The sequence below is a fragment of the Cricetulus griseus genome, chromosome 7 (genome assembly GCF_003668045.3).
Source record: "Cricetulus griseus strain 17A/GY chromosome 7, alternate assembly CriGri-PICRH-1.0, whole genome shotgun sequence".
Lineage (NCBI taxonomy): Eukaryota > Metazoa > Chordata > Mammalia > Rodentia > Cricetidae > Cricetulus > Cricetulus griseus.
In genome coordinates this window covers 115,320,274-115,390,984 of record NC_048600.1, presented here as the reverse complement: position 1 = coordinate 115,390,984, position 70,711 = coordinate 115,320,274, and the positions used below count along the sequence as shown (strand labels likewise).

The 70,711-nt window shown below is 49.5% G+C and overlaps 2 protein-coding genes and 1 pseudogene across 2 annotated transcripts; 1 reads left to right on the top strand and 2 right to left on the bottom strand.

Annotated features, from left to right (window-relative positions):
- Positions 1–24: 24 nt before the first annotated feature.
- Positions 25–654, bottom strand: LOC113836896 (annotated as a pseudogene).
- A 25,504-nt stretch (positions 655–26,158) lies between these two features.
- Positions 26,159–41,573, top strand: Adam11 (ADAM metallopeptidase domain 11). Its single transcript, XM_027427996.2, has 26 exons — positions 26,159–26,222; positions 26,690–26,874; positions 33,646–33,722; positions 33,870–33,936; positions 35,082–35,167; positions 35,254–35,329; positions 35,735–35,801; positions 35,866–35,933; positions 36,292–36,366; positions 36,447–36,518; positions 36,658–36,824; positions 37,225–37,309; positions 37,414–37,504; positions 37,626–37,677; positions 38,101–38,200; positions 38,275–38,346; positions 38,465–38,557; positions 38,905–38,985; positions 39,502–39,552; positions 39,649–39,712; positions 39,932–40,031; positions 40,195–40,314; positions 40,401–40,569; positions 40,662–40,776; positions 40,861–40,951; positions 41,525–41,573. Exons 1-26 carry the CDS (start codon positions 26,159–26,161, stop codon positions 41,571–41,573), a joined length of 2,337 nt encoding a protein of 778 aa, XP_027283797.1.
- Positions 41,574–65,973: 24,400 nt separating this feature from the next.
- Positions 65,974–67,269, bottom strand: Gjc1 (gap junction protein gamma 1). The gene has a single exon (NM_001246786.1). It carries the CDS (start codon positions 67,266–67,268, stop codon positions 66,078–66,080), a length of 1,191 nt encoding a protein of 396 aa, NP_001233715.1. The 5' UTR covers position 67,269; the 3' UTR covers positions 65,974–66,077.
- Positions 67,270–70,711: the final 3,442 nt, after the last annotated feature.

The following is a 70,711-nucleotide window of genomic DNA, read 5'->3' as shown; positions in this document are numbered from 1 at the left end:
GAAATATGTACACCATCTGGTTTATCACTTTATATTCCATTGGTTCATCAGTGCACTGTGTGGTCCCTCCTTTCCCTGTGGTCTTCCTGTAACTGTCAGGTCTTCCCCAACAGTCCCAGCGGGGACATCCTTTGTAGCTAGCTTTCGTTCCACAGAAAGCTTCTCCTTCAAGACCATGTTTAACCAGTTCATTTAAAGTGCATTCCATAAATTTAGACATATGTTTTTCCAAGTAAGTGCAAGCTGGTTGAAAATGAGCTCCAGTGGACATAATTGCAGTTGAAATAGCAGATGGACAGGTTTGGAAAATGTGAGGACTCTTATCGTCCTAGCCAGCAGGAAGCCCCCCACACCATATGGTCTTTGGCCATACTCTTGTGTTGGTGTCTGGGTCTTGTTTCCAATTAGAGACACAAGCAAGACATGCTATAGGAAATGGTCTCTCAAATGCAAATCTGAAATACAAACATTTATTGGTGTGTGAGATTACATAACAGGCTAGTATCAACAGTAAGTCTCACAGTTGAGATGCCGTTGTGGTTGTCAACATGAAGATTTTTTTCTTCACTCTCTGGCTGCCTTGTCAGTGCAAACGACTGCATGGGGTTTTGATTTCAGATAGACTGCGGCTAAGCCTCCGTTAACAGCGTCCATTGCATATCAGTTTTGTGGGTCACACGCACTTGCAAAGACATACTCTAGTACTGCTCTGTTACCTGTTGCCTTTGGCAGGTGTCAGGGTGTCTCATCTGTCTAATCCCTTCTTCCTGAGAAGAAGAAATTATCAGACATCTAGAGTATAAATGCACCTTGTCATAGTGCCACCCTCAGCGTGTGAGAACTCCAGATTTTCCACACTCAAGTGTTTGTGGAGATGAAAGCCGGAGCTTCACAGCTGTCTCTGAGTGCCAGGGCCCAGCAGGCAGCCTGAGCCCATCAGAAGGGTGGCCTGGCTCCTGGTGGCCTGGCTCACGGTAGCCTCATACTTACTCCTCTCCCTTACTGTTTTCCAGAGACACGGTTACGGCTTTCCATTTGTCCAGGAAGATGTCAGAAGAGTTCGCTAAGTGCTGGGAGACAGCCCTGCTCTGGAAAATTCTTTGAGTTGGATCTTCCTGAATCCCCTGGTGTTTTGTTTGTTTGTTTGTTTGTTTGTTTGTTTGTTTAAGATTTATTTATTACATATACAGTGTTCTGTCTACGTGCCAGAAGAGGGCACCAGATTGAATTGTAGATAGTTGTGAGCCACCATGTGGTTGCTGTGAATTGAACTCAGGACCCCTGGAAGAGCAGTCAGCGCTCTTAACCTCTGAGCCATCTCTCCAGCCTAAATCCCCTATTTTTAACAAGGGCCATCCAACAGGTAAGCGGGATGTGCGGCTTGCTTTGCTCCTGTGAACACACTTGCCGTTGAAGACTGTCAAGCAGGAACTGGGAGCATGAGACCTATGCTTTCCAGGTATTTCCAACAACGTATAAAGTTACTGTTTCCTACTAGGAAAATAATTTGTTTATTCTAGGGATTTAAAGAATGCAGAGCTACTCTAAATGACAGCCAGCATTTTTAGGAATCTTTCTTTCCTCCCTTCCCCCTTTCCTCTTATAATGGCATTATAAAAATATAATTCACAGGCCACAAAATTCTTAAAATGTTAAACCCAGTGTTAATATGTGAGCCAGCAAGTTTACTACTCAGGAGAAATGAAAGCATATTCACACAAAAAAGCGTGCACGCAGATGCTCATAGCATCATTACTCACAATAGTGAGAAAAGCCATTTAAATATAAGCAGATAGGGGCCTGGAGAGATGGCCCAGAGGTTAAGAGCGCTGACTGCTCTTCCAGAGGTCCTGAGTTCAATTCCCGGCAACCACATGGTGGCTCACAGCCATGCGGTATGAGACCTGGTGCCCTCTTCTGGTGTGCAGATGTACATGGAAGCAGAATGTTGTATATAGACGGAATTTGGTGTGTGCACACAGTAGAATACTGTTGGACGATACAGCAGATGAAGCGCTGGCACGTGACTAGACGTCATGCACATGTATGTGTGGAAAAACAGACACAAACGACCACAGATTTTAATGATTCTATTCTGGTACAAAATGCTCAGAAAAGGCAAGTATCTAGAGACGGAAAGTAGGCAAGAGATCGTTCAGGGTTTCGAGTGGGACCATGGAGACACTGCAAATGGCATGAGGTTCTTTTTAGGGTGACCAACTCTTTCAATGAACTAAAAAGCCATGGAAAGCTGGCCCTTCACATACACACTCTCCCACACGAGTGCGTGCACTCCTACATGTTGCCATGTAACGCCCTGTATGGTCTTAAGGACTCTACCAGGGAAAAGGCTATCGTCGTATGTGGCTCCTTGACTTTGGACCAAAACCAACAGCCAAAATAAGTTTATTTTCTTTTTTGTGTTCTGAGCATTGAACCCAGGGCCTAGTGCATTTCAATCAAGTGCTCTATCAACTGAGCTATATCCCCAGATGTGGTCAAAACTTAAACAAGAAAGGAAAGTATACACTTACATGAAGTCAGCAGACTTTATCTTGTTTGGGACTGAAAATCAAAAAGGCTAATTCTTGGAAAGTCTTTCTGGAGAATTTCACATTAGGAAAGGATTTAAAGTAGCTATAACTAGCCAGGCCTGGTGGCAGTACACCCTCAGTCCCGGCACTCGGGAGGCAGAGGCAATGAATCTCTCTGAATTCAAGGCCAGCCTGGTCTACATAGTTAGTCTCATGCCATCCAAGGCTACAGAGTGAGACCCTGTCTCAATAAAAACAAATTTAGGGATCCATCTGTCTCTGCCTCCTGTGTTCTGGGATTAAGGGTACGTGCCACCACTGCCCAGCCAAGATTTATTTTTCATTATGTGTATATAACTGTGTGTGGGTATGTGCATCTGAGTTCAGGTGCCCTCAGAGCCAGAGGCTTTGATTTTTTGAGACAGGCTTTCTCTGTGTATCCCTAGCCATCCTGGAACTCACTCTCTAGACCAGGCTCTGCCTCCCAAGTGCTGAGATTAAAGCCGTGGGTCACCCTGTCCAGCTCATTGTGTAACACAGAAAAACAATGGTTAGTGTTCTTTCTGCATGCAGTCTCAGATTGTCAAAGGACTCCTCCTCCTCCTCCTCCCCCTCCTCCTCCTTCAATCTACTCCTTCTCTTTTTGTTTGTTGGTTTTTTGTTTTCAAGACAAGGTCCCTTTATATAGTTCTGCCTAGTCTGGGACTCACTACATAAACCTGACTGTTTTCGAATTCACAGAGATCTGCCAGCCTCTGCCTCCCTAGTGCTGGAATTACAGGCATGTGCTAGCTACCACACCTGATTTTATACCAGACTGAGGATTGAACCCAAGACTTTGTGCCTAACAGGCAAGTGCCCTTCCAACTGAGCTACATCCGTATACATGCATGCCTAGATTTTGTTTTTGTTGTTATGTTTTATATTCTTATTTTTTGTGTGTATAAGTGTTTTGCCTGCATGTATACCTGTGCACTACTGTGTGCCCAAAGAGACCAGAAGAAGGCATCAGATTCCCTGGAACTGTAGTTAAGGAGTTGTGAGCCACCATGTGGGTGCCGGGAATCAAACACCTGTCCTCTGCATATGTAGCCAGTGCTCTTAACTGCTGAGCCATCTCTGCAGCCCCTTGACTCATTTTTTACTTAGGTATACTCTGGTTCTCTTCCTCCAAGGCTTACATTCTTTTTTTTTTTTCAAAGATTTTATTTATTTATTATGTATACAACATTCTGCTTCCATGTATACCTGCACACCAGAAGAGGGCACCAGGTCTCATAACAGATGGTTGTGAGCCACCATGTGGGTGCTGGGGATTGAACTCAGGACCTATGGAAGAGCAGTCAGTGCTCTTAACCTCTGAGCCATCTCTCCAGCCCCAAGGTTTACATTCTTATTTGTTGTTTAATTTAGGCTAATAATAAGACATCTATAAATATACACTATTGCCATCACATTAGGACAAGACTTCCAACACACACACACACACACACACACACACACACACACACACACACACACACACGCAAATTCTAGATGCTGGGGTGTGGGAGGGGGCATACCAGGCGCATCTCTGTGAGTTCAAGGCCACTGGTCTACACACCTAGTTCTGAGACAGCCACTGCTACACAAAGAAACTGTCTCAAAAAAAAAAAAGAAAAAAAGAAAGAAAGAAAGAAAAAGAAAAAAACCTTAAATGAAGCATTTACTATCTTACCTGCGGAGGACTGCACAGACACTTAAAAAGAGTCTTCAAATGCCTGTGATTGTCTGACCACAGATGAACTCACAGTGGCTTTCTCTACCAGGGTATAGCTTGTAGCTCCCTTTGGGTGCCTTAAACTTACATGTGTCTTTATCTTTACCACCTAAAGATTCTCTGGACCCTCATTTGTGCCTGTCCTTGGCTGTCACTGCCCCAGGTTTCCGAGGGACATGACTTGTAGACATATGTATGTGTGACGTGCTTCCATTGTGGACACATGTATGTATGTGTGCCGTGCTCCCATTGTGGACACATGTATGTATGTGTGCTCCCATAGCATGCCTCACTGCTCTTCTGTCAGACGCCTTTGAGCAGAGAGAAGTAGCTACTGCAGATGGCATCAGAAACCAGGTGGTAACAGGCAAGGTGTGGTTGCCCAGTACAATACAAATAAGCCGTACACATGGTCCAAATGAGCACAAGGGCACAGCGTACATGTCTGTCTGAAATCCATCCCAGAGCCTGTCTGAGGCAGGAGGATTTCCTGCCCATCTCCCTTCTTCAATGTGGCAAAACAGATTTTAACAGTAGGCTATGCGGATGTCTTCAGCCCAGATAGGAACTTAGCCTTTCTTTCTAGGTCCCTCTGAAAGACAAACACAAAATTGGCACTCCGAGATGCTAACAGTGTGTTGTTTTCTTTTTTCTTTTTTTTAAAAGATTCATTTACTATGTATACAATGTCCTGTCTGCATGTATGCCTGCATGCCAGAAGAGGGCTCCAGATCTCATTGTGGATGGCTGTGAGCTGGGAATTGAGCTCAGGACCTCTGGAAGAGTAGCCAATGCTCTTAACCTTTGAGCATCTCTCCAGCTCAGCTAGTGGTGTTCTTACCTCCTCCTTGAGGTAGTGAAGGCTTGGCATTTAGTGATCGGTCCAGGCCCATCTTGGGATGAAGTGTTAGAAGCAGATCCAACTCCACTCCAGAGCTTTGCAAGAGAAGCTCAGAGCTGGGCGTGATGGCTCACACCTGTATCCCAGCACTCAAGAGAATGAGGCAGGAGGATTGTCTCAAGTTCTAAGGCAGCCGGGGCTACAGAGTACAACTGTCTCAAAATAATAAATAAAAACAAAAACAAAGAAGAAAGAAGTTCATAGGCTGTTCAGGGCACCTGTAAATTTTATAACTATTCAAGGCCATTAAAGTTAAGTGTCAAGAGAAGACTCATTTAAAGTAAAACCAAGATTCGTATAACTAGGCACAATGCAACATGGGCCTGAAGTCCCAGCTACTCAGGAGGCTAAGGCAGGAGGACTGTTTCAGCCCAGAAGTTCATGGCCAACCTGAGCATCATAGTACAAACCCGTGTGTGTCTGTGTGTGTGTGTGTGTGTGTGTGTGTGTGTGTGTGTGTGTGTGTGTAACAGTCAGGCCCCTGACTAGAATGATGGAGATGGTGCTGCCAGCATAGCTTCTTGGTGTTCCGTACATGCTTGTGGTGTGCAGCCTTCCTCACAGAGGCCCTCCTTAGAGTGTAGTCACTGAGTAACCAGATCAAAATGGGAGGATCTCTCACCAGTCCATCCCATCCTGGGTTGAGGCAGAGTCTCCAGACACTATGGTCTCTCCTATGCCTCCCCAGGGGGTCTCCCCACAGATGACCAAGGGCTCTCAAAGCAACACGTCCCTGTCCCCATCATGCTCCAGCCTCAAGTCTCTGCTATGTCATTTTGGTGAAGGAACCGTGGAGGAGGCACTTGGAACAGCAGCATCCTTCTGACCGGTCCCTGCTCATGGGGAGTTAGGGTCCTGCCTGTGGATGGCACTGCTAACTCCCCAGATACCTGTGGCTTTGACTAGGAACGTTCCCTTTTAGAGGAGTGGTGCTCCTGGAGGCTTCTGATGGCTGAACGACAGAAATGCTTTTCATTACTCTGCTGGTAGCAGATAGCCCGAGTGTGTGTTGTGGTTGATGTATTAGGCAAGGACCTGGAACATTTTAATTAATGTAGCTGTCCTCCAGCTAATCCAAAGGTTGTTCTGGTCCCATCTTAAAAGTAAGGACGTAATTCTGAAACTGGTGGCCACTCTTTACTTTGTTTATTCTGTGCTAGGAATCCCCTACTTAATACCCACATAGTTCTGCCCTGTTGGACAAATGAGGAAGAGCTGTGTAAACTCCACATAGTCTCCAGAGTGAGCACTGAGGCCCATATTCCAGCCCAGTTTGGCCTAACTGTCAGTTTTGTGTCCTCACACTAAAAGATTCGTTTGCTGGGGGCCTAAGTTTACCTTAGAATAGTTGTCTAGAATATAGACTGACGGTGAGAGATCTTATACCCTGCTCCTCTCTGAACCAGGTTTCCCTGATCTGTTTTAGGGGTTTGGTCCAGATAGTTCCTGGGTGTGTCAAGATCTTCCAGGAACCCAAGGAGTTGTACAATTTCCTGGTCTGGCCTAAGCAGACTCCATGTCTCTGGCTTGCCAGCCCTCTTTGACTTGACCTGAGTGCCCGCTGGGTCTTCCACCTGAGGACACACCTACACCTGTGTGAATCAGGCCTTTCCCACAGGCAGCAGCATAGTTATAGTTTACAGTTTCTGGTGAATCACAAAGCAACTCAATCCAAGATGGAGTTACATTCATCATTATGCAAGAGCATGAGACCACCTTTCCATGGAATAGAGACCTAGGTCCTTACCTGTTGTCACTAAATGCAGAGGTCACATTTAGCCACAAGATGGCAGACAAGGCTAGTATGATCTAGCAGGCCAAGCTAGGGAGCCAGGTCTAGTTCTAGCCAGGAGAGGTTCTGTACTGGGTAGATGACTGAAACTGTAGTTGTCCCGACCCTCGGGACGGCATCCTAGGACAAGATGTCCAGGGAGGGGAATGGGGACAAGAGATGCGGAGAGAATGACCACAAGACAGGATTCTGATCAAGTGGCAAATTTTATTTTTCCCAGGCTAGCTTATATAGTCAGTAGAGCAGGGCAGAGAGGAGGGGGGAAAAGAGGCCAAGAGTCAGGTGTTAGTTCAAGCAGGATGTCAGAAAACTATAGAAGGAGGGTGTTGGCAGGGTAAAAAGTTCATAGGTGGTGGGTGTGAGGGAGGGTTGCCTAGGAAAGTGGTGGGGTGAGGGAAGGTTGCCTAGAAAAGTGGGCCTGTGGTTGGAACAAAGGATTGATGTCTGGGTCATGTTGTTCCTTCAGGGTGTTCATGCTTCTAGAAGCCATTTATAATCAAAAGACAGTTCTATAACAGTGTGGCCGGCCAAGTTTGGCTTAAAGGTTCATGCCAAGGTGTATGGCTCCCAACAGGAAGCCTTGCCCATAGCCCTGTGTCTTTTCTGAAGACACGATGCCACACACATGGCATCTGTTCTTCAGGTCTTTGTGTACAAAGAAACAAGAACAAAAGCCAGAGGTAGGTTTCCCGCTCCAAAGGGCAGCGGATGGGTCTCTATGACAACTTGGGTCATTGACAACCCACCTGTTTGGTGTTTCTTGGCCATTTAGTTACATAAATGCTCAATGTCCGTAGCTCTGCACCGCCCTTTCTCCCGCTGTGGTTCACTTACAGTGCTGAAGCATTCACTGTGGCCTGGGCCAGGGGCTGCCTCTGGGTTGTCCTGGCCCAGATAAAACATGCAAATGCACCTGCCCTGCTGGCCAGGGACAGCTTGGCCTGGGAATGGACCTGCAGATGGCACGGGTGGGGGAGGGTTCTGCCGCTCTGCATCTCTGCGCTGCTGTCTCCCAAAAGCTTCTTTGGTATTTCCTTCTTTTCTAGGGTTAGAACCACACATACCCCTCTGACGAGCCTGGGCTCTGGCTGGGCCTGTGGCTCAGTCAGTGGTGGAGTGCTGGCCTAGCACACTCAAGGGCCCAGGTTCAATAGGTAGCACAAAAAATTTAATGGCTAAAAAATAAAAAGAGAGCCCAGGCTCGTTTAAGGCCACAGTGTCTTTATCTATCTTAATGGAGGAAGAATTCAACCTTCAGATCTGTGCGTCATCCAGAGCAGAACTTAGCAATCCCAAACCACATCCAGACCCACCGAGGGCTCAGCCTGACACTGCTCTTCCACGGCCCTAGTCTTTGAGTATATGTGTGGTGGGGTAGGGGGGACTCGCTTCTGTTTAATAGATTTATATTCAAGATTTAAAAAGATGTACAATAGAAAGTTTCCACCCCCAACTCCTGCCCCTTAGCCATTGGACTGTCCCTGCTAGAAGTATGACAGATTATCAGGTCTCCTAAGACCTTATGCACAAACGACCAAAAGTGTCAGCAATCACCCCCTCCTGGGCAATGGTTTTAGCTCAGGCAGAGTACTTACCTAGCACACACCAAACCCTGAGTTTGAACCCCAAAACAGACAAAATAAAATAAAATCCTTTTATTAAAATACATGGTATTTTACTTTGCTTTATCAATCATTATGGAGTCTTTTGGAATGAGTTTTAGATATTATCTGTACTCCCTAGCTCTTCGGCTTTTTTGTTTCCATGTATGTTTTTTAAGATTTATTTTTTATGTTTAATTACGTGTCTGTATGTAGGTATGTGCACATGAGTGCAGGTCCCATAGGGGGCCAGGGGCCACAGAGCCCCTGGAGCTGGAGTTACAGGCAGCTGTGAACTGAATCTACAAGAGCAGTACACACTTAACAGCTGAGCCATCTCTCCAGCCCCCCCCCCCATGTAGTTTTCAATATATCGGCCTAAATAGACCTTGATTTTAATAATGGTTTTGACTTACAAAAGCGGATGTCCAGTGTCTTCGCCCTGGTCCTAGAAAGTGGTCCCGGATGGCAGCTGCATCTAGAAAAAAAAGAAAAAAAAAGAAAGAAAGAAAGCTGTTGTGAGCACCCACTCTGTGAGGCCTTGCTGTCTTTAGCTTCATTAGGGTCACTCTCTTCACAGTAGCACAGCTCCAGCGCCCCCCCAACTCCCCCACCCCAAGGAATCTCAAAGCGCTGCTCCACTCTGCTCACATTCTATAGAGTGAGCCTCCATCAGCATCAACAGAGGCCCAGCTTAGCCCTGGGAGGCTCTGCCCAGGTCTACTCCAGCTCCCAGCCCAAGACTGAGCTTCTCAGCCCTCCCAACAGCAGGAGGCAAAGTGAAGCCCTCATGCAACAACTCACCTTAGCTACCCACTTCCCCGACCCCCCATGGTTCCCTTACATCCTTAACCTATTTCCCCTTTCCCTTTAGGGAACACGGCCAGGAACAGAGTCAAGAACACAGAAAGGTCAGTGTGGTAGCTTTCCCTCGTCTAATTGCCATCCCTCCCTCTATAAACACTTCCCCACCGCTCCCTCTGAGGCAGCATCTGCTCACTTTTCTGTGGCAGGAAGCAAGTCCAGCTTGTATTGCCCCCTCATGTTTCCAGGGCTCAAGCCTTGGATCTCTGGGGAGACAGAAGTGCATCCAAGTGCAAGTGCAAAGCTGCTAGGCCCCGGCTTCTCAGGCAAGAGCCAGGACCCCATGCAGGAGCCTTGGCAACCGCATCTCCTGGCTGTTCCACTCTGAAGTTCAGCATCCTTTTCCTTCTCATTCAGTAGCAGTTTGGGGTGGGCAGTTTGACAGCTGCCTACCGTTTTCAGAAATGCCAAACTCTCTGAAACTGACAAACAGGCAGATTGATGGACTCTGTCTCCTGGTTCCTCTTGGACAGCGGAGCTTTCTCCCAAAGCCGCTCTTTAAGTGGCATTTATCCGTGAACAAGCAGGAGCTAAGAAAAGTTGCTTGGCACTTCCTCGTGCTCTAAATTCAAGGGATTCTACGGGGGACTTGATTTTAATCACTGTCTTAGTTAATTAGAGAGACAAGAAATTATCCCCGAAAGTAATTAATGGAGCTGTTAACCTCGGAGAAAAGGCTGTCTTTTTCTTGGGTGCTGGGATGGCCCTCAGTGGGGCTGGGACTGTGGTCACCAGCTTCTTTGGGAGATATATGGCTGTTCTGGCTTCCAGCCTGCTGCTTCATCTTCAGCTAACTGGTAGGAGTGAGTCTCAGAATTTATTGATCCCTAGATTGTCTCTTTGACCCCCTTTGCCTTTGCCCTGCATTATCAGGAAGCTATGAAAATCACAGACCCTGTTCCTGGTTTTGTTTGCTGTATGGGATCTCACTGTGTAGCCCTGGCTGACTTTAGAGGTATCATGTTTCTCTTACCTGGCTGCCTCAGTGCTGGGATTTCAGCTGTGACACTATACCTGGCACCACCCTTTCTTCATCCCTTGTCTTCTGTTTTTTTCCCTACAAAACAAAACAATCTTCATGGAGACTTCTGCCTGGACAAGGCTCTCAGGTCCCTCAGGATTCTGAGGCACCTGGATCCAAGGTCTCAGAACAACCGGGCACATTGTAGGACTTCAACCTTGTTTTTACTAGAAATAGCCAGGACCTGGTTACTCCATCAGCCAACTTTCTAACAGAGATGGCATCCTTAGGGATTGGCAGCCTGAGAACCCCACACAAGTCCTGTGTCCTACTGAGGGAGGGCATGTCTAGGGCTTAGGACAACCCTGTGGCCTGTCCCTCAGTAATGTGACTCTGTCTTCCTGGGCTAGCGGCTGAGGAGCTAGGAGGAGTGCTTTGCCTCTGCCAAATGGAACAGCATGGGCTCTTAAGCTTTGGCAGGGGTTCGCCTCTCAGAGAACTTCCGGTGTGTGTGGTGCAGCCTGCTCTGGGACAGACCGATAGCTAATGTGTGCATTCTTCCCTTTACAGTAGCCAGACTGAAGGCACCATTCCTCAAAGACAAAAGGGAGAGCTGGTGAGTGAGACCTCCCTGCCCTCTGCTTGTCCCGACAGGAAGGAGGAAAAGGTACTCATGGGACCCTGTCTGAAACAGAACATGTACCTGCACCTTGGTGTTCCTAGGAAGCCACTCTTTCCCACTGTCAGACTCTCACAGACCAGGGAGGCTCTGAGGGTGACATTCGATCCTCGAGATGAGTCAGAGGTTAATGAGCTTGTGTGAGTTACCGCCACTTAACCCTCTGTTTTTATGGGCCTGTGATGTGCCATGAAGCTTCATTATTGCTGCTGTGTGCTGCCAGGGGACACGCTGAGGGTGGATGCTGGTGGCTGGCGTGGTGGTTGCACTAGGACCCGATACCCTCCTGGCTGAAGGTGTGGGAAGTGGCACTGGGGATTCACCTTTTACTCGATGAAGCCTTGCTGGGTGAAAACATGAGAGTCCACCCTTGTCCTAGTAGGGAAAACAGAAGTCAGAAAAAGCAAGGGATATGTGTACTGCCCCTTTCCTAGCCAACTGTAGTGCAAGGCTCAAAGTCAGGGTGCCTCCCTACCCTACCCAGTGTATCTCTACTCTATCCTCTCTGCCCTCAGTGGCCCTTCTTACCAAGAGCAGGGTGGCTATGCTGATGGGTGATATTAACCTGATGAGCTCTTAGTAGCCATATTGCTTATTGAGTCTTCAGAAAGTTCTAGATCAAAGTCTGTGCAAATCCATACTTTTTTTGTTTGTTTGTTTACTGGAGAAACTTACCTGGGACAAGAATTTTCTGTGCCCTTTAGTCTCCGGGAGGGCAGCTAATGACAGCCCCAGAGCTTGCATGCTACTCATTCCCCAAAGGGCCCAGATTCCTTTCTCAGAGTCTGACAACCATAAAGAGCAACTTTGTTGGCCCAAAGTGCGTGGAAAGAACACAGGGAGGGCACTCGGACACCCCCTTTCCAATGGGATTGATCATGTGTCCTTCAGCCCCCATCCCCTTCACAACCAGGATAGACACAGGCTGCTGGTAGTCAGGATAGAGCCGATGGGGGCAGCTCTGAGTTTCCTTAGGATTCTTTTCATGTGCTATCCCAAAGCATGGGGTCGTCAAAGCTCATTGGCCTGACCGACTTCAAGTCTGCAGCCTCCACAGCAGAGACAAAATGTCACTCAGAAAGAAGACAGCAGGGCACTAGAGCTGTGGGTACCCTTTCTCCTTGAAGGTCCAAGAAGACTCATTTCTTAATTCCCTGCTGAAGCCACAGACTTTGATCTTACCCACAGGAGCCCATGGGACTACACTCTGCCCCTCCAGAGCACAGGCTGGTATGACCAAATGGTGTGCCTGGCATTGACCTCAGTCAGCAGACTTTGCCAAATACACACAAATCATCTCTGACCCTAGAATTTTCTTGAATGCTTGCAACTTAAGGCAAACTGCCAGAACCACTCGGTGCAGGTCTACCTATCCAGAACCTTCGCCTGGCCTCTCCTCTCTACTCAGAACAGCAGCCCTAACTGGGCGTGGTGGTTTACATTTATAATCCCTGTCCTTAGGAGGTGGGGGCGAGAAGATTGAGTGTTTGCAGTCAATCTCAGACACAGTGAATTCAAGACCAACCTGGGCTACACAGTGAGAACCTACCTACTATTAAATATTTGATACCAAGGACCAAGGTAGTTTTTGTTTGTTTTGTTTTGTTTTTTCCCAAGACAGGGTTTCTCTGTGTAGCTTTGGCACTTGCTCTGTAGACCAGGCTGGCCTCGAACTCACAGAGATTCGCCTGCCTCTGCCTCCCGAGTGCTGGGATTAAAGGCGAGCGCCACCAACGACCGGCTCCAAATAAAGGGTTTCCCGTTACAGGACAGGAAAATCACTGTTTGGGTTCTGTCAGACTAGAATATTCAGAAGCCACTGTAGGCTGCAGTGGGATGAACGGATTCAGGCATCAGTAGTTGTGCCTTTTGGTCTAGCCTCGTTTCCTTCCAAACTGTAAGTTCTAGAACAAGTCCAGAGCCTTCTGGTCCCCCTTCCTCTCCTGTGAAATAGGGAGCCCCCCACTTATTCTACCCAGCCTGAGGGGTTCGGATAGCACTGGGGCGTGGCAGCCAGTCAACACATCTGAAGATGAGCGAGGAAGGGCAGAGTTCCTTGTTCGCATTGAACCCAAAAAGCAGACACGGTTGTGGTGCGGCCCTTATGAGGCATCGGGCCTGGGCATTGTCGGCGCCCTTCCTTAGTCTTTCCCTTCCTAACACTGTAGCCAAATGGAAGGGTTTTTGTGTGTTTCAGGAAGTTTCGTCCTTGCCACCGTCTGTTTAAATCCTTTCCTGAAGGCTCTTTTCTGGGACCCAGAGGCTCACACCGTACCAAGTCCTTCTGATTCCTGAGTGCCACAGCTGGTTACAGGCCAAAGTCCACCCTCAGGGGCCTGCTGGTCAGATTTGGCACTGGCCATCTGTTTGCTCTATCAGCAAAGTCTCTTCTGGGAACTTAGCCCAGAGAACAGACACACGAGGACTCCATTTATTTGGTGGTCTTTAACCCTACTGAAGAATTTGACTTAAGTGTTCAGAGAACAATAGGCTGTTTTCTGAAATTCAGATTTATAAAACCACCATCATCAGACTACCCTGGGTCCCCCTGAAGATGCAGGTCCCAGGGCAGAGGAGATGGCTCAGTGGCAAGAACACTTTCTGGACAAGCGTGAGGACCTGAGTTTGAATCCCTGGCACCCGTAAGAAAAACCTGGCATGACTGTGAGCACACGTAACCCCAGCCTTGTTGGGGTGGAAACAGGAGGATCACTGGGGAGTTCTGACTGCCGGCTTAGCTCCAGGTTCAGTAGGGAGAACCTGCCTTGGGAATGAGGTGGAGACTCAAGGAGTAGGACTTAGTGACCTCCCCTGGCCTCCGTGTTTCTATGCACAAATACCAAATACACAGACAAAGCAGGTCCCCCAATTTTTAAAAAATAAATGCAGGTGGACTAGAGAGATGGCTCAGAGGTTAAGAGCACTGGATGCTCTTCTGGAGATCCCGAATTAAATTTCTAGCAACCACATGGTGGCTCACAACCATCTCTAATGAGATCTGGTGCCCTCTCCTGACCTGCAGGCATACATGCAGTCAGAACACTGAACATACAGTAAATAAATAAATCTTTTAAAAAATTGGGGGGGGGATGGCTCAGAGGTTAAGAGCACTGGCTGCTCTTCCAGAGGACCTGAGTTCAATTCCCAGCAACCACATGGTGGCTCACAACCATCCGTTATGAGATCTGGTGCCCTTTTCTGGCATGCAGGCACACATGGAGGCAGAATGTTGTATACATAATAAATAAATAAAATCTTTTTTAAAATTAGGTAAAATAAACGCAGGCTTCTGGACTTTTTGTTTTGTTTTGTTTTTCGAGACAGGGTTTCTCTGTGTAGCTTTGGCGCCTATCCTGGCACTCGTTCTCGAGACTGGCTGGCTTCAAACTCACAGAGATCCACCTGCCTCTGCCTCCTGAGTTCTGGGATTAAAGGCATGTGCCATCAACGCCTGGCTGGGCTTCTGGAAGTTTATCCATCCTGCAGAACCAGGATCTGCAATGATAAGAGTCCAGCATGGTGGTGCACACCTTTATTTAATCTTAGCAAAGGCTGGAGAATAAAGAATTCAAGGTTAACCTAAGCGACAAGGTACGACTTTGTCTCCAAAAAACAAGGGCTAAGCTGGATGGTGGTGGTGCATGCCTTTAATCCCAGAATTCAGGAGACAGAGGCAGGCAAATTTCTGTGAGTTGGAGGCCAGCCTGGTTTACAGAGCCAGTTCCAGGACAGTCAGAGCTGTTACACAGAGAAACTCTATCTCCAAAAAACAAAAACAAACAAAAAAGCCCAAGGGCTGAGGACTGGGACTGTAGCTCAGTGGTAGACACTTTTCTGCAGTGTAAAAAGCCTCAGATTTGGGGCTGGAGAGATGGCTCAGAGGTTAAGAACACTGACTATTCTTTCAGAGGTCCTGAATTCAATTCTCAGTGACCACAGGTTGGCTCACAACCATCTGTAATGAGATATAGTGCCCTCTTCTGACCTGCAGGCATACATGGAGGCAGAATGTTGTAAACAACAACAACAACAAAAAAAAAAAAAAAAAGAAAGAAAAGAAAAAAAACCTCGGATTTGATCCCCACATCATGGACACTCACTCAGATGCAAAGAATCTGGTATTAGAACCCCGAAGACAGTCTTAAAAGCTCACGGGTGATTTCAATTCACACCAAAGTTTGATTTGTTGGGCTGAAAAATGAGGATTTCGGGGGGCGGGGGTAGACTGCCTATTGTATGACCATGGTGTGACCGTGGTGATGTACATGTTTGTACATCAGTGTCCCTGCTCTGCAGATCCTGAGAATTTGAACTTTCACTGACCAAGTAAAGAAGGAATTCAGTTCAGGTGATGATCAGACATCCTTCCAGACGCTTTCTTTTGTTCTTACTGTGTCTGTGTCTGTGCCTGTGTCTGTCTCTCTGTCTTTCTCCAGAGAGAGTCTCTGTGTCTGTCTGTCTGTCTGTCTTTCTCTCTCTCTCTCTCTCTCTCTCTCTCTCTCTCTCTCTCTCGCCTTTCCTAGTATTGAGATTACAGGACAAGCCTGGCATGTTATCAAACCCTTTCTAATTTCTGAGTCACAGGGTTAGTTCATGTGTACAACAGCCGAACAAGGAAGGCTCAGCCAAAGTGCTTGTAAAGCCGAGAAGGATCCGTGTCGGTCAGCAGATGCAAACTGTGGGTCAGGAGACAGTGCAGTGAGGCCGGAAAGACAGGGGCAGCGGAGGAAGGAATCAGCGGATCAGGAATTCAACAGCTGAGGCTAAGTCCAAATGCTCGCCCCCTTTCCTAGAAAGAACAAGAGGTACCAGGCAGCCGGAGGCCTAGGTGTGGCAGCAGAGCGAGGCCTGGGATAGCCTGGAGAGTACAGTGGCTGAGAAAGCTGTAAGAGAAGGGTGGGGTATCGGATCAATGCAGTTTGGTGTTGGGCTGTGAGGAGCCTAGCAGGGGATTGGCTCAAACCAGGGATCGTGTGGAGTATATAAGAATTATTGGGAGAAATGGATAATTTTTACATTTTTAAAATAATTAAGCTGGGCACGGTGCACACGTAACCTAGCACTCCTGAAGTAGGAAGATGATGGATGTTTAGTGGGACTCTCTCTCTTCCCACAGAGAGAGATGTGTCCGTACACATATATATGACACTATATATATGGCATATATATATAGCATGCATATATATAGCATGCATATGCATTCAAAATTCAAGAATTATGAAAGGCTTAAAGTAAAAGTCTGTATTCTGCATCTGTCCTCCGCTTTCGCATGAGTGCACGCACCCCACGACTGTTACTGTGTCCTGGGGTGAGCTCAGTGCCACGGGTGCTGTTTCTTGCTAAGCCCCCAATATATCATCAATAATTTATCACTACTACCAAAAAGTGCCCTTATTCTCCACCCCCACACTCACACCCTTTTTTTGGCTGCAGAATATGCTATTCCCTGAATCTGTTGTTCTTTGTTTAACCAGTTTCTTGCCAATGGATACAGATGACCTGTAGCAAGTATGTATTTATAAGAAACGTATCGTGGTATAATAAACTCCTGAATAAATAAATCAGAGGGCATCTGCATTCACAATTTTCATCAGTGTAGCCAGATGGCTTTTCACCCACTCACACACACACACACACACACACACACACACACACACACACACACACACTCACATATATACTCTTGCACACACGCTCTCACACTCGCACACACAGTCACACACACACACAATCACTGTTTCCACATCTTGCTAAATACTATATACTGTCAGACTTGTTGGCCTCCAACAATCTGACAAATTAAAACATGTGTCCATACAGTTCTAATTTTCAGTTTTTCTTACAATGAACCCTGTTAGATGGGTTCTCCTGTTTGCTCATTTGAATTTTCTGTGTGAACCCTCTTCATATCCTCTGCTCATTTTCCTGGTTTATTGATCACTTTCTTCATGGTTTGTAAGCAACCCTCCATGCATTAGGGTGCTGAGCCCCTTTTTATTAACTCGTATCTTTGGAATTGGTGGCTTCTCTTTTAACTGTGCTTATGATTTCTGCCTTGTATACACCTTACATACAGTCAAACTTACCAGCTTTTTGTGTGTTTCCTACAGTTTGTGTTGTACTGAGAAAGTACTTAAAAGGGAATGCTTTGGATTTGCTAGGTCACCAAACAGGCACGCCCTTTAGGCTATTTGCAATACAGGGCTGAAATACCAGAGAGAAGTTTGCAGAAGAGATTTGTCCGATTTATTTCATTTGAGATAATATCTCACCTTCTAGACCAGACTAGCCTGAATTCTCGACCTTCCTGCATGGCCTCCCCAGTGCTGGTCTTACAGGTGTCAACCACTGTGCCTGGCTTTGAGGAAGAGGTTTGAGAGTCCTGAGTAAAAAGTGGCAGTTAGGCCAGGCAGTGGTGGTATACACCTTTAATCTCAGCACTCGGAAGGCAGAGACAAGTGGATTTCTGTGAGTTTGAGGTCAGTCTGGTCTACAGAGCTAGTTCCAAGACAGATAGGGCTGTTACACAGAGAAACCCTGTCTCAAAAAAAACAAAACAAAACAACAACAAAAGTGGCAGCTAGGAGAGACCCAAGCTAGCATGAAGGAAGAGAGATTTGAAGTGGAAGACGCTGAGGACAGTACAGGCCCCTTCCTGCTCTTGAGAGCTTTCTCCTTCATCTTGCAGGGCAGATGAATGTAGGTATGGGAGGAACTCCTTACAAGGGGCTCTTGGCACGGCTCTCCCCACTCACTGTTACCTGTGGTGTCAGATACGGGAGTGAGGAGAGCCCAGATGAGAGAGAGTCCACATGGAGGCCTGTTCTGTTGATTCTCATGCCACCTTGGATATGTGGTATCAAATTTGGTCAGGCCTGCCCACTGTGCCATCTAGGTCTTTCCCCTCCCTAGTCTGAGCTCCAGGTCCTAAGCAGCAGCCTTCCTTGAGGGCCCCAGCAGTGGCCACTTGTCTCCAGTCTGTACCCTCTGCAGAGAACTCAAGGGTGTGGAACCCAACCTGTGGTCAGCTACATGGTCAGCGGCAACAGGCCCAGCAGGAAGAGGGGGTCCTGTGAATACTGCCGAGAGGCCTTGGCTCCATGTGGCAAGCCCCTTCCCTACGAGGCAACCACTCCCCATACAGTTCTGAGGGAGCCCAGTTCATCAAGGATGAGCCTTGCCTGCCCAGTCTGCTCTCTGTCATGTCTAATGCCAGAAGCGCTGGGATCTCGGCTTGCCCTACCCCAGCTGTATCTAATGCCCCGTGCCTCGCCCTGGCCAGCATCTCCAGAGTGCCCAGCACTGGGACTTTGCTCTAGAAGATCATCTAGAGCAGAAGTAGATAGGATCATCGGCCAGCTCAGCCACAGCTTTGTGGACATGCGCTCTCGGGCCAGCCTCGCCGGGTGACCAGAACCTGTCACCCTTCCAGCCTCGCCGGGTGACCAGAACCTGTCACCCCTGCCCCCAAACCCTGAAGTTAACAACGTCAGCAGCCAGACTATATGGTTCTTTCTCTTCCCTCCCTTCTTCCTTCCTTCCCTCCCTCCCTCCCTCCCTCCCTTCCTTCCTTCTGTCCAGTTCCTATTAGGGGTGGCTGTTGGCATGATGGAGAATGAGCCCCTCTGGGTAGCTGAAAATGGATATACAGAGTCCCTAGGTCCCTCCAAGATGGGTGGCAAGCGAGGTCTTTCACACTTTGCAGAAGTTATCCACCCCAGAAAGGATTGCAAGTGAGGAACTTGGGGCCTTCTGATGGCAGCTTTCCCTGCTGCCTGCCAAGGACAGACCCCCACCTGGGACTGGGGCTTCCTTCCCGCTGTTGCCTGTATCACTATCTCCAGATTCGGCTTGGACAGCAGGCTCCGTCCTCTTTTCTGCAGCTCCCAAATGGCACAGCCACCAAGTGGAACAGCCTCTGATCCACTCTGTGACCAACCCTAACCACAGATCTTAGAGCCAAAAGAAACACATAGCCCTGGCTGCCCTGGAGTGGCAAACTCAGACAAAGCCCTCCACCTTCAACACGCTAAACCCCAGCGAGGTGGTACCACACTTCCACACTTCCTTGTCCTCAGGCCTGTCCTCAGGCCACTTCTTAGTTCTCAGGCTAACCCAGCAAGCTCCCTTATTAGGGAGGCCTTCCTCTTACAGGATGTATGTCTGTCCCCACAGGCTGTCAGGCCGTCTTGAGTCTCCACCTCTTAGCCAGCCTTCCTGTCTTAGGGTAGCATCTCCTAGGATGAAGAAGCAAAGTGCCAGCCAGACTCCAGGTATCCCAGAGCCGAACAGGGCAGCGGACAGCATAAAGGCACCAGCTGAACCTGCAGAAGCTCGGTGAGGTGCCAGGACCAGAAGCAAGTTACCAGAATCTGGGGGAACCAGTTGGTGTGTTTGTGCCTGCCCCCAAGGTACCTTCTTAGGGACCCAGACCTGGCGCTCACTGGCCACCAGCACAAGATTCAGTTCCCTGGCAGCTGTGCTGAAGCAGCCAGGACCATCTGGCCAAACACCTCATCTTTTGTCTCTACAGTGCCAAGACAAATGGAGCAGGCATGGCTTGTCCAAGACAAATGGAGCAGGCATGGTTTCTCCAAGACACTCTTCCACATCCCGAGTCAAGACCCCTAGCCTCCTGCCTGCCCTTCGCCACCCACAGAACTGCCACCCCTTTCCAGACCCCATTCTGGCAGCCCTCAGATAGACCAGCAAAGTTTTGAACCATTCAGTCCCCCGGGCCTGTGGGAAGATGGCCCCTAGGAGCCAAGGATTCTGAGTGTGCAGCCCCTGGCACGCTTCCCCAGTAGACTGACCAGCTCCCCAGCTGCTGCCTCACAATCTCAGGTCAGCTGTCAGCTCTCTCCCCCTCCCCCTCCCCCTCCCCCAGGCTTCCCCACTTCTGTCAGCCTTATAGGATCCCATTGTTCCCTGTTGCTTTGGGGCCCCTAGCCTCTCCAAGTGTCTTGTCTCCCTGTCTCCCAGGCCCAGCCCTGGCTCACGAACCCCAGAGACAGCTCCTAACTGCAGGACTAGATCCAGGTATATGCTTGTGCTGCCTACTGACCAGAGCTGGCTGGGACAACAGGAGGACCAAAGCCCAAGACCACCCCAAAGGAGACAGGAGTCCCAGACTTTTGGGGTACAAGTAAGCAACTATAGTTCTCAGCTCTGTAGTATCAAAATCCTGCCAATCTGCCCGGCCTTTGACTAAAGGGTTCTGGACTGGGAATGCCCTCTACCTCCATCCACGAATGAGACCAGACAGAACTCTGCAGTAGGCTTGTCCAGCCACAACCAGCTGCCCACAGAGACAAGGCTGGCATGAGAGGGACCACAAAGAAGCTGGAGCAGTGGCCCAGCTTTCCATCGCCGCTCCACCCCACCCCCACCACACACTTGCCTCCTTTCAGAGCCAAGGGTTAGTTGGTGCTGCCCACCCCCACGGCAGCCTCCTTCCCCACAAGCATGTGGTCTCTCCTGCTTTCTGAAACGGCTGTTTGTGTCCCCTCCCCCACCCCCCACGCTCACACAGATCCTCGGGAACATATGAAGCAGAGGAGGGGCTTGGGCTGTGGTGCTTTCCGTGCTCCCTCCCCCATGCACTTAGCTGGAACCCAGTACCGACCTTTCCCCTGAGCCCAGGTTGAGGCTGGAGGCCCTCTGGGGAGCCCGCTCAGCTCTTCCCTAAACCCCAGTTAGTCTGAGCTTCCCCCCCCAAGAACATTGCTGTTCCAGGGTCAGTGTCTCACCTGCCAAGTGTGCATCACCCTCCTCCCTCCCTCCCCCAGGACCTCCTCCCATTTCTTACAGCCAAGCCATTAATCTGGAGACAGAAATGGGCTTGCTATCGATTCCTTGGCCATCGTTTTTTATTACAATTTGTACTGTGGTCCTTCTCACCCTCTCTGCCCGTGTGTTTGTCTCTTTAAATGTTGAGGCTGCCAGAAGTCTGGTGCTATTCTGTCTTCTTTTGGAGGAAGAAGGGGGGGGGAGGCCTAGCTGTGGGTGAGGACCTGAGTTGTTAGTTTAGAAATAGAGCAACTGTGTACACCAAGCTCCTTGGAGGCCCTGCTTGTCCTTTTTATGCCACTTAAGTTTCACCGTCCTGATTCAGGACATATCAATAAATTTGTTAATAACTCAGAGCAAAGAGGCCAGGCTGGAGTGCAATGTGTTGGTCTCCAGTCTGCCCTTTGGTAACTCAAGACAGGTTAGGGTCCAGCTGACTGCTGTCCACAGTCAGTGGAGACCTGCACAGGTCCCTGCATAACGAGGCTGTGTGAATGCCACTACCTCCTGCAGTCTGGCCTGGGACCAAGAGTAGTCGGAGAACCAAGCCTACCTTGTCCCCTCTTCCCTGTCCTGTCTGACACTTTTGACTCTGCTGTCCAGTGAGTAGTCACTTGTCCCCGGCACCTGGGAGCAGAGGCAGGCAGTTCTCCAAGTTCAAGACTAGCCTGGTCAACATAGTGAGTTCCTGTCTCAAAAAATTAAAAGAAAGCAAGGGGTATTGGTAAGATAATTTCTAAGTCCCTCCTGGTGGTGAAATACCTTGACCTCATCAAACCTCACCTTTGGCCCTGTCCTACCTAAGAATTCATCCTCAAAGCAAGACCTGGGTCCCCTTGCCTTTTGTTCTTGAGTTGCTCTGTTACTCGCTGTAGCCAGCTAGATTCAAGCCTGACACCCTCACTCCCTTGATCTCCCTGGCCTGTTTAATTCACCCACCTACCTCCACCCTGACTCCTCAACCTCTGCCCTCCCTCTTTCAGCCCCTATCTAGCCTAGTGGGTCCTGGTCTTCTTGTCAGGCTCCACTCGGCCTCTGTGGCTGTCCTTTATTGTCCCTGGGCTCGATCCTAGAGACTTGCATAGGCTGGGCAATCACTGTGCCGATGAACTATGTCCCCAGCTACGTCCATGAGCCCTTATTACGAACTTGGCAGCTACATGGACCTAAGTTCAAGTCCACGCCTTGCTGCGTAAGTCAGTAAGTTTTGAAAAATGAAGGTTGTGGTAGTTCCTATCCCATCAGGAAATGACAAGCATCAAACTGCATGTGCGTGAGGTGCTTGGCCCATTGTCTCAACAGACTGGTGTGAGCTCCCAGCTCTCCTTCCACACACTTATACTGGCTTATTCCTCAGTTTTTCTTGTCCTACAACCTTTATCCTTGTCTATAGTATAAATCATGGGTGAACAGCAGAGGACATAGCTCAGTCCTTACAGTGTTTGCCTAGCAGGCACAAAGCCATGTGTTCAAGCCCCAGCACTGTATAATCCAGGAGTAGTGGTATACACCTGTAGTCCCAACCTGCAGAAGGTGGAGGTTTGGGGGTCACCCTCAGCCAAGGATATTTGAGAGAAGACTCTCTCTCAAAAGGAAATATGAAAACAATAGAGCAGATGAGGCTGCTGCTTGTCCCCAGGCCCTCTTGAGGCTAACTATCCAGTCTCCAGGGAGATCCCTATGGGAAAGACTAACTTCTATGTCCTGTGAGTCCCTCAGAGTTCTGGTGTGCCAGGATCCTGGGACCCCAGGTACAGCTTCTTCTCCCTGGGCAACATCTGAGAGTTGCAGAGATTCCTGGAGGGCCACTGGAATGAGTGACAGCAGGAGTGGGGCGGGTTGGGGAGGTCACTCAAAGGAGAAGAGAAGTCTGCCCTGGGTAGGGTCTGAGATGAATCGAGATGAAACCCTCAGAGTCATGCTACCCTAGCCATATGCACAGAGAGACCCCTAGGCTTGCAAGCCTTTGGATTGTGGTTGCTCAACAAGGCCCAAAGAGCTGGCTCCTCCTCCTCACACCTTTATTGCTGGCTCAGTTGATAGAACCTCTTCTGTGAATCAGGCTCTGTAAATGCATCCGGTTCAGCCATTGTTGCTCCCTCTCTGCAGTCTTGGGAGCCAGGCTTGGAGGTAGAAGGGTCATATATGCAATAAATGAGGGAAACACGGTTGGGAGCCCAGCCTAGACTCTCTAGACTGATTCTTTTCTTTTATTTATTTTGAGACAGGGTCTCACTATGTAGCTTTGGCTGGCCTGGAGCTTGCTATGTAGCCATCCAACTGACTAAAGGCATCACCACACCTGGCTCCAATAATATTTTTGTTTGTTTGCTTGTTTGAGACAAGGTCTCACTATGTGGCTCTGGCTGGCCTTGGACTCACAGTATTTAAATAAATTAATTAAATCTCAAGGTCTATTCTTATCCACTTCACCAATCATTCTGTCCCCTGGACAGACTGGGGACCAGGCCTGAGTGGCTCTACCAACAGCAGTCCCTGTCAGTCACATGCCCAAGACAACCTCCCTTACCTGAAGTTTCCAGAGAAAGATCTGGACCTTCACCCATCCAGCTTGGCCCTTTAGTAGGAAAACGTGAAAGAATTGGCCTAAGGACACAAAGAACTACAGGGAGAAGGGGCCTCAGGCCCCCTGGTATTGGGTTCCTGAGGAGGGTATAACTCTCCCTCTGATCCTCATCAGAGGATTTGGGTAAATGGGACTGTGTGTGGCATACAGACAGAAAAGGTACTGGCCAAGGAGAGCCCTTAGCTGGGCAGAAGCCAAAGCGGCAGGCCATAGCCATGATTTTGTGGGTAGGGATATCTCTAAGAGGCCCACAGGCAAGCCTCAATCCAAGAAGAAAACAGCAACTTCTGTCAGGAGCCTGTCTAATGAGGGAGACAGTCCCTCTTCTTCTGAAATTTCTGACAGGAGGGCTACCAGGTTGAAGACAGAAATAGCCCCTGACCCATTGTGATGAGGCGGAAGAGGGTGACAGGAAAGCCAAAGCCAGCTTGGCTAGTCAGCAGAGCTGAGAGGGCTCAAGACGGATGATGGAGCCTTGCCTTGGGAGGTGAGATGTAGCCATAGGACAGTCAAGATATTCAATTAGATCCATATAGAGCCAAGAACCCAAAAAGATAAGGGAATTGGGGGCCAAGGAGTCATATAATTGAACCCAAACTGGCTTAGGGTGCCACCAGAAAAAAAAAATGTCACTCAGGGCCAGGAAAGTCTCCCCAGAAGAAGCAAGTTATCAGAGTCACAGAAACTACAGTGGCTCAAGTCCTGGACCTTGGATTCAGACACCCTGTGTGGTCCTAGATGTATGAAGAGACCCGGATTCCAGCCCTGGGGCCCTCTACTGTGAAAAACCCCACCTAGCCTGTCTGGAGGCATACCTCATCAGGGCTTGCCTGTGTGCCATGGTACCTGACACAGTGTGGTGGGGTGATCAGTTACGCTGAGGTCTGGAATGCCAAGTGGCTTAGAAGTTTAGGAATCGGACGTAGCAGTCCCCTCTGAACCTACAGAGAAGCAGAGGTGGGGACAAGCTTGACCAGTGAGAAATGGGACTGTGGTCTGTGACATACAATTCTCATTAGCAGCTGGGGGACTGTAAAATGGGAATCACAATTTTGCCATCCCGGGAAACTGACTTTCGAGGGAGTATGACGTGCTAGGACCCTAATCTCAGAAACCCCTTCACCCAAGCATCCTGGAGGTTTTCCAGATGCTTCCAGAGTGAAGGAAGAATTCGCTCAGCTTTGCTGAGCATCTGGGGCTGGAGTGGCAGGTGGTTGGGGAGGGGGAAGCCACCTAGCTCCCAACATTGATGTCAGTGCCTCCTGGGAAATCGCCTTCTCACCTCTCCTGGGCCTAAAATAGAGCTGGGGGTGGGGTGGGGGGTTGCTGTCACAAGCTAGAGGCAGCGCCCCAGTCCCCAGCAGAAGCCCTGAGGGAGCAGAGGACCCAAAAAGGGGTTTCCTACCTCTACTATTGTTCCTTAGTGACCTGTGGTTCCCAAGTATTGGTATAAAAATGCTGTGGTCTTAGGAGGTCAGGACGGGACCTAGCAGCAGCCACACAGCCGTACATACTCAGTCCTCGGGCCAGGCATCACTAATCAGAGCCGGGGACCTGCATCATGCCCACGTGCTCCTTTACATCTCAGTCAGGTACTGAGTTCTTAGCACCTCTCCCTGAGGTCAGAGATCCCAGCCCCTCACATTGCATCTGTCTTGCCTAAGAACTGGGTTGAAAAGCTCAGCTGGAGCAACTAGGCTTGGGGACACAGCTGAGAAGGTGGGCCGCAAGTATTCTACCAACAGAACAGCCTAAGCTGATCAGAGACATACATCTGGGGGCCCTCAGGTAACTTCTGCTCCTTCAGTTAGATCTGGACATGGGAGACAAATGGAGCATGCTGGCCTTATATAAACGACCTGGGTTGTTTGTGCTTTGTTTAGGGGGAGGATTGCAATGCCCCCACCTGAGGAGCTCAGGACCTCTTTGTCAAGAGAAGGCAACCTAGGAAACAGATGTAGACAGTGAGTGTAGGAGCATTGCAGGGATCACCTCTGCTATGAATGACCTAGTGGGATCCTGGAGGAGGCAATGAGGGGTGTGTGTGTGTGTGTGTGTGTGTGTGTGTGTGTGTGTCTGTGTTCAACAGGACCTCTGTCCCTCAAGCCACCGTGCCCTGCCTTCCCAAGTGCTATAACCTTCTGTCAGCAGAGGCATTGGGGCTGGGGTACCCCATTCAAGAGTACTAAGTCCTGGAGGTGTGCCAGGACCATCAGCCACGCCCCACACCCAATTCTCCAGATGGGACATCACTGAGTCAGAGCCCGCGACCCTTTTCACCCTGCCACCGTCCACCTGCCAATCTACGGGTTGGGGATCCTTAAGCGAAGAGGTGGTTGCAGAGGGGTCGAAGGATGGGGTGCACCTGCCGAGGACGTGCCGGGAAGAAGGGTCTCCGGGCGGTGCCCCTTTTGTCCTACCGCAGCGGTGGCCTGGGCACCGGCTGGGGGGCGGGGGGCGGGCCCAAAGCTCACGTGCTCGCTGCTCGCCTCTTAACCCGGCCCTGCCGCCCCGCCGGATGGCCGCGGCCAGAGCGCACTGAGCCCCGCTCCACCCACCCGACCCCGGCCGCGCGCCCGCCCCGCTCGCCGCCGGCGCTGCCCGCCCCCGCCCTCCTCCCTCCCTTCTCCTCCCTTCCTCCCCGCGCCGCTCGCAGCCGCAGCCCCGGACCCGGAGGATTATGAGCGAACCATGAGGCGGCTGCGGCGCTGGGCGATCGCGGCTCTCCTGCTGCTGCCTCTGCTCCCCCCGCCCGGTGAGTGACCCTGGCCGCCTGGTCCCTGCCCCCGCGCCCCGGGCAGGCCCGCGCCCCGAGCTTTTGCGGCGGTTTCTGCTGCAGCCACATTTTCCTGCAGTGCTCCGGGTGACAGCGGGTCCCGAGCGCGGGAGGGTAGGGGAGCGGGAGAGGAGGGAAGGTGCTTCCACCCACCTGTCCGGATCCTGCCGGCCCTACCGCTACCATCCCCCTGAAGCTGGCCAGCGGACTCTGCAGGTCTCTGCGGGTTTGGGGGTGGGGGGGCAGTCGTGACTGTTGGGCAGAATGAAGCTCTCGGCCCCCTCCCCGTGGGGCTCTTCCCTCGTCAAGGCAGCCAGAGCCTCCCACCCGTATGCCCACTGGGCTCTAAGGGTCGCGACCGAGTGGGGGCTGGGGCGTGCCCCCCCACCCCAAGTCGCCTGCCCCATGGAGGGCATCTGCCTGCAGCTATGGCCTTGTCTCCTCAGGTCTTGGGGCCCTGGGTCCCAGTGGAGCTCTGCATTGGAGGAGCTCAGCCCAGGTGGGGATCCCGGAGAGCCCAGAGGGCCCCGAGGTCACAGAGCCCAGTCGGCTGGTAAGGGAGAGCTCCGGGGGAGAGGTCCGAAAGCACCAAGTGGACACCAGGGTCCGCCAGGATCCACCCAGGGGGACGGTGAGTGGGGCTGGGTGGTGAGGTCAGGGGGCTGGAAGTAGCCAGGGTTCGGTGCCACTCACTGAGGCTGCAGCTCCTGCAGCTTCCCTGTCTGTGCAATGGGCCATCAGGTGAGGCTGGTGCCCAACAGTGGGGACACTGGGACTCTCCAGCTCCAGGCCCCTCTTATCACTGTGGAAACCCCCTGCCCTGTACACCCGCAGACACTAGCACGCTCAGGTTTCAGTTTGCTTCAGGTCATCCTTCAACCAGTCCCCAGCGCTCACCAGAACCAGTGGTTCTGTCTAAAACAGGTCTTGGGGGGCAGGGCAGCACCGTGCAGCTAAGCACCCGGTCAGGGATTCATGCTCATAAGTCCCACCGAAGCCGTCCCCAGTGGTCTTTCCTGGGACAGTGTCATGCTTGCTCCTGCCTCAGTTCCCCTTTTTGCACACACAGGCTTATTCATGTCCTAGCCGGAGGTGGGGCCTGTGAAACGATCTGAGGCCCAGAACTCATCTGCAAATGGTAGCTCTACCTGTGTCCTGTCCCTTTCAAGCTGCTGGGGCCCCTGCCTCCCAGAGGAAGGTTAGGAATGAAGGAGATTAAGTGCAATTAATAATTAATTAACGTCCTGTGAATAATAATCACCCAGATGGAATATTCATTCAGAATGCCTTAGCTCTCCAGGAGCTGGAAGCTGAAAGTTAGCCGGGCCAACAGGGGCGGCAGAGGGCTGTCTAGTGCAAGCCTGGCAGAAATGGGTGTAGAGAGACTCAAAAGAGGGGCAAACTCCAGGCTGAGAAGTTTGGGCCTCGGAGAGTGGTGGGAGGTGTATTGTGCTGGGCAGAGGGAGGAGGGGAACGGATGAGACTGGCGTCTGGCCCTGCCTAATGTACTTGGTTAAAAGCCCTTAAGGGGGGGCTAGGGGTGGCACAGGGGTGGGGAATAGTTGGGAAATGGAGTGGAGCAGGAAGGAACATGCATAATAGATGGACCATCACTCAGGGTTGTGTCAAAGAGGGGAGGGGAGGGGCTAATGGTCCTGAGTTGGCAGCTGCAGCAGGGGTAGGGGTGGGGGTAGAGGCCAACTTCAGTGCCCACTCTGGCACCCAGGGAGGCAGCTGAATGAGCCTTAGGGATGTCTCAGGCCCAGAGGTAGGGAGTCCTGGTTGCTTTTTGGTTCCTAGTGTAGCTTTCTATGAACTGAGCGCTCCACAGTGGACCTGACCCTGCCTGACCGCTGGGACTCTGACTTGCGCTTTACAGGATGCACACATTGTGGGGTCAAGGTCTAGTTGAGAAGCACGCAGGATGAAAAGTGGGGACTCCGGCTGGGTAGGCTGTGCCTTCAGCTAGTTCTTGTTAGTCCCCATAGCAGGCCTGGGCTATGGGAAGAGGTGAGGAAGTGCATTGGGGCTGGACTGGGTTCTGGGTGGTGTTCTGCTGGGTGAGTGGGTTGGCATGTGTGTTAAGCTGGGCATATGTGACTGAATCCAACACATAAGGAGTGGCCGAGGTGTGCGAGTGGAGAGTTCTGTGGACCTGGGGTAGTGGTTGTCTCCGGTGGAGGTTTCCCTAGGCCAGATACCCTTAAGGGACCACTTGCATCCTCCCCAGGGGAATTGCCTGGGGCCCTGGCATCTCCATCTCACAGTTTCAAAAGGCTAGAAACCTGTCCAGGTGGGTAAAGGGGAGTTAAAAGGCAAGGCCATGGGCTACTTTGGGTCAGGCACTCCACTGACAGTGTAATACGATGTGTGCTAGGGTTCCCCGGCTTTGGGGGAGGGCAGAGCTGGGACAGGAATTAGACCCTAGGTGTCACCATCACATCTTTCTGGGGAGGACCTCCTCAGCTGTTGAATGTCTGGGTTGGTCAGTTTTCATCAGAACTCCAGAAGCCGGAGCTTCTGTTCCCATTTCCCAGATGCAGCTCTCTTTACCGAGGCGCTCAATACCTCATTTCTCTTATTTGGAAGAAGATTGGGCCTGTGTCCTAGAGATCTCCTGAAGACCCAGAAAGCCATGGTCTCAGGGAGCCTGCAGCTGAGGGGCCATGGGGGAAGACAAGGGGACATGGTGTACAGTTGAGTTGGTCGTTCACTGCGTAAGTGCACCTAGGCAGAGTAAGTCAGCAGAGTCCATTGGCCCATGAAACTGCTGTGTGAATCTTGCCTGGCCCTGAGAAACACAGACTCCTTGGGGAGACTAAAGGGAAGTCAGGTTGTGGGCAGCAAGCAAAGTCAGGACTTGGGGTCCCAGGTCTGCAGACAGTTGTCACCTGAACCAGGCTGTCACTGGGAGAGCACATTCAAGAACTACCAGAGCCAATTGCTGTGGGGTGTTTTGCACAGGAGTCGAGGGTAAGTGAGTGAGACCCCAATCCATGTAAGACAGACATGGGCACAGCAAGGTCAGGGACATGGTCCCCCCAGACACAAGACCATGCTGTCATTTGCTGCTATGGCAGAATAGCAACACAGCTCCGTCTGTGCTGGGTCTTGGGGAGGAGGGGCTCTCTGAAGGAGATGAGTGACTGGAAACTGAGGATGGGGCATCTGGGGGTTGGTTACCTGTGCAGCTCCAGGTGGGAACTTAAGAGGCACACTGCGACAATCTGCAGTCCTCCCACAAGACTCTGGCCTGTGGGCCTGGCCTAACCCAAGCACCCTCCTGGCTGCCTCGAGGAGTCCAGCTGTCCAGAGTCTGTCCCCAGAGGGACTGATGACCCTGTAAGGGGTGACTCTGTCCTCAAAAATTTAGGTCAAATCCAATCATCAGAAATCTGTGCACCTGTTCTTTTCTGTGGCCTGCTGCCCTGTGGATGAATGGAGTCTTTCCACCTTGGTGGCTGCTGGGGGTGCGGGCAGGTTGGACGAGGGGGCTTCCAGACATAGCCCTGTCTCTCTGGCTCCTTCCCCAAGAGGTGGTAATTTCTCCAAGCTCAGGGAGAGAAGTGAGACTCTCCCAGGTAAATCACTACAAGCAGATCTGGAGCACAAGCCACCATTCATGTCCCCATCACAGGAGGTAAACAAAGGAAGTATTTTACCTTAAAGCTGCGTTCAGCTGTCGGCCTGTGGAGGTCCTTCAGACTGTGATGACTGACACTGACTGTAATGGTGTGCTGAGTTGGGCTACACACCATGCTCGTGACACCCCACTTTAACCATAGATAAGCTAAGGATGGGGGTGACTGGCTCCTTAGGTCTTATACGGAACATCCACCCGAATGAGTGTTGAGCACTTGGATGGGGAGAAAGGTGACAATTGCTCCTGCTCCAGAGGGTTAAAGGTCATTAAAAGGTGAATTGGTGATTATGTGTGTGTATGCATGTGTGTGTATATGTGTGTGAGTATATGCATGCATATGTCTGTATGTGGGGTGTGTGTGTGTGTGTGTGTGTGTGTGTGTGTGTGTGTGTGTGTACACTCATGTATGTGTGCTGTGTTTGTGAAAACTGGATACTTAAAGCCGGGCGGTGGTGGCAGCGCACACCTTTAGTGCCAGCACTCAGGAGGCAGAGGCAGGCAGATCTCTGTGAGCACGAGGACAGTCTGGTCTACAGCATGAGTTCCAGGACAGCCAGGGCTGTTACACAGAAAAACTCTGTCTTGTGAAACCAACCAACCAACCAAACAAACAAACAAACAAACAAACCCAAACTGGATACTTAGAGCTGAGAGCTGTGAGTGGGCTGAGGCTTCTGGGACTGGCAGGTGTTGCTCTGCAGATGAGGAGTTAAATGAGATGAGGTTCAGAGTAACTGAGGGGTAGTGCCTGGAGGTTGTGGGGAGCAGGACTCTGCAGCTCAGGTTTCCTGGGGTACCCTGGAATTCTAGTGATCTCTAGCACCCCTCTCCTACCACTGAGATGCAATGTATGAGGCCGAGGCTGTTGTCCTTCTCTGTGCCCTAAGTCTGGCTGGGGCCCACCCAGGGAGAGGCATGGAGCAAGTGAGCCATGGGCAGCTGGAAGCAGGTGCCTGGGAAGCAGGGAGGCCCCGGCCACAGGACAGAGTCTGGTGGAGGGGCAGTCACCTGCCAGGTCACCACAGCTGACATGCAGACACAACCTCCAGCCCTGGAGTGAAACTTCACCTGGCACCTCCCCAGCATGACCCTGGGCCTGTCACCACCTGGTGTTGCTCCCTGAGGATCTGCCAGCCCCAGCAGGGTGAGATCAAATGAACAGAGCACCTAAGCACCAAGGTCGCCAAGAAGAGGCAAGCGCAGGGCATGGGGTCATGACCAGTCCTGAGAGGCTGAGGTGGCCAATTGCTGTGACTTCATGTCTGGAGAGCCCTAGGGACTGAGAGTCGTGGGAGGAGGCATGGCTGGGGCTGCCGCAGGGACAGGGGGACAGTCTGGCAAGGAGAGCTATTGACTTCGGCAGAGCACTGGCCAAAAGCTTGACAGGGATTTTCAGGTCCTGGAGCCAGCGCCCAATGCCTGGAACAGGTCTGGGTTTGCATTATCTGGCTCTCCCTCTGATACTGGACTGAGCTGGGCCAGGCCAACATGCCTTGGTGCCTGAAGTGTTAACCGTTTCCCACTCCCTGTACAGAGAACTTTCCTGACTGGTATTCTCTGAGCTGAACCCATGGCACTGGAGAAGGGTGGTGTGTCCCACAGCCCAGCTTCACTGCTTCACTGCCCGCAGAGTATTGAAGAAAGAGAGCCCTGCCTGTGTCTCACTGCTTTCCCCAGAATGAGATCAGCATGGTCCCCGCAAAGCCGGCCTCCCAATTTCAATGTGCACTCACCTTACCTTCATCAGAGGGAAAATCTGGGGCTCAGGGAGACTTCTGGGTCATCCCTATGGTTGCACAACTTAGAACAGGACCAAGGGAAGGGTTCTGGAGAGCCCTTCTCTGGGCAGCCAGGATAGGGACAGACAGACAAGGAGCAGTCCTGAGAAGAGGAGAGCAGAGATGCCTTGGCAGAGCTGAAGAAGAGAGGACCCGAGCCAGGACAGGCCTAGGGGAGGGGACAACAGACTTGGCCAGGTTAAGGGCTTAGAGAGGGAGGCAACAAGAACTCATTGCCCTTGGCTTTCTATTTTGAGTCTGATCGATGCTCTGGGGGCTTAGGGTGGAACTTGGAACCTCAGAAGGCCTGAGATGGGGTAAGTCCGTGTCCTTGGGGCTCACAGGTCTGCTTTCCCAGGCCCTGGCCCTTTGGCTTCTCCTTGCCTGCATTCCCAGGGCCCTCTATGGCTCTGGGCTGACTTCCATCTCCTGTCACCTTTGTAGAAGAAAGGCCTTGGAAATCTATTCCCTGGGATTGAATATCAGCCTCTGTTTTTTGTTTTTGTTTCTGTTTTCTTCCTTTTCTGTTTGGGAAACAAGGTCTCAGTATGGAGCCAAGACCAACCTGGAACTATGGAGCCGAGGCTAGCCTCAAACTCATGATCTTCCTGCCTCATCCTCCAAGTGTTTCGATTGCAGATTGCATCACCACACAGGGCATTAGCATCTCTTACCTATATGGCCTTGTGCTCACCAATTAGCATCTCTGTGCTGGTTCCTGGCTGTCAGGAAGGACCGGAGCAGCTGTCCCACAGGGTTGTGAGATCAAATATAGCAGTGCTCATGAAGGTCTCAGACCAATGCATGGGCCCAAAGCAGTGTTCAGAAAGAGTTAGTTGTGATTAGGTGGTAGAGGGGTCAGCTAGGCATGGGCTGTGAAACCCGTTGACCATCCTGCAAGGTACTCTCCAGCACAAAAGCCAGCCAGAGAATAGACACTCCTACCTGGACAGCAGAATGGCAAGGCTCTTGCCCGGCATCTAGAGGTCTGCCCTCCTAAATAGATGGGGTAGAAGGCAGACTCCAACCCCTGAATTCAGCCCAAAGACCTTTCCAAGTGTTTTAGAAGACCAAAAAGAGTTGCCAGCTTGGGATGGCGCTTAGGCCCCTAAGGTGTGTCCCTAAGGTGTGTCCCTAAGGTGGTTGTAACTCTCAAGCCAGCTCCCCCTTAGCCCAAAGCTCTGCTGCCCTTCTCAGGAAGTGGGGTGAAGCTTTCCCTCCAGCCTTTGATGTCTCTGTTTTCCAACCCCCACCCACCAAGCAGCTGGGCACCCAGGCAGAGAGGGCAGCCATCTTGCTCAGGCCTAGTCCATTGCCATGGCAACCTGGAGCCTCCCAGCCCCACTGCATATGCCCCTTTGAAAAATTTATCAGGAAAACTTCCATGTTTAAAAATTAACTGTGGGGTTGAAATATTAAAGATGAGCTGTTTTGGGCAGGCAAAGGGCAATGGGTTGGAGCTGTGGGAGCTCTACTTTCCTCTCAGGGTGGTACCTGCCCTTGCCCAGCAACAGGGCCCCAGTGGTCCATTCCCACCTGCTCCACATGTCTGAAAACCCAAGTCCTCCTGTGTGGATTGCAGTTGGGGCCTGCTTCCCTTCCCCTGCCCACCGTGAGCTGGGGACCCTTCAAGGCCTTTCCATGGAGTGTCTGGGGGCTTCTTTTTGTTCCAATGAAGCTGGGGTGACCCTGCCAACAGCTGAGAATCTAGCATGAGACATAGGCAGGTTAAGAGGTGCATCTCTGCCCCTGATTCTCAAAGAGACTAATCCAGAGGACAGAGGGTGCCCAGGACCTGGGTGAGGTGGGCTGTGGCCAAGGTTGACCAGCTATCCCCAGGAAAGGAACAGGGTCCCAGAGGACAAGGGCCCCAGAGAGGAGTCTCCTCAGCTGCTGGAGCTTGGCTGCCCCTCCCCAAGGTTCCTCTGGGGTTCCCCACCCCCACTTCAGGCTGACTCCTCTCTGTCCTTCCCCACACCAGCCCGTGCACCTGGCCCAGGTGAGTTTCGTCATCCCAGCCTTCAACACAAACTTCACCCTGGACCTGGAGCTAAACCAGTGAGTGGAGCCTGGAGCCAGTGGGTGGGCAGTGGACAGTGGGGCTTGGCTGGCTGGGGGTCCTGGGGGACTTGAAACCTTAGCTGGGGTGAGACCTAAGTGGCACCTGGCCTCACCATGTGACCTTCCTTCCTCCTGCGGTTTCAGTCACCTCTTGTCCTCGCAGTACGTGGAACGCCACTTCAGCCGGGAGGGGACAACTCAACACAGCACTGTGAGTGGCCCTGGAAGGGACTGAGTGGGATAGAGGTGTTTGTTCCATGGTTACAGGTGCAAGGGTGCAAGGGTGGGGCTGTAGGTGTGAATCAGAGGGCGCCTGCCTGACATGTGTGAGAACTTTGATCCTCGGAACCCCAGCACAGAGAAGTGGTGAGGACAGGGAGGTGGCTGGTAGAGGTATGTCAAGGATACACTCAGCATGGCCTGGTGTCTGGGGACCTCCCATCCCTCCCTACCTTAGAGGCTCTGTGGACCAGCAGTTAGGAAGGACAGGTGGTGTGGGTCCTGAGCCCTCTCGTTCAGGCTGAGGTCTGACTCCCCCAGCTCCTGCCTTGCATGGAGGTGTAATAGCACCCTGCTATGCGATGTTAAGTATATCACCAGAACCTCCTGGGGGGGGGAAGTTTTGGAAGACATGACAGCCCCTTCCTTGGTTGGGGAGTGCTGGGGACCAAACCCAGGGCCTTGCACATCCTAGGCAACAGCTCCACCCCTGAGCAGCAAACCAAAATGCCCCCTCTTGCACTGGGAGTCCTGGATGTCTGCCACACTAGGGTCCCAGCCCTGGAGGCCCGAGAGCCTGAACAAAGATGAATGAGTGTCTATAAATAGCTCCCCCCCCCCAGCCTGTTCTGGAACTGGAGCACAAGTAATTCCGCAGGAAGCAGAGTTGGGAGAGGCGGGTGCTGCTGGTCCCCTCTGACCTACGAGCCAGGTCAGGAGAACCCATGCTGTCACAGTCCCTCAGCTGCAGACAACGTGTGACTGTGAGCTTGGGCACGAGGGCTGGGGGTGCATCTACAGCAGGCCCTGGTTAAATGACACACTGTATGTGGCGTGCTGAGAACAGGGCCTGGGGGGTGGCAGGTACAATGTAAGAGCCATCTGTTGGTCTCAAAGGAGTCTGGGATCCCTCACCAGCCCCAACAAATAGCCAGGAGCTGCTGCCATGGCCCCATGTCCTCATTTTATAGGGTTAGATAAAGCTGACCCAGAAAGTATTAGGAGACAGAGGAATTAGAAGTCCCACCAGCTTAAAGTCCCTGGTATTCATGAGACTGCAGTCCCTGAATTGTACCCCTACTTGCATGCTGGGGCAGGGTGTCCTCCTGTCTCATTCGCAGCTCTGCTGTTCGGCAGGGGGCTGGAGACCACTGCTACTACCACGGGAGACTCCGAGGCAACCCACACTCTTTGGCTGCGCTCTCCACTTGCCAGGGACTGCAGTGAGTATGGCGGGGGGGGTTATTGAACAGTGGGGGGAAGGACTCTGCCTGCCCAGGATGGTGGGGAACCTTGCCTCTCTCCACAGTGGGGTCTTCTCTGATGGGAACCTGACTTACATCATAGAGCCCAAGGAGATGGCTGGGCCTTGGGGACCCCCACAGGTAAGCAAGGCCCGCACAGGCCTTTCTGACCTCCCGATGGCCATGCTGTGACTACCCCGAAACAGCTGTGGCACCTCCTCCTTTCCTGCAGTAACCTCAGCCTCACTGCCCTGGGTGACCCCAGCTTTGGTTCCTGTCTCCTGTGCCCCCATCTCCAATGTCCTCTCTGTCCCCCAAGTGACCTCTCACTGGGCTCCAGTGTCCTTTGCCCCCATCTCTCAGGGCACCCCCCAGGTCTTGACCCTGGAATCTGAGCATCTGGGAGATCAGATCCGACATGGGAGCTCTGGCCAGTTCCGGGTCACCCTAGGGTGGGGTGGGGTGGGGGAAGGGCTGGAGCTACCTCCAATCTGGGCCCAGAGCAGACCTGGTTGGCTCCCCAAGAACTCATTCCCCTCATTGCAGGGACCCCTTCCCCACCTCATTTACCGGACCCCTCTCCTCCCAGCCCCCCTCGGATGCAGGGAACCAGGTAAGGGAGGGGGAGGGGGGAGGGGTTAGCCAGCTGGGCCCCTCTTACCTACTGCTCCCCACAGGCTGCCTGTTTGCTGTCCCTGCCCAATCTGCTCCTCCCACCTGGCCCAGGCTGAGAAGGAAAAGGCAGGTACGGGGGCCCGCATAGCCTCGGGCTGCAGAGACCTTAGACTGTGGTCCAGGGCAGGTCATCCCCACCTATGTCTGAGCAAAGGAGAGCTCAGAGTGATGAGGTCAGGAGCCAGGGAACTACCTCCCCGAAGGGCCCCTCAACTCCTCCTTAGCACTGGTGTCTATACAGGTCCCCGTTTTTGGGGCCCTCAGACACTGCATGCCCTCTGCTCTCATTTCTAGGCTGGGAGAGATGGCACTTTTTGCTAGTTGGGGGGCTGGAGGTCAGAATATTCCCTCCCAACAAGTCTGCCCATGGTTTGGCCATGAGCCCAGACATGGAAGGGACTGATTCCAAGTGCCCACCCACCCTCCAGGTACGCAGGGGCCACCCCACAGTGCACAGTGAGACCAAGTATGTAGAATTGATTGTGATCAACGACCACCAGCTGGTAAGTTCCCAGGCTGAGGGGGACTCTGGGAGGAGCGGCCCAGGAGAGCCTGGCCCTTCTTCCTCACCTCTTCCCGGCAGTTCGAGCAGATGAGGCAGTCAGTGGTCCTCACCAGCAACTTTGCAAAGTCTGTTGTGAACCTGGCGGATGTGGTGAGCAGCGCCCCTACTCCCCTCTCCCTCTTCCTATCCAGGCATCCAGGGGTCATTGTCAGCCACTGAGCCCCATTTCTAAGAAAAATAGATTGCAGCTTCCCTCCACTCCCCCCCCCCATCTTCTCTCTGAGCCCAGATATACAAGGAGCAGCTCAACACAAGAATTGTGCTGGTTGCCATGGAAACATGGGCAGATGGGGACAAGATCCAGGTGCAGGATGACCTACTGGAGACCCTGGCCCGGCTTATGGTCTACCGGAGGGAGGGTCTACCTGAGCCCAGTGATGCCACCCACCTCTTCTCGTGAGTCCCCACACTACACCCTGCCAGCTTTTGCTGGCTGCTTGTTCTTACTGCCTTTGCCAGAAGCCATTTCCAGAGTCGGTGTCTGCCGGTGGGGCTCGCCTGGCACCTGCCACCTGCTCCCAGCCACACACACCAGCTGGGTGTCCTCTGCACCTTAGGTTGTGCAGGAGATGTGCTCTTTTCCTTTCCCTTGCCAAACTGCCCATATCCCTACCTCAGTGACCCAGTACCCTAGCACAGGACAAACACAATTCAAGGCTCTCAAACCTCTGGTTTGGCTTATGGGCCAGTGAACCCAAACAGGTGAGGGGCTGGCCTGAGGTCACCAGGCCGATGTGATGGGCTAGAACCCACTGCTGCTTCTGCGAAATCATCCTGACAACTGTCTCCCTTCTAGGGGTAGAACCTTCCAGAGCACCAGCAGTGGGGCAGCCTACGTAGGGGGCATCTGCTCACTGTCCCGGGGTGGAGGCGTGAACGAGGTGAGCATAGAGGGCCGTGGTGGGAGGCCACAGGGGCAGCTTGCTAAGACACAATGGCTATTGGAAGGAGTAAGACATCCTGAGCTCCATCTTCCCGCCCCTAGTATGGCAACATGGGTGCTATGGCGGTGACCCTGGCCCAGACACTAGGGCAGAACTTGGGCATGATGTGGAATAAACACCGGAGCTCGGCAGGTACCAACCCTGAAGCCCACAGCCGTCTCAGATCCAACCATCACCTAAAGAAGGGAAGAGGGGGGTCAGTGTGGGGGGTACTCCTCCACCCTATCTCATGTGTTCCCAAATTGCCTCTTAGGGGACTGCAAGTGTCCAGACATTTGGCTGGGCTGTATCATGGAGGACACTGGGTGAGTTCTCTGGGACAGACTTGGGGAAGAGTTTGGGGTAGCACTGGCCCTCTGGCTGGCTTCAGGAGGCCCTGCTCATGGGACCACCCAGGATTCCAAGAATACAGGTTATGGGCAAACCGTGCCCGGAGGCTAGGACACCCAAATTGGCTAGACTGAAGCATGCTCTCTGGCCACTGGGAGGCGCCCGAGCCTAGTGCGAGCTGCGGTCCCTCCAGAGCGTTCCAACACTGGGCTCTTTGTCCCCGAGGTTCAGTGAAGCGAACGCAAGTGATGTTCTCCACCCATTCCTAGATGGGCATGTGGGATTGACTGTCGTGCAATCACGGGCATTTCCTCAGCCTCCTTGTAGTGGTAACCAACTTTCCCGAGGGAGGGCTGCAGGGCCGCCCCCAGCAGCAAAGTCCCTTCACGCCTGCCCAGGTTCTACTTGCCCCGCAAGTTCTCGCGTTGCAGCATCGACGAATACAACCAGTTTCTGCAGGAGGGAGGTGGGAGCTGCCTGTTCAACAAGCCCCTCAAGGTACCAGCGGGGAGAACCGGGAAGCGGGGTGGGCAGGGTCCCAGCCAGGCTCCCGACATCCTCTCCCGCTCCAGCTCCTGGACCCTCCCGAGTGCGGGAACGGCTTCGTGGAGGCGGGGGAGGAGTGCGACTGCGGTTCGGTGCAGGTGAGTGGTACGGTTGGTCTCCGGTGTGGGCCCGGGCTCGGAAGGGAGAGTACTGAGTGGGGAGCCAGATCGAGGATCAAGGCTCGCCCGCCTTTCTACTCCCCCCCGCTACTCTCAGGAGTGCAGCCGGGCGGGTGGCAACTGCTGCAAGAAATGCACCCTGACTCACGACGCCATGTGCAGCGATGGGCTCTGCTGTCGCCGTTGCAAGGTGAGAAGGACCCAACGAGCGAGGGAGGAGGGAGGGCGCGGCCAGGAGCAAAGAAACGATTGGATGCCCTCGACAAGAGGCGGGAGGGAGGAGGAGAGGATTATAGGTGTGGACATGGCCTGTCCAAAAGGAGTATCAATGGGGCGGGGATGGGAGGAGGGGGTTAGAGCCGGAGGCCGGGAAAGGGGAGTGATGTGGGGAATTACTCTTAGATGTTGAGGGCCAAGAGGGACAGGAAATAAGAAACTGGCCTTGAGAGTCAGGTTCCAGGACAGTAGGATGGATACTCGGGGTGGGCAGCGGCGAGATATTTATCCTTTCCAGAAACGCATGCATGCTTTTCCTAGTACGAGCCACGAGGTGTCTCCTGCCGAGAAGCGGTGAATGAGTGTGACATCGCTGAGACCTGCACCGGCGACTCAAGCCAGGTCTGCCAAACGGGCTGTCCTGTGGAGGCTCAAGCAAGACAGCCCCTTCCCCTATAAGTTTGGATCTGAAGAGCCCCTTGCTGCTTAGCAGCTGGCCACACCACCGCTAACCAGCCTCAGCTTTTTTTTTTTTTTTTTTTTTTTTTCTCTCTGAGAATGGGGTCCTTCAAGCCTCCTAGCTCTGTTCCTTCAGACATTGAACAAGCATTTGTAGTCAGGCTGGTACTCCTACTGCCTAGCGCCGGTGTCAAGTGTATGGTAGAGATCTGGTGGATAGTAACATTGGTTAATTAGATCTCAGGCCTCCAGTCTAATGGGAGCAAGACACCGAGGAAGCCCAGAAAAGCTTAGGGATTTATCAATCAAATCCCCAGAGCCAAATAGGCCCCTGTCCTTGGTGTGGAAGAGCCATGGAACACCAGGCCCCTTTGGGAAGAATTTTCTTCCTACATTCTTCCCCCTGGTACCTCCGCTCAGGCCTGGGCGACTCTGCTCAGCCAGCCCCTCTCTCTACAGTGTCCCCCCAACCTTCACAAACTGGATGGTTACTACTGTGATCATGAGCAGGTATGAGGGATGGGGGGGTCCTCCTGTCTGAACTCTGTGCAGTTTCTCCACTCAGATCCTTCAGTGTCTTCATGCTTTGTCTCCTATGGGTCACAGGGCCGTTGCTATGGAGGCCGCTGTAAAACCCGGGACCGGCAGTGCCAAGCCCTTTGGGGCCATGGTGAGTCCAGCTGGGGATGGAGAACAGAGGCTGGGGAAAACCTAGAATTGAGAGCTAAGCTGGGACTGCTTTTAGTTGAACATGCTCTGCACTGATGTGTGGCTCCTGAGGACCTTGGGCATCCAGCCCAGGGATCGAGCAGAGTATTTGAGGTGAGGCTCTAAAAGAGACCCAGGAGTCCGAGGAATGATGCCCCGCCCCCGCCCCGCCTCTCTCTAGGGGCTGCAGATCGTTTCTGCTATGAGAAGCTGAATGTGGAGGGGACAGAGCGTGGGAACTGCGGGCGCAAGGGATCCGGCTGGGTCCAGTGCAATAAGCAGTAAGTGCTGGGCATCGGGCCTCTGGGCTCAGGCAATCTGCAGGGTGAAGGCAGCAGGCTCTAGGAAGAGCCCGTGAAGTCTGGGGGGCGGGGGGCGGGGGGCAGGTTCAGTACTTGGGTCTGAGGAAGAATTTGGGCTCATTGTCCCCATGTGTCCCAACAGGGATGTGCTCTGTGGCTTCCTCCTATGTGTCAACATCTCTGGAGCTCCTCGGCTAGGGGACCTGGGGGGAGACATCAGCAGTGTCACCTTCTACCACCAGGGCAAGGAGTTGGACTGCAGGTGTTGTCGGGGACCGTGGCTGGGGAAGACGAAATGTGATGGGGACAGGAGAACTGGGACTGAGGCCGGCTATTCCATCTCTCCAGGGGAGGCCACGTGCAGCTAGCTGATGGCTCAGACCTGAGCTATGTAGAGGACGGCACAGCCTGTGGGCCCAACATGCTGTGCCTAGGTCACCGTTGCCTGCCAGCCTCTGCCTTCAACTTCAGCACCTGCCCGGGCAGTGGGGAACGCCGGATCTGCTCCCACCATGGGGTGGGTATCTGGAGGCCAGGGGTAGCACGCTGGAGGAGGCTCACACAGGGGCATGGCTTTGCTTACCTGTGCTGGCCCCACCTCACCTGTAGGTTTGCAGCAATGAAGGGAAGTGCATTTGCCAGCCAGACTGGACAGGCAAAGACTGCAGCATCCATAACCCCCTGCCAACGTCCCCTCCCACTGGGGAGACTGAGAGATACAAAGGTAAGGCTGAAGTTGGTCGGGGTGGCCTGTGTTGCCCGTTTTCCATGCCTGTCCCTACCAACCAAGCCCTGCCCTCCTCCCCAGGTCCCAGCGGTACCAACATCATCATTGGCTCCATCGCCGGGGCTGTCCTGGTCGCAGCCATCGTCCTGGGCGGCACGGGCTGGGGATTTAAGTAAGAGACACATACTCCCTAGATTTCCCTCCAGGTGTTGGGGGGGTTCAGCACTCCAGATGGCCTCCCTGACAGGTTAGCTTACCCAAAACTCACACAGGGTCTTGTTTCCACATTTAAAACAATTCCCTGCTCATATTTAAACAGCAGATTTAACAGTAACTGCCTTGACTTCCAGCCTCTTGAAAACTAACTGGAGGTTGGGCTCAGTACATCCCAGCACTGCCAGGGTAGAGGTGGGTAGGGCCCGCCTGAGATGTCTCCCAGTCCCTATCCACATTTAGCCCATGAACTCCAGGACATTGCAGTTAGGGTCTGGTCTAGACTCCATACTGGACACTTGAAGAGCTCTGAGGCCCAAGGACATGGGGTGACTTAGTGGCAGAGCCAGGATTTGAACCCTCCACCAGTCTGGGGTAGATCTCCATGGTCCATTTGTGGGGCAGAAGGTCTTCCTGGAATAGAAGGCCATTCCTTCAAAGAACAGGAAATTTACACAACTCCTTTTCCTCTGTCTCTTTCTCTCTTCCTCCCCCTCCCCGCCCGCCCCTGTGCTCTCTTTGGCTACTGAAGAAACATCCGTCGTGGAAGGTATGACCCGACCCAGCAGGGGGCAGTGTGATGCCGGCCACGTCATCCCTCCCGCTGTCCTTGTCTCCATTTCATTCGTCCCCTTGCATTCTGTTGACCTGGAGCTGGGATGATCCGATTCCCGCAGCCCCGCAGGCAGCCTGGGAAGCGTCCTCAGCCTGCGCTCTGGCCCTTCCTCCTGCCCACCCGCCTGTTGGGCCCTGCTCCGCCTTCAGCTGTCCTTTCTACAGCCGGGTCCCATGGCCGGGTGGGCGCTGGAACTGTGCCCTGCAACCCCTGCCCCCAGGAGGGGGCCTCCCTCTGCGTCCTGTCCCATCTGTTTTGTCTACCATGTCACCGCTGTCTGACCTCTGCCAGACCCCCTCCTGGCCAGCCTGTGACTAGATGCCTCCAGGACCTCTGGGGAGGGGGGGCAGCTGGAGGGCTCTCCCTCAGGGCCCAGCCGCATGCCCTCTCCTGATGCCCTCTCTCCATTCCAGGTCCGGAGGGGCCTAAGTGCCACCCTGCACCCTCCGAGCCTGGCACCCACCGTCTCGGCCCTGAACCACGAGGCTGCCTCCACCCTGCCACAGAGGGAGGCACCATGCAAATGTCTTCCAGGTCCAAACCCTTCAACTCCTGGCTGCACAGGGGTTGGGGGTTGGGGCTGTGGCCTCATCTTTCAGACCACCTGGGTGGAGGGGCCTGGAGGAGGGCACTTCCTGCCCAGTTCCCTACCCCACCTCATGCGTCTTTGGCCTTGCACACATCTCCCCCTGTGAATGTAGCTTCCATCATCACAGACCGCCACAGCTCAGGTTGGGGCCTGGAGAGGTGCCTGGTGGGGCAGGTAGCCACCAGTGGACACAGCTGGGGGAGCCCTCTTTAAAACCAGGCAGCTGGAAGCAGGGTGGTAGCTCTCTGGGATCTCATGGGAAGGAGCTGATCTACACGGTTTTGTTTTGTTTTGTTTTTTCTCTTTTCTTTCTTTCTTTTTTAAATGACTCTTAACTGATGAATGTAACCTTGGGGTTGCTGGGGCCAGGGGAAAGTTGTAGGGATGTTTTGACACAGGAGGGCCTGGAAGGCCTGAGGCCTTGAGACCTCTCAGATCCCTCTCTGGGAGGCCGACACTGGAACCCTGTCACTGAACCCAGCAGGGGCTGAGCAGCCCTGTGTGCCCCACCTCCACCCAGCTTAGAAGTTGAGTGCTGATCAAAACCAAAGCTGCCTGTCCTGTGCCCACTGCCTAGCTCATGGGTGCCATGGCCCTCTGTCCCGGACTGTCTTAGATTCCAAACCAACTGTCTTGTCCCTGCCAGGGTGCATGCATTTGGGGGTGTAGAAAATATAGTCCCTAAAATAAAATGGCACCTTTCCCCTTTCAAGAAGGGTGATTCTGGGGCTGTCTCAGGGTTCAAGTGCCCCCTGATGTGGCTGGCTATTCCAGAGCAGGCTACCCTCCCAGGGAGGCCTCTAGGTAGGGAGAACCAGGGAGATCAGGTGCCCTATATGTAAGAGACATCAGGAAAGGGCAAGCCTCACAGTTGATTATAGGCTTAGAGGAAAGTCCTCAAGGCCCCCCATCAAAACCTTTATTCATCACCCGCATTCGGGGCTGAGTAGTAAGTTTACAGATGTTCCTCTGTCTGCCTTCCACTGGTCCTCGCTGCAGCCCAGCCTGAGAGCTGGGCCAAGGCTGGCAGAACTGCTCGGCCCTCCCACGCAGGCTGCTGAGGCCTGCCTTCAGGACTCTGTGTGGGACAGATGAGCTCTGGCCCCTTGCCCTTAAAGCCAGCTGGCCAGGCAGGACTGAGCAGGCTCCCTTATGGATGAAAGCCACAAAAGAAAGAAACCCCTTCTTGGGGACACCCCACTCAGGCTAAGTAGTGGCTCTGGATACTTCAGGGCCAGAGAGTTGCCCATTTGTGTTCATTCTATTTCTGAGGCCTCTTTGAGAAAGGCTCACAGGAAAAAAAAAATGGCTTTATTTCTCTAAACCACCCCCAGCGGCACCCTGGAGCCTAGGACCCATTGGCAGTCTTTGGAATGGCCAGATGGTGTTGGCTGCAATGGGATCCTCAGCACTGAGCCCCAGCTGGCACTGTCCTAGTGATAACAAGACAGACTCAGGCCACCAGTCCCACTAGCTGAGGATAGGGAAAAGGCTGGATTTTGCATTGTTGCTAGAATACCTTGAGACCTCTGTTAGGTGACATACCTGCACACAGGTGACAGCGCACCTGGCGCAGACATGTGGATCTACACCTCTGCACCACTGTGAAGGCCTCTGCATACAAGGGCATGACCACATGTGTCCACGTGTCCTCGGTGGGAACATGAACACAGACTTCCCATGACCAGTCCACCCTGGTCCCTGACTTTCTGCATCCCCCTGCCCCAACCCGAAGGGCCTGGTCTGGCAGTACCCAGGAAGGAATGGGGGAGGGGGCTGCATTCACCTAGCCTGGACCTGGGACCCCACACATCCTGTAAATATGTCATCTGGGCTGGGGTCGGGAGGCAGGGCCAGGGGCCCACATTAAAGATTAAAGATCACATTCTGGGCTTCCATGGAGCTCACACCAACCCGTGTCTCTCCTCTCTGTAAGTGACCATTCCGAGTCAATCAATCCTCTCTACACAAACTCTGGAGTATGACAATCCTGCTGCAGAGGACACAGCAGCACCTAGGACAGTGAGGGAAGAAGGAAGGGGTGTGGTTTCCCTGTGAGGAAATGGCCAGTGGGTGGAGACTGGACCCTCCTTCCTCACAATGACACTGTGCCCCTCTGGTTTCCAGTGGGGGTGGGGGTGGGGGCAGAAACATGGACTCTGGAACTTAATTCCCTAATTATTGAAGCCAGAGAAGCCTTGTGACTTGTCTAATACTTACCTCTGTCCCATTGAGCCTGGCTGGGTGACACTGGATGAATGGGACCATCACTGGCCAAAGGGCCAAGTATGAACCTGGAACCACTGCCGTGTCCCACTCTGGGAACCCACTGCTGTATTTCCACTCTGGAGGCAGTGTGGGGAAAGGGCCTGGAGAGTAGAGCCACTGGAGAGATCCACTGTGAGAGAGGAGAGACTGGAGGGAGGAGTTAGGGGAGGGGAAAAATAAAGAGGGAAGACCAGGCATGTGGACGCAGGAACTGGCCCTGGTCCAGCACTGTAGCCACCTGGGTTCATAAGCAGAAGTAGGGTGCAAGGCCACATCCGACCTAGACTCCTGCCAGTTCCCTGTGCTCCAGCCTCTCAGAGCCTGGATACAGGATATCTAAGTGACACATCTCTGGAGGCGATAGCAGCTCCTTTCCATTCAGTGCACTGAAGAGAGGCATGGGTCATCACAGACCTGTCAGTCTCCCACCACAGCCCAGGCTTGCCCCACGCCCTTGCTCTGGGCTGGATCATTCTATTTTTAACTTTCTCCACAGCTCCTGTCTCTCAGGTCCTCCATCTCCCTGCTTGACCCCTTCTCAGTTCCCAGCTGGTTTGATGTGCCCCATCACTGGCCCCAAAGGTGTGAGGAGTGTGGAAGCTGGCAGACAGGTGGCCAGGCCAGGCAGAGGGCACAAGCAGGGTCACCACCTGGTCTACACCGTGAGTTCCAGGTAGCTGAGCTACATAGTATGATGCTGTCTCAAAGAACCGAAAAACAAGATAAAATCTTTTGTTTGGATCACCTCCCATACTGCGTCTGCATCTGCATCCTTCAGCCAGTCAGCACTCCCCAGACAGGGGTTCTGGGTGAGGCACGGGAGCGGAGTTCAGCTGTGTTCCCAGTTACATCTTCTCCGGCTAACAGTGGTTCCACTGTTCTCCCTCACCAGGTCTGGTGGTCAGGGTGGAGGCTGGGTCAGGATGGAGGCTGAGGTTGGGTGGCTCCTCTGCACCTCACAGCCTGAGTTCTCTGCTGAGCTGAAGGTACTTTCATCACAGCTCATCCCAGTGTCTAGACCAGAACCGTGCCCCTCCCATCCCCAAGGATGGGATTCAGGCCACACAGACAGGCTACATGCATATTTTAAAACTTTCTAACTGCCTATTTTAAAAGAAACAGGAAAAGATTGGCTATTTCATTCAACCCAATCTACCCAAACTATCATCATTTCAACACAAAATCAACTCAACACCTAACAACCCAGGGTGGCCAGGTGGGTGCTCTGTCCTCAGCCACATCTCCATGCCAAGATGTTTCTTTTCTTGAGCCATTAAAAAGAAAAAAAGAAAGGAAGGAAGGAAGAAAGGAAGGAAGGAAGGAAGGAAGGAAGGAAGGAAGGAAGGAAGGAAGGAAAAAACAACCGGAAAGCCTTTTATTAGTTAGAGTTTCTATTGCTGTAATAAAACACCATGACCAAAAAACAAGTTTGAGGGAAAGGGTTTGTTTGGCTCACACTTCCACGTCACTGTTCATCACTGAAAGAAGTGAGGACAGCAACTCAAGCAGGACAGGAACCTGGAGGCAGGAGCTGATGTAGAGGCTGTGGAGGGCGCTGCTTACTGGCTTGCTTACCTTCGCTTGCTCAGCCTACTTTTTTTTTTTTTTTTTTTTTTGATGCTGCTGCAGCCTACTTTCTTATAGAACCCAGGACCATCAGGCCAGGGATGACACCACCCACAATGGCCTGGGTCCTCCTCCATCAATCACTAAGAAAATGCCCCCACAGGCCTGCTTACAGTCGAATCTTAAGGAGGCATTTTCTTAATTGAGGTTCCTTCCTCTCAGATGACTTTAGCTTGTGTCAAGCTGACATAAAACTATCCAGCGCAGCCGTTAAATCAGAGATATCAAATACATTTGAAGCATGTCTAAGTTTGGACTAACTACATTTCAAGTACCCAGTGACCTCTGTGTGGCCACTGGTACCATAAAGGAGCAATTGGAAATCAGGAAATCAGACAAGAGTAGAAGAGACAGAGCAGGATGAACCTGGATCAGTCAGAGGTCAGAGAGACCTACCTATGTGTACCATCCTTGCTACAAGATAAGAGAAGAGCTAAAGCTCGTCTTTCGTCTTTGGAGAGTCACACCTGTAAGCACACTGGAGGCTGAGATGGGAAGGTGGCAAGTTCAAGGACAAAGTGGCACACATAGTGAAATCATTTGAAAAGAGCCAGGACCTCACTGGAGGGGAGAGACCAAAATCTGCCCTGCCCCTAGAGTGCTCTGGGAACTCGAGATAGATGAAATAAGATCTGCCAGACTTTTTAGGCAGCAAAAGGCAGAGTGGCCTGGCTGGGGCTTGGTACAGAAGACTCCTGGCAACCACTAGCCAAACCCAGGAATTACCGGGAAATAACACTTGGCGGTTCTGGGGTCTGAGCTATGGCTGTTGGGTCCTCCAAGAGGTCTCAGCTCTCCCCACCCAGAGGCCATCTCCAGTGACAGGCCCTGAATCGGGTCCTCATGGTCTTTGCCAGCAGGAGTTCCATCTGTCTATTCCCCTTAAATGCCACTGTCAGTGAGGCGATGGGCTGTAAAGCCATGGCCTTCCGCTAGGTCACACACGACAGTCTGAGTCAGTGCTCAGGGTGAACTGCCACCTGGCTACCTGGAATGCTGGCACAACACCTCCACAAGGGAGCTTCCCCTTCAAGGGGCCTCTAGCAGATCTTGGCTGTCCTTCACTCCTCAACAGTTATGCACGTGGTCTGTCTGACCACAGATAGAGTGGCACCCTTGGAGAGGGGCACAGACAGTCCTCATAGACTGGGTCTGTGTTATCTCAGGAGGCCGATGGCTTTCAGGTCCCAGTCCTCTGGCCAGCACTGGCCAGGACAGGTCAGCCGGTGAACTGGTTCTACCCCTGTCATGATGCCCAACCCCTCTGGTGGGGCCCTGTGCTGGGCAGCCTCCAGGCTTCCTGACAAGTGTCTGAGAGGCTGCCAATTTCCATTCTCCCCCAGAGCTGCCTGCTTGTTAGCAGCTCCAGTGCCCACTTGGGTTTAAAATAAACTCTCACTATCTCCCTTTCCTTCGGCTGACCCCGAGCCTGAGCCTGGTGGAATCTGAAAATAAGATGCCCCCATCATTTCAGTGACTGAAGAGAACATGCTGAGCAGAGACTGTAGGGGGTTGGTGGAGAGTCACCCCTGGGGGTGGGGTGGGGATCAAAGCTCGGGAGAGGGGTGCTGGGAGGCAGGGCTGTTCTCAGAAGGAAACGCATCCTCAATCAGGATGGGCTGATGTCACCACAGAAGCAGACCCCATTCTCCGCTGGACATATCACAGGTGGCTGGCTCTCCTTGCTCTGTGCCTTTGTATTTCTAGTCACTTTGTATTTCCATGTCACTTCCTCTCATCCAGAAGACATTCCTCCCACTCTTTGTAGCCCGAAAGCTCCGAACCTGCCTTTGATGAACTTACTGTGATGCTCAAGGTTTGCTGGGCCGTGCTCCACACGTGAGCATCATATCCCTCAAATCTATACTCTACCACCCCTTTCCCATCTTGGGGCACCATTCTGCCATTTACCAATCCTTTCCCCAAATCACCTCTAGCTTCTAATTTTCCATGACCCTTGGCCTTTTTAGCCTTAAAAACAAAAACAAAAACCACCATGCTGGGCAGAGTTGCACATCCTTGTAACTCCAGCACTTGGGAGGTGGAAGCATGGGGGTCAGGAGTTCAAGGTCAAGGAGTTCACACTACATAGTGAAGTTGAAGCCAGCCTGTCTCAAAAACAAAAAACCAAATCCCTCCATCAAATCCATCCCAATCAGTGTCTTCAAAATCCAGCCCCCAACGGAATCCAATTCCCACAGGCAGTTTCTTACCACCCACCCAGGTCTGGGAGCAAACCTGGGGACTGTCAACTCCAAACCCACCTCCACCCTCCCTCCCTGCCTTGTGGCACCAGATAGCCCTGCTCTTCGGGGGGAGGGGGGGCAACTCAGCACCTCTCCTCCTATGCTAGGCTCTGATATATTGACTCACCGCCGCCCCCCTAGCTCATCCTGGATCGTCTTTCCTTGCTGGCTGCGACCTGAGGCATTTCTCTCTGCTCTTTGAGGGTTCTTATCCACGAACTTTCCTCACATTTAAACTTGAGCTTCGTTTTGTCTGATCCCTACCTGTCAGGCTCCATGCATGACTTGCGGGTAGCTATAGGAGTCTGGGCTCTGCATTCTTGTAGCACTTTCTCTTTATCAGCTGCCAGCAACACCGCCCCCGCCCCCCCCCCGCCGCTGCCCCACACAAAGGCTAAAACAAGCTGGTCAGTCACAGGGCAGCTAGAACCAAGGGGAGACATGCAAGGGGATGTGGGATCTGACTGGCTCACGGATGCTCTAACTAGGCTTTAATCTGGAACTTGAGTGACTTACGGGGTGTGAAAGCAAAACATGTCAATCCCAGACATCCTCCAGGCAAGTCATGAGCACCACGGGGACATTTCTCATTTCACAATAGCAATGGATGCTGTAAACAAAGCTGGGACTCTTTTCCCTGTCCCGCCTTCCCTACTAGCTAGCTCTCTTCCTCACCCTTCTGAATTCATCGAACATTGATCTGCCCAGTGTCACATCTTGTCCTGTTCTGAGAACCAGGGAACCGGCACCCCAAGTTGCTTTGTGCTGTTGGCCAGCCCAGCCCTGTTGGCCAGCATCTCAGGAGGCCCTTCCTGCCACCAGACACCTAGGGTTATTGCCACCCCCACGCCATATGCAACAGGAGCAGCATCCCCTTGAGCCCAGCCATTGTTATGCCAGCAACACTCACAGAAGCACACTTATGTGATGCTTCCACTTGTGCCACACGAGTTGGCCAGCACTAGCTCTGCCTCACAGGACCAGCCCACACGACCAACACAGGGGTGGGGAGGACACCGACATGGCCGCAATGGAAACAGTGCTAAGGCGAAAAAGGCCTGTTGCACCAAGACACAGGACAACCACTCCCTTAGCAGGGTTTTATGGGCTTGTCCTCTCCTGCTTAATAAATGTCAAGGTTTATGGTGTTTACTTACCAGAATACCTGACCAGCATCTGCAGATGCTCAAGGGAAAATAAAAGATCTGTAGTGTTGCTATCCTTGTGGTGATACACTATTTATGATTTAATAAAGCTTGCCTGGAGAGCAGAATGCAAAGCTAGCCACAACCATAGAGGCCAGGCAGCGGTGGTACACACCTTTAATCCCAGGACTCTGGAGATAGAGGCAGATGGGTCTCTGTTAGTTCAAGGCCACCCTGGGCTACATGAGAGTGAATCAGTCTAAAAGAGAAACAGAGCTCACACCTCTAACTGCCCTGCCCCCTTGCTCTAGGGAGGCAATATGGCTGGACGGAGACAGGAATGTAGGGCAGGAGACAGGAGCTCAGAAGATTCCAGTCTGAGAATTCATTGAGGCAGGATCTTCAGTCTGAAGATTTCGTAGAGGTGAGAACTCTCTAGTGGCTTGGCTGCTTTGCTTTTCTGATCTTCAGGCAAGCTTTATTAGATTATAAACAATATATCACCACATATCCTGGCACTCCCTTTGTAAATCAGGCTGGCCTCAAACTCAAGAGATCAACTTGCCTCTGCCTCCTGAGTGCTGGGATTAAAGGTGAGCACCGCCACCTCCTGGTGTGAGTGAGTTTTTGTTTTGTTTTTAAAGGAGCTAAAGAAAGAGTTCTAGTAATGAGCTGTTGAAAGGGGGCGGGGGTCCTATCTGATGGAACCACAGAATCTGTCTGGAGATGAAAACAGGTGTCCATCCACCCCACTTCGTCTTTTTGTATCACTGGCCTTGGTGTAACCAAATCCTGCCATCTCATAACTTCTACCCCCTAGCACCCCTCCCCAGGACAGTCTTCTAGGATGTGAACAATGGGCATTCCTCATGTCATGATCCAGTACTCAGAGGCAGGAGGAACATGTCAAGTTCCAGGCTAGCATGACCTCCATAGAGTTTCAAGCCAACTAAGACTATATAGCAAGATCATCTTGAAAACAAAACAGAATTTAAAAATAGGTTTTGGAAAAATCTTTATTGTACTCATGAAAAATACAGCAAAAAACTCTTACTTTAAAAAATTACATTTGGGGGCTGGGGAGATGGCTCAGGGGTTAAGAGCACTGCCTGCTCTTCCAGAGGTCCTGAGTTCCGTTCCCAGCTACCACATGGTGGCTCACAATCATCTATAATTAGATCTAGTGCCCTTTCTGACCTGCAGGCATTCCTGTATGCAGAACACTACATGATAAATAAATCTTTTTTTAAAAAAATTACACAAAGGGTGTTTGTGGCACGTGCCTTTAATCCCAGCACTCAGGAGGCAAAGGCAGGTGGATCTCTGTGAATTCAAGGCCAGCCTAATCTACAGAGCGAGTTCCAGGACAGGCTCCAAAGCAATACAGAGAAACCCTGTACCCTGTCTCAAAAAAAAAAAAAAAAAAAGAAAAGAAAAGAAAAAACAAGAAAAAAATTCCAGTTAGTGTGCATGTGTGTATGCACACGCATACTCCACGGTGTACATATGGCAGAGGACAACTTGCAGGAGTTGGTTTTCTCTCCTTTGATCATGTGAGTTCTGAAGATCAAACTCTGGTCATCAGGCTTGGTGGCAGATATCTTTACTTGCTGGGCCATCTCACTAGCCAAAAACTTACCTTTTTTATAGCTTTATTTTTGGCACTGAGGTCAAGCACACGGCTTCATGCACAGTAAGTGTGTGTTGTATTTCAGAGCTACACCCCCCAGCCTTTTTTTGTGACCCTCAAGTGGTCAGGTCTGTAGCATTAACTATATTCACATACGATCGATATATATATATATATATATATATATATATATATATATTCACACTATATATAACTGAACTCAATTTTCATGCAAAACTGAAACTGTCCATCAAATCTGTTTCCACTCCTAGCCTCTTGGCAACCACCATTCTAGCTTGTTTCCATGGTTTTGACTATTTTAAATGTCTAAGTGGATTCATACAGCATTTGGCTTTTTGTGAGTAGCTTATTTCACTTAGCAGAATATCCTCAGATTTCATCCATGTGCAGCACCAGGGGATTTCCTCTTTTAGGGCTGAATAAAATCCCACTGTACACGTACACATTTTATGTACGGGAGATTGTGTTCACGTAGGTGCATGTGTGTGGAGACCAGAGTTCAACCTCAGATGTGGGTTCCTCAGGAGCCATCTACCTTGGTTTTTGTTTTGAGACAGGTCTGAGTGGTCTGGGGCTCATAAAATACACAGCCAAGGCTGGCTGTCCAGTGTCTCAGGGATCTGCTTGTCCCAGAGCTGGGACTCCAAGTGTGCCATCATGCCATCTTTCCTTATGTGGGGACTCAGGATGGGAACTTGGGCCCTCATGCTTGTGAGGCAAGCACTTTCCAAACTGATCTATCTGCAACATCTGGAGCCCAACTTTTGGGGTACAAATTCACACACACAAAAAAGCCATTTGCCTGTGGCTTTGCAACCACTGACATAGGCTGGAGATATTCATGGTCAGAGTCACCACCCTGCCAGCTAAGTTTTCCTTTCTTCTCTCCTGGTAGGCTTTCCCTGGACCCCCTTCTCAGGCTGCTGCCAAACTAGGTACCTCCCCTGAAATCTGGTCAGGCTTTTACTGCTCTACAAAACAACAGTTACATCTTCATTGTCATCATTGGCAGATTTGGTGAGAAAACTGGGAATTCTTAAAGGGAAGAATTAGTTAAAATAGAGTTTTTTCCCATGCCAAAATGGGAAACATAATTACAATAGAGAAAGTTAGGTCTCTATATGACTATAAAATGCATGGTTTAAAAATGTAACAATAAAGGGATAATCAACTTAACCAGGATTGACATGTTAATTACCATTTTGATAACACTTTTTTTTTTTATTTTCCAAGTCAGGGTTTCTCTGTGTAGCTTTGTAGACCAGGCTGGCCTCAAACTCAGAGATCCGCCTGCCTCTGCCTCCCGAGTGGTGATGGGATTAAAGGCGTGCTACACCACCACCTGGCAGGAGAACCAATTTCAACACTGCATTATAAAGTTAGAGAGGAACAGCCTAAGGTTTTCAAACAACCAAACTTAATATATCCAGTAACTTTACAGGAATTGTCAAGTGATAGCGGCTCTGTAAGAGCTGGTTGGACTCCTGTGGCAATGTTGTATTTAAGGCGATTCAAGGAAGCAATAGTCTCATATGACATGCACTCACCATTATGAAGCAGATGTTAAACCTGTGGTCAACTTGTAACAGGGTTATCCCTAAAGACTGGAGAGACTTGGCTACACAAGTCTTGGAGGCTGGTCCTCAATTACAATGGAAGACCTGGTTCAAAGAAGAGTCATGGAAATCTCCCAAGATCAACTTCTCTGAGAAGCTAGTGCTACCATAATTCCTATATGATGGCCACATCCTGGCTTTATGCCATGCAGCAGCTTTGAATGCTTGGGACAGAACTGAAGAAGTGGGAAGGAAGACTGAGTCATTTACTAAAGTTATACAGGGCCCAGAAGAAATATTCACTGATTCCCTTATAAAGATTGACATCAGTAGTAAACAGAATGATACTAAATTCAGAAGCTAGACAAATAATAATTGAATCTCTGGCTTTTGAAAATGCTAATTCTCAATACAAAAGGATAATTGGGCCTTTAAAGGCAAGATCAGTATCCTTGGAGGAATGGATCTGAGACACAGTCAATATTGCATCTCATGACCATGATAAAGCATGGATAGGACAGGTGATTTCTAGAAATTTGAAGAAAAATCGAAATGTCAGGTATTTCAATTGTGGCAAACAAGGGCACCTTAAAAGGGATTATAAACAGGGTGTTCCTAGAAACAATTGTTTTCTAAGCATAATCCAAATATAACACCCCTCCCTTCTGTATTATGCAGAAGGTGTGGCAAAGGCAGGCACTGGACTAATGAATGTAGATCAACAAGGGGCAGTCAAGGTAACCCTTTGCAGTTGGAAAATGTCTTGAGGAGCCTCTCACAGGCCACCATGGCAAATTCAATTCAGTCATTCCTATCACTGTGGGGGAAACTCCTCCCCAAAGCAACTAAAAGACTTGATTTGAACACGAGAGACCGCTTCATTAGAAGAGGTGACAGTTCATCAAACAGCATCAAATGTTTTTCATTTGATGGGATATAATTTGCCAAAGGGGAAAACTCCCCAAAGTTAGGATTGGAGAGGGTTTTGTTTTTGTTTTTTTCAGGAAAATAAAAACAACCATCTTGAAAAATTTAAAGACAATTGGGGGCTAGAGAGATGGGTTAGTGGTTAAGAGCACTGGCTGATCTTCCAGAGGACCTGAGTTCAGTTCCCAGCAACCACATGGTGGCTCACAGCCATCTGTAAATGAGATCGGTTGCCCTCTTCTGTTCTGCAGGCACACATGCAGACAGAATACTATATTCATATAAATAAGTAAATCTTTAAAAAATTAAAAACAATTGGACAGATAAGCATTCAAAGAAGAAGGGGGAACTACCCAGAAAAAACATTACCAAGAAAAGGAATAATCTGACCTGATTTGATCTCTGAAGTCTCCATAAAGATGGAATCCCACGATGATTCCACCAGGACTATGATAACACCACTAACCTGAAAAACATCACCTAAAGATCAGCTTTGAACTAAAAACTGCTTAGAACAGTTTTGAGGTAGGTAGCTGAGATGGCTCAGCCTCACAGACTACTTTCACTAGGACTTGAGACAAACCCTGTACTTTCCCATTATGCAGAGACTGGACAACAAATGATATAGCGATCTCTTCCAGGACGTGACAATTAACTCAAATTTTTCTTTTCCGGATCCCCTACAGATGCAGGAAGTAAATTTAAGAATATGACAACCACATTCCCAAGAGGTGGGGTGGATGCTTTTTGGTCATTCAATGGGTTATGGATGTTTGCCACTGTTTAACTGTTTAGGTGAATTGGTTACAAGTTATTGGTAATGGTCAGGAAAAAAGCTAAACAAAGATTAGATTCAGGGTTCTTGTTTTGAAAAAATAGGGGGATACAGATATGGATAGGAGGGTAGATTATTGCATCTACTCAGAAAAGAAAAAAAGGAGAATATAGATATGATACAAGGTAGATTATTAAATCTACTTTTAAAAAGCAACTACTAGTTTTAAATATTTTGCATTGGATTGGACTTTTGTATATTGTATACAAATTTTGTTGACTGATACAAATTTGAGATTTTGTTAGAACATTCTATATATACGTTCCTAATCTTGTTCAAGGTATTGTACGTATACAGCTCATTTATCAATGTAATTCGAATTTTTAGCCCTGGAAGCTATTATTACCAAATATTTAGGATAATAAGGAAATGCAGATTAGTAACTAGTCACCTATTACAATCAAACTTATAGTTATATTAGGTATGTTTTCAAGGTCAAACAGATATATTTTAGATAGTCGGGTCATCTTCAAATACTTCAGAGATCTACAGAATATGGCATTTAAGATATTTTAATGACAGGTTCTTTTTTTTTATGACAATAAGAGATGTCTGCTCCTGGCAGCACCAATCTACTTCAGAGAAGATGGGCATAGAAGAAACTCCACATGAAGTTTACTTTTTGTGGCAAAAGTAAGCCACTAGACAAGAAAGTGCCCTTGCCATGACTGCTAGCAGTATGCTGTCCTAACTGGACAAGCAGGACACAAAAGAGTAACTGCTAAACCTTGCCACGACAGTCCTTCAAAAACCCTGCTTCATAGAAAAGTCTGTGGAATATTCTAGGCCTTTAGGCCAAAGATAGATGCCCCAACATTGCAGAAGAACCTTGGGTGACTGTCCAGGCAGTCAGCTGTTTTTGTCATTTCTCAAAGTTTTTTGGAAGTCACTTGATCGTACTTCCTGTTTACTCAGTTAATATTATATCCTTCTCAGGTCTCTGAGGGAGTTGAAGACTAGATACTTACAGTTTTTCTTGTTTACCAGACTCAGAAAAGCAGCTCACTAAAGAGGTGTAAAGTGTAAAAGTTTGAGAGACATCAAAAGATAATTTGATCATGCAAATTAGAATAGAAAGTAAATGTGAATTAGGTACAACCTTTTGGACTCACCAAGATAGGATAGATACTGAGTATTTTCTCTGAATTTGTCAAATGCAAATGGTCTAGACACTGTTGTTGTACTTACTGCCTGTATATATTGTATATAATTATTGTACTTATTGTATATCGTTTTTTCTGTTAGTTATAACCTTATTTTCTTTTATTTTAGACAAAAAGGGGAAACCTGGTGATATTTTGTCTATGATCTAACAATTAAAGCTTGTCTGAAGATCAGAGTGAAAATTTAGCCACACTAGTTATCCCTAGAGGCCAGGTGGTGGTGGCACACACCTCCCAGCACTCGGGAGGCAGAGGCAGGCAGAACTCTGTGAGTTCAAGGCCACCCTGGGCTACATGAAATTGATCTAGTCTAAAAGAGAAACAGAGCTCACAAGGGTGATCCCAGCACTTGGAGTGACAAGCCTTTAATTCCAGCACTAAGGGGGTAGAGACAGGAAGGGATGTGGCTGGGCAGAGAGAGGAATATAAGGTGGTAGGAGACATGCGCTCATGACAGTCTGAGGATGCAGTCTGAGGACAGCACCGCCCCCTTTGGTCTGAGCATTGGTAGAGGTGAGAACTCTACTCTAGAGGTGGCTGGCTGATCTGCTTCTCTGATCCTTCAGCTCTCGAAGCCCCGCCCCCATCTGACTCCGTTTTTTTGAATTACTGATTAGAATTCATGCTACAATCACCCAGCCCCTACAATTTGCTTGTTTTTTCTTTTAAACACGTATGTGTATGTGTGTGAGTGTACTTCTATCAGATACTCTGGAGCTGGAGTTACTGGTGGTTGTGAGCAGACCAACACTGGTGGGCTTTGAAAGGGCAGAAAGTGCTCTTAACAGCTGAACCATCTCTCCAGCCTCCACACTTCAGTCTGAATCCACTCACTGCTCCATGACATTTGGGCTGTTAATACATCTTAGTGTCTGTGAGGAGCGCTACATATGAATGTCCAAGTAGCTTGTAGAGATCCTGTTTCAATTATTTCAGATACACGCCCTGAAGTGGGGTTGCTGACTAAATATCCATTTATTATTTTGGAGACAGGGCCTATGTAGCCCTGCCTGTCCTTGAACTCACAGAGATCTGACTGCCTCTGCCTCTGCCTCCCAAGTGCTGGGACTAAAGATACGGACCACCATGCCTGGCTACCTTGCAGAATTCTTAGCATTATAAATGAATTATAAATTATTTGGCAAATGAAAATGCAAGCTACAGTTACATTTTATTTTCGGTAATGATTTTTGAGGGGAAATGCTGGGTAATTAAACCCAGACACGTGTATTCTACCACTGAGATATACCTCAATTTGAAGCAACTTTTAAAATTTATACACACGTCTATATGTGCATGTGTGTGGGGTGTCCCTGGAAATGGAGTGACAGGCGGCCGTCAGCCACCCAGTGTAGAAATGGGGAATCAAACCTAGGTCCTCTGGAAGAGCAATAAGCACTGGTAACCACTAGGCTATCTCTTCAGTCCATTTGAAGCGCTGTGTAGGCTGTCCTGGAACTCACTTTGTAGACCAGGCTGGCCTCGAACTCACAGAGATCCACTTGCCTCGGCCTCCCAAGTGCAGGGATTAAAGGGGTGTTTCACATGGGCTGTAGAGATGGCTCAGAGTTGAGAGCACTGGTTGCTCTTCCAGAGGACCTGGGTTCCATTCCCAACACCCACATGGTGGCTCACAACCATCCATAACTCTGGTAACAGGAGACCACAAATGTATATACACAGACATATATGCAAGTAAAACACTCAGACACATAAGATAATAAAATGAAATCTTAAAAAATATCATTGGTGAGCTGAAATTCAATGTAACCAGGTCTCTTGTAGCTTAGCTGGTAACTCTAATCAAGGGGCATCTGCACATACCCACACATCTGTTCCAGGCCAGTTCTCTTACAGCACCTGAGAACCTCAGCAGACCTACCCCCAGGACCTTTAATTCATCCATGCCAACTGCCCCCCCTGCTGTCCTGCTGCTCCCCAGGACTACTGACGACTCAGAAGACCCAGCTTCAAGTGGCCACTTGCTGCTTCAAAGGCAATAAATTAAAGTACACATCCAGTACCATGTCTGTCCTTGCTGTAATGTCCCCAGTGTGGGCATGATAGGAAGTTATCCCAGCACTTAGGAAGCTGAAGCAGAAGTTCAAGGCAAGCCTGGACTAAAGTGAGATCCTGACTCAACAAAACAGGGGCTAGAGGGATGGCTCAGCAGTTAAGAACACTTGCTGCTCTTGTTGGGGACCTTGGCTTAGTTCTTAACATCTACATGGGATACATTATCCATAACACTAGTTCCAATGGATCCCGTGACCTCTTCAGATCTCCATGGGCACGAGGCATGAGAGTAGCGCATGCATATACATACATGTGGGCAAAACACTCATATACATCAATCTTTTGTTTGCTTTTTGAGACAGGGTTTTTCTGTAACTACCCTGGCTGTCCTGGATCTAGCTCTGTAGACCAGACTGGCCTAGAACTCACAGAAATCTGCCTGTCTCTGATTCCTGAGTGCTGGTATTAAAGACATGCACCACCACTGCCTGGACATACACATAAATCTTTAAAATTTTTTAAATTAAAAAACAGGCTGGGTTTGAAGCCAGTCTGGTCTATGGGGCAAGTTCCATAACACCCAAGGCTAGAAAGAGAAACCCTGCTTTGAAAACAAACAAAAAAATTAAAAACAAAACAAAACAAAAAAACCAGGCCTGTGTTGGCTTAGCAGGTAAAGACACTTATATCTGAGCCTTATGAACTATTTTGTTCCCTGGTCCATAAAAGTGAGAGAACCAACTCGATCTTCAAATGTGCTGTGCACACCCAGAACCCTAAAAAAATAAAATAAAATAAATTTAATAAATATAAAAAGGAAAGGCAGGCTGGAGATGCTTCATTGGATGGAGAGCTGGCCATGCAACATGAGGTCCAGAGTGCAGACCCTCAGCACCCATATAAACACCAGAAGACACCCATGGCAGCCCAACTGTAAATCCCAGTGCTCTGGAGGCAGGCAAGATCTCTGAAACTACCTAGCTAGAATTGGTGAGCTCTAGATTCAAGTGAGAGAACCTACCTTAATATATCAGATCTGAGCAACTGAGTAAAGCATCAGGCATCCACTTCTGGCCTTCACTTGTGCATGCAAGCACACATGTTCACATAGGTGTGCATATACCTTTGTGAATGTGCACGCACGCACGCACGCACGCACGCACGCACACACACTACACACAGAAAAATTAAAACCAAAAATCAAACACGACACCCACCCCTAAGCACAGCACTAGAACCAAAGGTTCTAACTGGCCCAGATGCTGTAAATCTGGGTCTATTTCAGGAGTCTTGCTTACTTTCACTTCCTAGCAGGAATGTGCAGACAGTCTGGACAGCCTGCACTTGTGGTGTCCAGGCCCTCCGAGGCGAAGTGACTGCAGGCACCCCAGTCCTGATGCTGACCTCTCCACAGAGGCCAAGACCTGTTACTAGTCTAAACAGCACCTGCGGAGGATCTAAGGTGGCCACTGCCTGCTGGATAGAGGCCACAGCTGTAACATGCCTTTAGAAAGATGGGCCAGGCCAGAACTGCTCCCTGTCAGTGTTTTTTAGTGTTCCTGGCACAAAGATAACATCTCACTTTCACAAGACTTCACATACTAAAAATAACAAATTTTAAAAGCTATCCAGTTCTGTATCATTTCCCCCCATGGTCAGGTCTCATTCAGGTCAATGGCCATGCACTGAGTGTTATCAACAGTTGCTTGGCTCTGCCTTGCCTGGGGTTCAGGACTGCCAGCCTCCCTGGGCCCCCAGGGAGAGCAGAGCAGATAAAGACACTTGTTTGCCAGAGGTTCAATGACAGAATCCAGTCAGTTTTTCCTCCAGACACTAGCAGTGGGCTGGCTTCCTGAGGTTTTCTTTCACAGCTCCTTAATCCAGTTTAAAGTTGGCATAGTGTGTCAAGGACAGGGCAAGGAAATGCTGTCCCATTTCCTTAGGACTTAGGGACCAGAGAAATCCACTGCAGTGAATGCTTCCCAGCATCTTCTCCTTTGTCTCAATCCAGGTTAGAGAAATTTCTAGGTAATAACAATGATTTACCAAAGGGTGGGATGATTTTTCTCATGAGTCTATCCGTGGTCACAAATCAGGAAGTCCTGAATCTACACTATGAAAGCTATGAAAATCTAGGCTTAAGTAACTAATTTGAGATGGCACTCTTTTGTGTGCCCTCTGCCCGATTTCCAAAGTCACTTTGAGTTTATTTGCTTGCACCCAGACAAGTCTGAGCTCTGTACAGAGTCCTCCCCTTAAGGCACTCACGGGTCACTCTCAGCTCAGATGAAACTCAGCATGGCAGGTCCAAACCGCCGCAATGGGGATTTTTGAACATCCCTCTCTCTCTTTCACTATGGCCCACACTGCCAAGTCTTTCTTCCACACTGCCAAGTCTTTTTTCCTATCACTTATACTTCTCGAGTCATAAAGTAACAATCTGCTAGAGAGAACTTTGGCGGTGGTAGGGACTTAACATACTTATTGCATGTAAATTATACTAGAACTAAAAAGCTTTAGACGAAGCATGGTGGCATGCACCTATAACCCCAGCTTCTCACTGTGGGCAACTCAGTAAGAATGTGTCTCAACATGAAATAAATATAGGGGGACAGGTGTGAAAGTCAGTGGTGAAAACCTTGCTTAACATGGGTTCAAACCTTTTTTAGAAACTCTAGGGGGAGGATTAGGGATAAACCTGTGACAAAATGCATTCCTGGCAAGACTATGACCCCGAGTTCTAGCCTCAGCACTAAAAATGAACCACTCATTTTAAAGCAAAACCAATCACCCAGAAAACTGATTATTCTGATTACAGGAGACTGAAATAGGCCTAAGACACCTGTATATAATAGATTATCAATGTCCAGTCCCACCTTCCTCCTGCACCCATGTAACCATTTCCACCTCCGATAGCTAAGGGCCATAGGCATGAAAAACACAGGGACAAGGGAGATGGCTCAGTGGGTGAAGGGCTTGCTGGGCAAGCATGCAGACTTGCCTACAGATCCCTAACACACCCCAAAAAGGCTGGGTGCAGCTGCGTATCTGTAACCTCAGTGTTGGGGGACAGAGAGAGACAGATCCTGGGGACTTACTGGCCTCCTGCCTAGTCAAAACTCAAAATCCAGGTTCAATAAGAGACCTTGTCACAAAAAATAACATAATAGAAAAGGACACTTGACATTGTCCTATGGTCTCTACATGTAAGATCACATATAAGCATAGGAACACAGTACACTCAGATACAAAGTACACGATCATTAAGCAAACCTTTTAATATCTTGAAGATGGTTTTAAACAACTCAGGCTCATGGATTGTGATATCACTATCTTCTCTAGGTATGTCTCGTCGGACAGCAAATCTACCAAAGACCCATTTTTAAAGCAGAGTCAATGACTTAACTGCCAACAGCTTTAAATGGCTCACAAGTTTATTACCAAATATGGCTGGCTGACTAGTTTACAGTCTGCTGCCGAGGGTGGGGCTCTGTGTGCAACCAGTCAACTCTCCTGTGTCTGCTCTCAGGGAACCAAGAGTATTGCTGGAGACTGATCTCCACTCTCTCACCCTCCTCTTTCTAAGGAGGATTAGCCCTCTGCCGCCGCCGCCTCTTACAAAATGTCTATGAATCAAAGGGACCCAAAGATGGGAGTCCGTTCTCAGTTCCTCACAGCCTTGCCTTATTTTGCCCAAGGTGACCTATTCCTCCCAGTGTGTGGCACAAATATACCAATCCACTTAAGAGACCTAGAGGAGCTCCAGCCCTGCCATGAAAAAGGGCCTCCTTGGAGTCCAACTGTGTAGTAAGAAACCTTTCTACTCATCTATTCCCACACTTGCAGAATGAGGATGAGATCCTTTTCTTACATCAGTTTTCTGTGTTAGCCATTAAGCTCTTTGGGTACAATTCTCTACAAATCATGAGGGTAAACAACTGGGTGGCATCTCCTGACACCCTGGCTGTCAACCGCTTAGCTTTCTGGGAGGATGAGCAGGTCACAGAGGAATCGTCTATGTTGTATTTGGAACTAACTAAACCACCCCCAGAGACCAAGACCCGAAGGCACATTGCTTATCTCTGACAAGGAAAGTTTACAGATTACACAGAACAAACTGGCAATGGGTGATTATTGGCACTAACACAGGTTACTCCTTAGCTGTATATGCAACATCCCAGCTTCACACCACATGACATTAGACTGCTCACAAACAGCTGACTCTAAATTTAAGTTATCTTAAAAACAAAGTCCTTTGGGGCTGGAGAGATGGCTCAGAAGTTAAGGGCACTGGCTGCTCTTCCAGAGGACCTGAGAGTGGCTCACAACCATCTTTAGTGGGATCAGATACCCTCTTCTAGTATGCAGGCAGGCGTACATGCAGACAGTACCTGAATACATAAAATAAATCTTAGAAAAATGTTTTTCTTCATAACTGGAAAAGACCTTTGATTTACAAACAGGAATTAAAGGATGTAACATATTTGCCTTTTACTGAAGCTGGCTGGTATAAAATATATCAGCTTCCATACATGTTATTTTTAGAAGTAGACCACCTCTCAAAAGACAGAAGCATAAAACATGCACACATAGAAATTGGACATGCAAATCAGAGGTCCAACAGGAGTAAATCATTCTTGCTTTAAATGAATCTTCCAAGCCCTTGTAGATGGCCACGACATGAAGAGCTCCAAAGCACCTCAGCACCTCAGCATCACAAACAGTTTGACCATGGTTTTGAAGGTCCAAGATCAGACATATCCAATTAATAATGGTTATTTTTGTTTGCAGTCCTGCTCCCCAAACCTGGTGGTTGAATCCAGGGTCTCATGCATGGCAGACAAACATTTCACCCAAGCTGGAACTCCAGACCCAACAGTTGTTTTTGTTTTTTGAAATCACCTTTGATCTTTCCCAATTTCCTGCTGAGTAACAGTTAAGATGCTTAATCCTGGGATTCCCTCCATTTAAACAGGAAGACACAGCTATATGTGGTGCCAAAGGCCTTTAATCCCAATCCTCTAAAAGATGGTTATGTCCAAACCTTGACATGTAGGCACTGTTTTAGAAGGCCATGTTGGTATTCTGGCCCTGGGATCAAACCCAGGCATACTAAACAGGTGCTGCCACCAACCTAACACACCCTCAAGCTCCAAAGTTCATTCTTATCGAGAGTAAATAATCTTATAGGTTAAAAAAAATCACTAAAAGAATATTTCAGTTGAAATAAATACCTGTGGTTTTAAATTAACAAGTGCAGCAGTCATGATGGTGTACACCTGCAATCCAAGCACTTGAGAGGCCAAGGCATGATGACTCCTGCTGCATTTGAGGCCAGCCAGGACTATACAACAAGACCCTGTCTCAAAAACCAAAACTGGGGGTCGGGGGAGGTAACAGGAAGAGAACGACAGAAGAAAAGAAAATAGGCAAAGGTAAATCATAAGCAAAGACAAAGTGGGCAAAGACAGTAACGTTACTTTAGGGGCATGCCTCATCCATCCTCCTACCTGTACTAAGAAAAGTAAGCCTGCTTTTAGTTTTGTTTGTTTTTCAAGAGGGTTTTCTCTGGTTGTAACCCTGGCTGTCCTGGAACTCAAGAGATCTGCCTGCTTCTGCCTCCCAAGTGCTGGGACTGAAGGCGTGCAGTGCACCACTACTGCCCGGCAGAGCCTGCTCTTCTACACATCCCTTCTGACTACAAGCTTTTGGCAGAACCAGGTGTAGGCACACCTCTGAATCAGTGCTGCAGCAGTCTGGGAAACAAGCTCATCAGGACTCCACCCTGATGCTAGTGTGTGAAGGACCCAACACTTGACTGCCATTTGCTAAAGACACTTTTTATAGATTCTCAACAGATTCAGCCAGACACCAACACAATTGTTTCATTCTTTCTTTTTTGAAAGTGTGACTTCTTTCTTTTTAAAGGTACATTTATTATTATTTTATGTGTATGAGTATTTTGCCTACCTGCGCGTCCGTGTACCACATGCATGCAGTATCTGCAGAAGCTAAAAGGCGGCGTCAGATCCCCTGGACCTGAAGTTACTAGTTGTGAACCGCCATGTGGACACTGGGCTTTGAATGCATCCTCTGGAAGAGCAGCCATCCCTCCAGCCCCAGGATCATTTTTCTTAATGTAGGCCCATAAAATATGAGGAAAAGTCTGTATTCAAAAGCTGAAATATGCTACAAAGGCATTGGGAGTTGGGAAACCCTTGTCATGATCAAAACTCTACCAAGAGGGTAAAAATAAACTTTACAGTGTATGCACAAGGTGGTGACCCAGAGTAGCTTCCTGTAGACTTTGACAAGCTGAAGAATTAGCGAGACAAGAATATAATGGGTCAAGACGAAACACCAGGGGCACTGGTAGGAACCAGTGGACGCTCCTGGCACCAAGTGTCTTTGCCTAGTTCTTTTTGGCATTTCTGCTTGACTCCTTCCCTCATCGATCTGATTCCCAACCTTTGCGCTGGCAGCCCACTCTGTTGTCCTTTAGGCTCTGGGCAGATGCTGGGAGTGTGTGTGCTCGTTTTCTGTCCTTCAGTTAAGAATCTGCTGAATGAGCTAGCAATTCAAGAACTGGGTTATCTCAGCTAGACTTCGATGGTTAAAACCTTGCCTGTCTTATTAGAATTATATGCATTTCCTTATAAATGGGTTTGAAAGGACTGTATGTCTATTAATTGCTCATGATACACAAAAATACATTAGTTTTTGAAAAGTCCCCTTTAGCTTTCTAAAAGGTTAGAGATGATGAGGATCTACTCCAGGGTAAAACTTAAAGATCTTTTAAAAGGCAAATGTAAATAAATAAATACCTAAGAGATAAGGTGGGCTTGGGGAAGAGACAGGCAGCAGCAAAGTCAAGTGAGCACACACAGGGTACTGTCCAGTGTTCTAAATAACAGAGGATCGACATTTCAAACCAAGAAGCAGAATTTCAAAATGAGAGGTGGTTTGCAGAAACTTTCTATTAGAAAGAGCAAGACACCCACATAAAATGCTCACTGCTGGACCAAAAGCTCTGCTTACTTTACTAGGCTGTGTGCAGAAACTTGGCACTTAGACAAACCATGAGTGTGACAGGAGGGACAAAGCTCTCCAATGTGGTGGCAAAACACTGCAAATTACTAGTTTTATGAACATTAATCCTTGCCATTAACAATGGCAATCCTTAGCATTAACATATACTAACAGGGAATAAATACCAAACTCATCCTGAAGAATGGCCACTCATACAGAAAACCACATTGGCAAACATGGGTGAACCATTCACATTTCACACCAAACTATTAAAATAAAGCATATGGATTTAGGCTTTTTGCCATTTTCAGTACAAGTAGCTTTGAGTATTCTTAATCAAAGAGAGAATTTTTGCTTCTATTTCTTTTTTTTGTTTTGTTTTGTTTTTTCGAGACAGGGTTTCTCTGTGTAGCTTTGGAGCCTATCCTGGCAGCTTCTATTTCTAATGTTAACAAATATAGAAAATATTCACGACAGTTTCTTCAGAAACCAAAGAGTCTCGTTTCTGGACAGAGACTCCGGGCAAGTGGACCAGCTTTACACTTAACTTACTATCAGGGCTCATTCTCCAGGCATGCTTTGCTTACATCATACCACTGTCTCATCTGTCAGTGCCCCACACTGCTACCTGACCAGGAACATCTCTGCTTATCAGTCTTTGAGAAGAACTTAAGTCAGACACATCATCAAAGCACATAGCAGTCATGCTGGGTGTTTAAAGGAAACCTTAGTGACTAATTTACTTACTTTGGAAACATTTTCCAAGAATGACAACAACTCTGGTCACAGGAAGGAGATTCCAAGCTCTCTCGGGTGGAAGAAAGATCTCAACCTCTTTCTAATAGGGATCTTCTTCCAAAGACTTGAAAACTGGTATTTTTCCCTCAGTTTTCCTATGTATCTTAAATGTTTCCCAAAACACGAGAGGCACTTTTATTAAGTGTAGCATCTACAACTCTAATCACAAGGTAACATTTGCTAAACAAAGTAATAACACTAGCTTTTAACAGGCATTATTTACAAGGATTTTCCCCTTTAATATAAAAAAGCATAACTACAGCAGTCCAATGTACAAATACAAAAAAAGTTATCATACTAAAAAAAAAATGTACCATAATACTGTACATACAAAAACTGTTCAACAGAATGATTTAAATATATCTGTTCTTCTCTGGATCTGGAAGACACAACGTAAAGTTCTGCAACTGTATTATTGCTGAGAACATGTGCCTGGAACACTGTGTTTCCCTCTCCCCACTCATCACAGCTCCACCTTCAGAGTCCCCTGAGTTTGGATCACGAGCCAACAGCATCCCTGAAGATAACCAGAGCCAAATGTTTACTCAATGGAAGTCATTATTCAGCGAGTCGCTGCTTACCATAAACTATGAAAACCCAAGGTTTAAGCCCAACCAAGATTAAATCCAGACGGAGGTCTTCCCATCCCCTGATTTGCTACTAATACTGCTTTTGTTGGACCCCGATTTGGACCCCACTTTGGCCTTCTTTTCCCGAGGACCATGGGGGTTATTTTGGTGATGGTAGGCCTGGATTGCTAGATCCAAGCGTTCCTGAGCCATCCTGATCTCCCGTTGCAGAGTCTCCAGATCAGCCGGGAGATGCTCCTCATGGCTGCCGTACTGCTGTTCCTGGGCGATATTGGCTTTGTTTTGCTTGTAGGCAATCTTAGCGTTGGACAACTCGGTGTACTGGATTTGATCTGGTTTGACAGCAATGTTATAGCCAGGGGGAGCAGATGGTGTATTCCAAGTGAAAGGATAATTATAAGCACCCGGATCGTCAAGCTCCCTCCTTTTACTGTTCAGTGAGTCTCGAATGGTCCCAAACCCTAAATGAAGCATCTCCCAAATGTTAAGCAGTAGGCAGAGGCCTGTAACACCATACATTATCAGGAGGAAGATGGTCTTTTCAGTGGGTCTAGAAATAAAGCAGTCTATCTTGTGAGGACAAGGAAGTCTGCTGCACACATAAAATGGGTGGACTTGAAAACCATACAGGAAATACTGTCCTATCAGAAAGCCCACCTCAAACACAGTCCTGGCCAGCAGCTGCAACACATAGATTTTCATGAGCCCATCCTCCCGAATTCGCCTTCTGCCATCATGCTTAGGTTTTGGTTGGCTCTGCTCTTTATTTTCTTTCTCACTCTCTAACTCCATTTCTGGATACATCATAGGATCCTCTTCATGGTCCTCTTCCGTTTCTTCCAGAGCCCGGTGCTGCTTCCAACGCATGGCATAGGGTTTGCTCCGAGCTGCCTTCTTGTCTGCTTCACCATGCTCCATTTTGGCAATCTTATGAATAGCATATCCCAGGTACATCACAGAGGGAGTTGCAACCAGGATGATCTGGAACACCCAGAAGCGCACGTGGGAGAGCGGTGCGAAGGCATCATAGCAGACGTTCTCACATCCCGGCTGCTCTGTGTTGCACACAAATTTGCTTTGTTCATCATAGTAGATAGACTCTCCTCCCACAGCAGTCAGGACAATTCGAAAGACAATCAGCACAGTGAGCCAGATCTTCCCTACAAATGTTGAATGGTTGTGGATCTCCTCTAGCAGGCGAGTCAGGAAGCTCCAACTCATGGTGATGGAATTGGTTTGCCCTGGTATATGGAAAAGTACCAAGTAGGGGGAAATCAACAAATGCTAAAAATAGTTTCCTATTTTGGTGCCTGACCCCAACAAATAATCAAACCTTAACACTGTAAATTTTAATTCATAGTATTTCTAGGGACTCGCAGTAGAACAAATGTTAGAATATAATCACACCTCACCCTAACAGCTTTAGGAGAGACAATACACCTGACTCCATGTCTGGACATAGGTCTTTTTGATTTCATATTTTATTGAGATTTATTTCTCAGATGCAGTATTGTGTTTTTTTACATATATCAGTGTGTTATGGGACATCTAGACATTATACACTTCTGGTTCAGCCACAGAGTTGCCACTGAGAACATAAAAGGGACCCTTGGGCTGGACTCCATTGTGAAGAGGCAATTTATTAGAAAGCTTAAATTTTAGACCAGTTAACAAAAATGTTAAAGTAATTAAAGAAGTCAGGAGTGGTGGCACATGCCTTTAATCCCAATACTTGAGAGGCAGAGGCAGGTGGATCTCTGTGAATTCATAGCTAGCCTGGTCTACAAAATTTGTTCTATGACAGCCAGAGATACATAGTGAGACCCTCCCTGTCTCAAAAAAATTTTTCCAAAGTAATTACAGAATTATAGCTGTCAATAACTGGCAATGATGAACACTAACAGAGAAAGGAATCAAGGAATAATTTCTGCTAGGCCACACAACAGAGCAAACCCTGGTTTTACTTTAAAAAGCCCACAACTGAAGCCCTTATAACAAATATCATCTTTAAAAAAAAGATATATTTATTATGTATATAGTATTCAGTATTCGTGTATGCCTCCAGGCCAGAAGAGAGCACCAGATCTCATTACGGATGGTTGTGAGCCACCAGGTGGGTGCTAGGAAATGAACTCAGGACAATGATAGATATAAAAAAAAAAGTATGCTAAACTGATCTATGAGAGCAGCAAATCCAACTGGTAGGCAGACCCAGGAAAAAGCAGCATATTTTCAGTTTTTTGAGACAAGGTCTCATTATGTAGCTCTGGCTGTCCTGGAACTCAGCATGTAGACCAGGCTGGCCTCAAACTCACCTTCCCAGTGCTGGAATTGAAGGCATGCACCACCATTCTGGGCTCTTATTTTTGATTTGTTTTGTTCTTCAGAGGATCAAATGTTGCCTAGGCTAACCTTTGAACTCAAGATCTTCCCACCTCAGCCTTAGAATGCTGGGATTACAGGTGTTTGCCACCATACCCATCTTTAAAAACAGCATTTTAAAGGAAAATTTTATTCCAAGATAGTCACATCTATGCCTAGAATCTGTCACATGCTGAACCCCTAATATAGCATTTGACGAAAAGCCCACCTGCATTTTCAACCCTTCTTTCCTCTCCCACTGCACTTGAAGAGTATGGTAATCATCACCAAACTTACCTGTTATCCAGAACTTCTGTCAACCAAAACCTTCTTTCAGAAATGGTATTTTGTTTGCTACTTTCCCAAATTCTCTCTGGAAGGGAAAAAGAAAAGGGCAGGTCATCAGCTTCCTCCCACAGAAAACAATGAATCACTAATGTGTCATTTTCAGGAAGAAACAAAGTTTTCTGTGTGCTACAGGAGTCACTCAGAATGAGATGGAAACAGGCTTGACTGTGAACACCACTCTTGTCTCCTCTCAAAATAAGTGACAGGAGAAATTAACAGTGACCTCAAAGTTTTTAACTCATGAGGCTCTATGAAAACCTGATGGGGGCTGGAGAGATAATGACTCAGTGGTTAAGAGCACTGGCTGTTCTTTCAGAGGACCTGGGTTCAATTCTTAGCACCCAACATGGCAGCTCACAACTGTCTGTAACTCTAGTTCCAGGGGATCCAATGCAATGTCCACTTTTGGCCTCTGCAGGTACCAGGAGTGTGTATAGTACACATATACACCTAAGGCAAAATGAATAAAATTAATTCAAAACTAAGAAAACCTAATGGGAAAATGAGTAATTTGTGAAAATTAAAAAATGCTGGGCATGGTGGCTTATAACTTTAATCCCAGCATTTGGAAGAGGGAGGTAGAGGCAGGCAGATCCCTTAGAATTCCAGGCCAACCAGGGTTAAAAGTGAAACTGGCTAAAAACAAACAAAAACACACCACCAATGAACTTTGACAACTACAGCAGAAAAAAAAAAAAAAAAAAGCAGCATAGCAAGGTTAAAGCAGGCTACCAACATCCCTGTCTCTGTTGCAGCCAACACTTCTCACTAGGATTGGAGCAGCCAAGTAGGAGCAAGCTGTTCAGCTGAAACACCCAACAGCTGGCTCAGTCACTGGAACACCAGTCTCCACAGGAAGTGATTTACAGATCCAATGGCTCACAAAGTCAGAGAAAGAAAACACCTGGACTGTGATTAAAACCAAAACAAAGTGAGCTTGGAAAACAAAACTATGTGAATTTAAGGCCGGTCGGTCCAGGGTCCAGACAGGTTTCCACAGCAAGCTCCAGGTTAGCTGGCTACATAGTAAGACTGTGTAGACAACAAAATAATCAACAACAGAGCAAACCAATGTAGGAGAATTTAGTGTCCACTGTCAAGCTCTGTAACTCTCAAATGTCACATATGGCACCAACTTTGTTCATTACTATCATTTTAACAAATAAATTTAAGACAATTGCTGAGGGTGGGCCTATTGGCCCATAACCTTTAATCTCAGCACCCAGGAGGCAGAGGCAGGCAGATCTCCCAGAGTTTGAGGTCAGCCTGGTTTATGTAGTGTAGTCAGGCCTGCAAAGTGAGACACGGTCTCAAAAACAAAAATCCCTGAATGTTCATGGTAATTTAACCAGAACTAAGGGTTTTGTTGTTTAAAGATAAAGGAAAAAGTTGAGTGGTGGTGGCACATGCCTTTTGATCCCGGCACTCAGGAGGCAGAGGCAGACCAGCCTGATCTGCATAGTGAGTTCTAGGACAGCCAGGACTGCTACACAGAGAAACCCTATTTCGAAAAACATAACAAAAAAAGATATAGGGGAAAAACTTAAAAGAAAAAAAGCTAAAATTATTTGTCAAAATTTGTACATGAAGAGCTGACACACAAAGCCAAACTAGTGGAATGGCCTATTATCTCTGAACTCAGGAGACCGGGCAGGATGATAAAGAGTTCAGGACTGGGGGGATGGAGAGATGGTGCAGTGGTTTAGACAGGCGCTGCTTCCACAGAGGGCTCAGGTTTAATTTTGCAGTCTCTATATAGTGGCTCACAATCATCTGCAACTTCAGTTCCAAGGGAAATCAACACCCTCTTCTGGCCTCCCCTCCCCCCACCATGCATACATGCTGTGCACACACATATAAGCACACAAAACACTTATCCATATAAAACAAACAACACACAAAAATAGTCCAGAACTAGAACCCCGCATGCTTTTAATCCCAGCACTTGGGAGGCA

Bases quoted from the DNA above. Each gene is read 5' to 3' on its own strand.
- Adam11 (XM_027427996.2), top strand. From the start codon at position 26,159: ATGAGGCGGCTGCGGCGCTGGGCGATCGCGGCTCTCCTGCTGCTGCCT. The intron at 26,223-26,689 runs GTGAGTGACCCT...TTGTCTCCTCAG, and splicing joins GCCTCTGCTCCCCCCGCCCG to GTCTTGGGGCCCTGGGTCCC. The intron at 40,952-41,524 runs GTAAGAGACACA...TGGCTACTGAAG, and splicing joins GGCACGGGCTGGGGATTTAA to AAACATCCGTCGTGGAAGGT.
- Gjc1 (NM_001246786.1), bottom strand. From the start codon at position 67,268: ATGAGTTGGAGCTTCCTGACTCGCCTGCTAGAGGAGATCCACAACCAT.